General features: G+C 58.2%; 3 protein-coding genes across 5 annotated transcripts in view; 2 read left to right on the forward strand and 1 right to left on the reverse strand.

Annotated features, from left to right (window-relative positions):
- The window catches only part of DGCR2 (DiGeorge syndrome critical region gene 2), a 49,447-nt gene extending 39,382 nt beyond the window's left edge, over positions 1-10,065 (forward strand). For both annotated transcript variants that reach the window (XM_075110863.1, XM_075110864.1), the window contains exons 8-10: positions 3,131-3,283; positions 3,959-4,195; positions 4,992-10,065. In XM_075110863.1, coding sequence (XP_074966964.1) covers positions 3,131-3,283; positions 3,959-4,195; positions 4,992-5,233 — 632 coding nt within the window. In that variant the 3' untranslated portion in view covers positions 5,234-10,065. The remainder of the gene's footprint in view (positions 1-3,130; positions 3,284-3,958; positions 4,196-4,991) is intronic.
- A 5,489-nt stretch (positions 10,066-15,554) lies between these two features.
- LOC142064915 (carbonic anhydrase 15-like) lies at positions 15,555-22,909 on the forward strand. Its single transcript, XM_075110468.1, is given in 9 exon segments — positions 15,555-15,711; positions 17,447-17,482; positions 19,776-19,946; positions 20,196-20,356; positions 21,073-21,165; positions 21,503-21,569; positions 21,763-21,929; positions 22,588-22,621; positions 22,624-22,909. Coding segments are annotated over 9 exon segments (978 nt in total). The 5' UTR covers positions 15,555-15,644; the 3' UTR covers positions 22,806-22,909.
- A 13,215-nt stretch (positions 22,910-36,124) lies between these two features.
- Positions 36,125-47,823, reverse strand: LOC142064789 (immunoglobulin lambda-1 light chain-like). Of its 2 annotated transcripts, none has more exons than XM_075110215.1 (4): positions 47,752-47,823; positions 47,304-47,607; positions 38,285-38,322; positions 36,125-36,634 (listed from the first exon to the last, which is right to left on the reverse strand). In XM_075110215.1, exons 1-4 carry the CDS (start codon positions 47,795-47,797, stop codon positions 36,312-36,314), a joined length of 711 nt encoding a protein of 236 aa, XP_074966316.1. In that variant the 5' UTR covers positions 47,798-47,823; the 3' UTR covers positions 36,125-36,311. The 2 variants fall into 2 exon arrangements, with proteins under 2 accessions (XP_074966316.1, XP_074966315.1); XM_075110214.1 differs by lacking the exons at positions 47,304-47,607; positions 47,752-47,823 and adding exons at positions 43,743-44,036; positions 44,180-44,260 and having other exon boundaries at positions 38,285-38,326.
- Positions 47,824-69,039: the final 21,216 nt, after the last annotated feature.

Raw genomic sequence — 69,039 nt, forward strand, 5'->3', positions numbered from 1 at the left:
TTGCAGTCTTTATTTGTCGTTACTACAGAAGTTAATCATTAAAGGCCACTGCTGGCTCCTGCTGTCATTCGCATTTGTTCTGAGGGTTAAGCTTAACAGATGTTTGTAGCTAGTGTTGCAGGTTGGTTGGTGAAAAAGTGGGGGGAAAAGCAGGAGTCTTCCTACTACACTTACCAGCAGAGTTAAGACTTTGTCTTCACTTTTTTAATCTTGAGGAACAGTGTCAGCAAAGCATCATCCAGCAGACAGGATAAGATGACCTGGGATAACCTCATGCCATGTTCTTTAATCCTTGCCTATTGCTGTGGGTCTGAACTATTTCATGAATACTGATTTGAAGATTGTATTTTACCACATCCTTTCTGATCCTTAAGCTCTTCTTTCTGTACTGAGGCTAAATAAGACTGTTTCATTATACTCTTGCCTGAAGTGTTGTGGTTTTTTTTCAGTAACTTAGTTTTTGAGAGAAGAATCATCAGGCAGTTGTCAAACTTCCTTCATAATGAAGTTACTTCAGCTAGTGATAAACACTGAAATTTTTAAATGAAGCATTTCGGTTTTCCCTCTGGGTGTTTATAAATGACTATTCCAGATAACAAAATTAATGAATTGCTTTCTTTAATCAGCATGTATTTGTCTCTGTCCAATTCTTACATATATCTTCCCTAAGCTCTGCAAAGGAAAGAAAACAGTTTACTAATCAACAGTAAGTAAATTAATCACCCAAGGAGAGACTGGGGGAATCAAATCCTGCTGTTGGGTTGGCAGGTAATCAGCTCTCGCAGTGTGAGTGGGTGAGCAGTGATTACAAGTGGATAACGAATATTACTCAAGGACTTGGTAGTAGGGTAGTTTTTCAGTGGTAGGAGTAAGCTGAGCAATCGCATCTATACTCTCTTGAAAGATGCTCTCCTCATTTAGTTGAAGATACATAGAAGAGGAAAATCTTCCAGGTACTAATGCTGAAACTGAGGTAGTCTGTCCATTGCGGCTCCATGGATGTCGTAGAAAATAATTTTTCTGTGTGTTTCTTGTTTAGACAGACCTGCCGCTCTTACTTGTGACTAGGTAATAAATAAAATACTTTTGAAAGAGCTGATGGTGCAGAAGCTTTTCTAGTGACTAAACTGGGGCAGTTACAGGGTACCACTACTACACTGAGTGTAAAACAGCCTTTCTGAAATAATCTAGGTGTAGTTATGTGGGTTGGAAATATCTGCGATGACGTATCTTGTTCTCTACAAGCTCTGTCTTTGTCTTTTTTCTTTTTTTTTTTTTTCCCCCCTTTTTTTTTAATCTAGGACTTGACAATAGTTTATCCAGCCAAACATGTTGAATGTTAGGAGCTCTCACAGGCTGGGAGCAGTGTGATAGAGACCCAAAACGCCTCAGAAGGTCCAAGAATCACAGTTGTACTCTATACTTATTATTGTATATATATATTATATATATACACACACTCTCTATACATATAATAATGTATATTGTATACATACTCTGTATATATACAGAGAATATGTGGAAGGTAGGCTACAAGATTGCGTCATGCTTGCCTGTGTGTATATTTTAGTTAAGTCACTTTATTTAAGGCAGTTATTAGCACCAATTTATGATGTTCACAAAGTCAGCATTGCCATGAAACGGAGGACGAACAGCGGCAGGTCTGTGGGGTTCCGGAGGGCGTGTTGGTTGGTAGGAGTGTGACCGCATTGCTTTAAGTTCTGACAGTAAGAGTTGCTAAAAGATTTGACAGCACCAAGGCTTTGGTACTGCACAGCCAGATTTGAGAGGGTGTGATGTTCAGGCTGTATGCGTAGTGCACTATTAAATAAATTTCTTGTTGCCAGGAATGCATTATGTGATAAATACCAGCCTCTTAGCCATGCTCTTTAATGACATGTAAGTTAGGTGGATTTTCCTGTTACTAGCATTTGTAGTGAGTCGGTACCAATAACTTTTGTGAGGCTTTTAGCTTTCTTCTGTAAGGAATCTTCGATACAGCTTTAGCTGCTGTTAGTGAAAGGAGAAGTATTGAGAGAGCTCTTGCAGCTGTGGTGGGTGTGGGAAAGGGGAGGTGGCCAGGGTCTGGCTGGATGCCTGAGGGAGTGCGATGGCACTGCCGTGGCTGGGCAGGGGGCTTCGTACCTGGTAGTGCTTGTGTCCTGTACCTGTAGGTGACCAGGCTGTGCAGCCACTTCTGTTTCTTATCCACGCCTAACCTGCAGCATTGCTCATTCAGACCTCTTTAATGGGAAACTGGTGCAAAGAGCACAGCGCAATAATCACTTTTAGGTAATTTTTATTTGTGTAGAGTGTCTGTACGGGCGCGTGCTGCTTAAGCATAACCAAGTGTGATTAGTTGAATTGTGAAAAACTAATACCTCTCAAGTCTGACACTGGTAAAATAGTGATAATTTGCTCGCAACAGCCTTCCGAGTGTGGATGTGGTTAGCAACGGTACAGAGCTCTCAAAGGCCGAAGCTCCTTGCTGTTTCATGTTCTGCTTCCTGTGTGGTTCTAGGAAAAGATTTAATTCCAGTTTACCTTAATCTCTTCAGTTCTTGAAAGATGATTAGCATGTTGATGCACCTTTTCAAGGTATTTTTAGTTCCTGTCACTTAGTGGCACTAACCAATGTACCAGTGACATATGGTATTCAGATGACCACATCTTGGTGATAATGACAATGTTTAGAGATTTTGTTGTTGGAAATGTAAAACATAAGATGTCCAGAAGTCACGTAGAAATAGCATGTAGCTTTGCCAGTTCTTAGGCCTTTCCCATAGCTTCCAGGACTTCAGCATAACATCATCAGCCATGCCAGGGAGACAAGTGGATGTGCAAAATGCTGTTAACCTTCCCTTTTTCCCTGTTTTCAGAGACCTGAAGTCTTCAATATTCTGCCCTTTTGCTGATTGATATTTTTAGAAACAGTTAGATATTCTTGTAATAAATCAATAAATCACCTGATGAGTCATAATTTTCTTAAGTTTTTGAATTATGGAGAAATGTTAAACCAGGCTAATGAATCTGTGCTCTGCATATATCTGTCCATTACTGACAGAAGAACATCAAGAAAAATGAGTACTGAACAAAAGTAACAGACTTCTTTATATGTTTTATGTAATAGATGGCAACAGTTTGTTTGACTCAATGGCTGGTGGAATGCGACTGATCGTTAGCTGCATTTCCTCCTTCCTCATCCTCTCTCTGCTGCTTTTCATGGTCCACCGGCTACGCCAGAGGCGGAGAGAGCGCATAGAGTCTTTGATTGGAGCAAATTGTAAGTAGCCTTTATCTGTAATGAGTCTTGATGTACGTAGTGTATGTGTTTCAGCATAAAGAGAGCAGAAGAAACACAAATCTGTGGAAAACAGCAGAAGTCTGGTTATAGATTCAAGTCAGTACTGTACCCAAGTGTAGCTTCTCACCATGTGTCTGAACTGGTCGTGATTTGTACAAGTTTTGGTTCTCTGAGTCACGCCACAATCAAAGAAAAACACTTATATCAACACTTATCTTGTGCCTCATCCTTATTATGAACAGATCGATGTATGTAAAAGTGGGAAATGTCATGGTCTTGCTTGACTGTGCCTCTGTGTGTGTCTTGGTAGGTTCTTAAGACTTGGACTTTTTTAGCCGGTAATGGAAAAATATTTTTTGTTTGTAAGTGGTCCAAATCTGAAATACCTTCTGTGTGTGAATGATCTCCTTAGTTTGAAGAGGTTAGGTTCAAATTCAGATGTGATGCAGGACAAACAGGCTGGGAGCAGGTGGGCCTGGGTATCATGTAACTGCAGTGAGTTGACTTGTATAGGTTGTGCAGACTTTTTTAGGTCTTCAGGAGACGTGAGTTCCTTGGGTGTGAAAAGCAGAAAAAGGTGTTGATATCTGCCTTAAACTGAAGAAGAAAGCACGGGGTAAAGTCACTTACTACTTTTTCCTTCTCTTGAAATAGTGCACCATTTTAACTTGGGCCGCAGGATGCCTGGTTTTGATTACGGTCCTGATGGTTTTGGAACTGGCCTTACTCCACTGCATCTTTCAGATGATGGGGAAGGTGGGGCATTTCATTTCCATGATCCGCCTCCACCCTATACTGCTTACAAGTATCCAGATATTCAACATCCAGATGACCCACCTCCTCCTTATGAGGCTTCTGTCAACCCAGACAGCATCCTTTGTTCTACTCCAGGTATGCAGGCAATAAATTCTCTTCCTCCTCTTCATTTTGGCTAGAGGGTAGATTTTTTTTTTAAAACTATAATCACGTGTTTTTAGTGATTGTGATGGGGAAATATAGTTCATAATAAAATCTCCTATTTCTGTGATGGAAAAGTCACTTGTTAAAATGTATTATTAAGCTTGTTTTTTTCCCAAAGGTTCTTTGGATCACCTAAATTACAAGCGGAATCCATGCTGCAAGCAGTTTAACTCTTAGACCTTATCTATTTTCAAGCCTTACCTTGGATAGGTTACCTGGTTACCTAGTTTCCACTATGCTGGTACTTTTTCTGGTCTTTTGGGGATAGGTCTATAGAGGCTGGTATTAAAAAGTAGAACAAACGTCAAGTACAAGAGATTTTGTACAAGTACAAGAGATGAATAAAATATATCCAGCATCTTCTCTCCTCCCCGCTTCCCCCTCCCACATCCCCCCAAAATTGACCAAAAATATCACTTTCTAATGATTCACTCAGTGCTCTTCAGTGTTGCAGCTGTGATATTCGCGTACTGTAGAAATCATTCCAATTTGGGATTTTACAGCAGCATTTCTCACAAGATAAGTGAGCCTGATTAGTGCAAATATTTATATATTGAAGTTTTATTTTTGCTACATAATTTTCTTCTTTTGCAGTGTCATCTCTTCCTGCATTAATGCGAAACCAGGAAAGACTCAGAGCTTCCAGAAATACAGAGAGTATATCATGTCACATTCCCAAATAGATTTACTTCATGTTCTGATTCTGCTTGTTTTTTGTCCTTTGCAGATGGAGTTCTTTCTCAGACTGTGCAAAGCAGTCCTCCGTCACTAGGAAACTGTGATGTATCGCCACAGCTTACAGAGGGGTCTCTTCCTCCCTCAGTTGGTCCTTCTCCAGTGGAGCTGGAAGACTCTGCTGACAGCAGCACCTTTCTTGTCCCTCCTGACACGCCGCTAAATGAAAACACGCCGGCAGAAACTCTCACGGGCAGCCGTCACAGCCACTGTTCTGTCAATACCATTGTATAAAGGAGTAAAAAGCTGACTGCCGGTCAGAAATAGTTTTAGCAACTGTTTGCACAGACAAACACTAATACGTGGTTTGAACTTCAGAAGGAATCTCCACTTTGGTTTTTGAACACTGCTTTTATGTTCTAGGTTAGGATTGTGCCTCTCGTTTTTTGGCTGTTGTTATTCATTCACTAATCAGTTTGTCATGTAAATATGGATTGTATAACTGCTCTTTTTTTCCATTGGCCATGGAAAAGAGTGCAGAGAATTTCTTTGACTTCTAAGGAGGTAAAAAGTATGGGTAGGTTGGATGGGTTTTTGTTGTGGTTGTTTTGGGGTTGGGTTTTTGTTTTGTTTTGGGGTTTTTTGTTTGTTTTTGTTTTCCTAACCGGAGAGGAAACAAAATCTATATCAGAAAAAAAGCTGCTTGTATTTGGCTGGGTACCACTGGACCCAGGGAACAGATGATGGAGAAGGAGGGTGGGGGCAGTCACCATTCAATCAATTGCTTTCTCTCTTGCTTCAGTGCTGCACTTGGAAAAGGCAGAGAAGACAGAACTGCAGGGGAAGGGGCTGGGGGCCTGTTTTACAGAGCGGGAACACTGAGGAGCTAAAACACATGCCACCAAGTAACACAGCGTAAAACATTTGCATGTTTTGATCTGCCTTGCTGTTTCAGAACACCGTAGGGACTGGAGGGTGAATGATCTACACAATATGTGACAAGTGGGTACTAAGAAAACTAGGATTTGCAATTACAATTATTTGTTGTTGGTAGCTGCAAAATCTCATATTGTCAGGTAAACTTCTGGCCCGTAAAGAAAACTGGGTCTGTGTAATGCTTGTGTCCCTTCGATAGAATCCTCATGTTTGTTAGGTAGTACTTTAGGGAAGAGACAGGGAGCAGTTAACTTTGATGCAGTCAGACTTCACCGTATGAAGCCCTTGCTTGTTATAATCCCACAGGGAAGACTTGAGGTATTTTTCTTTGTAGTTAACTCCTTTACAGTGAACAGTTGCACAAAACTGGCAGGATAAAAGACCATGCTTCTTGCTTTCCTTATTGCATGCTATATTTAGCATGTAAGTGTGTTCCCTCCCCTCCACTTCACTTCTTCATAATTCTACAAATACCATTTAAAAACAGTGATCAACACGCACTATACGTGATGTTTCATTCAAATTGGTCACCCTTCCCTTATTGGAGTCGATAAATTGCCAAATCTATTCTAGGGATTTCCCCCGAGCCCCCCAAACCATTTATCCAGGTCCCACAGGTTATAATGAGGTTAGCATACTTAAATCAACAAAGCCGTTCGCTTCAGTCTGATACGTCATCTTAAACTTCCCCCTCAGACTGAACTCTTTAATTTACAGATGGCAAAAAGATTCATCCTCTCCCCCACTAAACCCAAGTCAAGCACTGTTGGTTTTGATGAGTGCAAAATAATCTCTACAAGTGATTTTAAAATTTAAGTTTGGATTTCAGTGTACAAATTAACCCTTTCCCCCAACCTCCTCTTGCCTCTGCTTCTCCGTGACTTACTGTATCAGTCAGCAGACGAGATGAATTATGAGGAATTTGTAAAGAATGCCCCTAGTGAGTGTTCTCCTCTTACCTTATGAAGGGTACGAGCCCAGAGGGACAGGGAGAAAGTACTGCACAGGGGGGTGTACGTGATCTATTTTTCTAGTAATGATGAGAAATCATCCTTGTATGACAAATCCTAACCCACTGTTGTGGTTTCCCAATGCAGCTGACTTTCCCCATTGAATATGCTGCTACTTTCTATTCTGTCTTGCCTATAGGCTTATACTGTACGTGGGGATTGGTCTTGACAATTCAACTCCTTTTGCACAGAAAGCCGTGAGTGTCGTTATTGAGATCGTGTCTGGTGTCCTGACATTCAGACACTCGCTAACAATCTTGAATCCACGGGAGAGCGTGAATCACAGCTGTGGGGTGTGCTGCTGGCACGCGGGTGGGAGGCAGCTCGGTTAGGAAGCCTCTGCGCCTGGAGCCTGCCGCCGCCCGCGTCCTGCTCTCTGGTTTGACTGGCTCTAACAGCAGTGGTACAAAACGAGAGGAGCAGTTCCCCACCCTGTGGGGTGCCTTTCCGTCTCCTCCTCTGAGTTCAAGTCCTGGGCTAATGAAGTGGATGGATAGCAGTAGTCAGAACCATGCATAAAAATTATTGAGCATTTCTGAAGTGTGAAAATAAAGCGGGTTTTGTGCATTTTTGAGCACATCCATACGTTTTATACATTGTATGTACTGATTTTTCTTTAGTTTTATAGGTACGAATGCGTGTGCGCGTGTGGTTTCTGGGTGGGGAGATATATATATACACATACTGTAGATGGTAACCTTTGTGCTGTGTCCAGCTAGGTGAAGCTAAGCACTGGGATGTCAAGTAGGCTCTTAGGGTTAATACTTCTCTCAAGCTGGCTACACTCTGTTGTAGGACAGGCTGTGATAGTGTACACTCTAAGTAGGATGAAAAGTCTATGCTACTACAATCTGTTCCTGAAAAATATTTTGTTAGCAGTGCAAAATAGAAAACTTCCAATTTCTTTTGAAGCCAGATGGAATACTTGTTCTTTGTAGTATCCTAGCACAATAACAAAAGGCCTTTTGGCTTGGTTTAGTCTCTGAAGCTGTGTTTTGTGGATGAGGTGAACGGATACCTCGCACTTCTAACACTGCGGGAATCTGTTTGATTGTTTTACTTTTGGTTCTGTGGTGAATTTTATTTGAAAATAAGCTCTGTTACAACTGGCAACTTCATGATGGCTCCTGGTTGTAGCTATTCCAAATGGAGGCTTCTTTGTAAAGCCTCGGTGTGATATTTTTCCCTATTGCTTCTGAGCCTTTCCCACTTGTATATTGGCATGGAGGCTGCTATTTTCTTCTTTTTTCCCCCCCCGTCCTGCTTCATCTTAACTGTAAACAAGGGAATTTTTGCCTTCAACGGAGCAGCTCACAAAGTACAGCTCATTTACCTCTCTGTGAGCTGCTAATTTGGCAATAAAACTGTCATTTTATTTCCCTTTTTAATGTAGCTTTCTCACGTTGAGTACTTTCTCTTGGAGTAAGAGCCTTTGTAGTAGATGTCACAACTACTCAGACTTCTGGACCAACTGGGGGAAAGTTTTCTTGACAGCAGTTGACTCCTTAGCAAACCTTCCCTGCGCTTGGCAAGGTGACTGGTGAGCCGTTCGTCCTGAGCACTGATTACAGAGGGTTGATGCTGGCCTGGGGAAGACCTGTTTTGATTGCCATTAGATTGATGACATCTTTGGGGTTTTGTGCATTGATTTCCACCCCACCCCCCCCACCCCACCCCCCGCTCACTTCTCTGTATGGTTTTCTTAACTACAGTGCATCCTTGACGCCCCTCCGGACCCAGCGGGGGAGGTGGCGTTACCACATCATTCCCAGCAGTGCACGTGAGCAGCGTGCATTGCTCTTGGGATGTCCTTGACCTCAGTCGTGGTAGAGTCGCAGGGCTCGCACCTCCCGTTGTGGCCTCACACAGGTTCCCCATCCTTACGACGTACTGTGGTGCCATATTGAGGTCTCTGCCGCTCCTTCGAGAACGGCCCTGGATACTTACTTGTGTCTGTGCTATCAGTGATATCCGTACACAGTCTCACAGCAGCCTCTAATTTTTTACTAGGTGAGTTGTAGAGTGTTGTAATGTTAGAAGCACAGTGGGCTTTGTTCTGTGCTAGAAGATCAAAACTGTCTTTCAGATGTATAAAGAGCTTGTCTGCGTAATGTTCAGTCTTGACTAGTTTTGAGCCTCAGACTATTCCTTCCCCATTCGTGGCAGGACACTGATCTACAAGAAGAATGAAGTAGGTGGAAAATTCTTCCTGAAGGCTTAATCTTGGAGTCAGTGGGTGTTCTGCCTCCACAGGTGTCACAGGGTGATGGCCTGTTCAGATGTCTCTTGAGTTTCACCTGGAAAGAAAATGTTTTTGTGACCAGTAATTACTCTTCTTTTCCCATGTAATGTTAAATGAATTTGAAGCTGTTCTTAAAGGTGTTTTTATCTTTCAAGTGTGGGTTTTCAGTGGCAAAGCACTGAAGTTCTAAGTTGCCTCACACAACCCAATAATGTGCGCCTTTTTTTTTTCCAGTTGCTGAAACGTCTTTTTTCCTCACTAGCTAAGGAACATGAAACATTCAAAAATGTCTTTTAAATTTCCCTTGCAAGCTGGGAGCTGGACCCTAAAATTAAGAGCAGATTAGTGTAGAGGAGGGAGATCAAATTCCATACAGTTTGCTTCTGACGTCCCCCAGTTCCAAATGAAGTACCTGTTTCTTTGGAATAGATGCTTTCGGTAGTAAAGATCTGCTTCCCCTAACAACAGCCTGCATTACCTGCCTGCTACGGTACGACATAGCTTTAATTTTCCAGTTTTGTGCACCTTGGACATTGAGCGGGTTGGAGTGGATGCCAGCGGAGATGCTGCACTCGCAGGCTGCGTGCGTGGCCGTGCTGCGCCGTGCCCCGACGGTCGGGCTGGCGGATGCCTGGGAGGTTGCGAGAGAGAGACACTGCTTTTTACCTTCTGGAAAATAACATTAGCCAGCGCTGCATTTGCAGGCTTCTCCTGTGTAGTCGGTTTGTGACTGGACTTAACTGTGGCAGTGTATAAAAGATTTTGATATTCTGTGAAATACCATGTAGAATTTAAATTTGATACTATAATAATTCAGTCCCTGTGACACTGGTTTTTTGTTTTAACTCTTTGGGGTTGGCACTAATCTTTCTTTTTCTCAAGATGCTGTGAGAAACATTTCATCCAAATGCCAAATAAATTGTGTTCTGTAAGAGAAATGGCCTGCCCCAATGTCTCCTGATTTCTGCATCGATGTGGTTCCTCAGCAGCGCAAAGAAAAGCCATGTTAAATCACACTTCTGAGCTGTGATCTTGCAAAAGGATCAACGGTCACATTTAACGTCAAGCAGGGAGGCTGCTGATGTCCCTTTGCGTACAAATTCCAGTGGCATTTACATATATTACTGTAACGTTAAGAAAATCTTGACCGTATCCCCAAGAAGGTGAAGTGCAGCTGACTGGTACTGCCCTCTCCAAACCTGCATGGAAGGTGCCAAGGTGCCAGGTGCTTGTGTTGGACAGGAGAGGGGTGCTGGCCCCCGGCGCGGGGCAGCAGGGCTCTGGGGAATGGGCCAAGTCCATGGGAGACTTGACGCGGAGTCGGAGGGGGACATTGTTAATGCTTGGCCGTGCCACCTCCACGCACCCAGCCGGCCCTGGGAGGCTGGTGGGAAGGCCTGACGAGGTCCCGCTGTCCTGGCCTCTTCAGCTGTTCCAAAACTAGAGCTCCAAACTTTTCGTCAAATGCCTAAAGGAAGGGTTTGGGTACTGCCCCCTTCCCTTCATAGTGTTTTACACCCCCGGCACGGTACGGGGGCGAGGAGGAGCGCCCTGGGTTGACCTGGCAGGAGAGGCCTTGGCTGAGCGCCGTGTTTTGGGGGGTGCAGGGGGTTCCCGTCTGTCCTGTGGGGAGGTGTACAGCAGATGGCGTTTCTGCTCAAGGCGGCCCCGAGCTGCTCCTTCGGAGCTGAGCAGAAGCGAAACGAGCGGGGGCGCGCAGGGGGAGAGGCAGCTCTGCTGCCCCGCGCCCTTGGCTCCAGCGAGCTGGGAGGTGGTGCTGCCTCTCTTGAGAGGGCCTGTAATTCTAAATTATCTGATAAAGGTGGCTGATGGCCGGGAATATTCCCCCAAAATGCCTTGCTGGGTATATAAGCGTCTTTAAAAGGTTTAGTAGCGTGGGCTTGCAGCTGGAGCTGGTGGGGTGCGGGATGGAGCAACACCAACGCTGGGTCGGAGAGTCGCACCTCTCCGGGCCCCGCAAGGCGCGCGTGGCACCGCTGCCGTGGAAGTGGCGCGTCCTGTCGCCTGGGCTCACGGCAGTACGGCTGGAGGCTCCAAACTGGGTCAGCGCGCGGGTCGGAGGATGGGTCCTTCTGGAGCGGGGAGAGCTGCTGGCCCCGGCCCCTGCCTCTTCTGGAGCAGCCTGGGCTGCAAGCGCAGTGCCGCGGGGCTGCGGAGACCCTGCGTCCTCAGCCCTGCCCGGTGACAGCTCTGCAGTCGGATTTTCTGGAACCATGCAAAGTCAAATCTGCTTTACCTGGGGGGAATTAGCTTAAGAATTAAATTTGAATTGACCTCCTGCTCCCAGCCCACCATGAGAGGGGCTGTTTTCAGGCAGGGGTTAAAAGCAGCATCTCCTTTTTGCACAGTCCAGACCTGGCCCCAGTGATGCCTGCCTGTGCTCTGGGCTGGCAGCTCAGGTCCTAGAAATATGCACTGTTTTGGTTGTTGGGTTTTTTTTGTGTGTGTGTGGTGTGGGTTTTTCTGTGGTTGTTTTTTTTTTCTTTTTACGAGCTGCTGAGCTTGCAGAGTTTGCTCTGAGTGCTGCGGAACAAGTCCCCGCAGCGTTGCTGGGCTGTCCCCGTGCCCTGCTCGCGGCCGCAGGATGCGTTCAGTGCTGAAAGCCGTCCAGTGCGCAGTGTCGTCGTCGCTGTGGGCACCATCTCCCTTTCCTGTGCCCGCAGAGGGCGGTGGCCACCACAGCCGCCTCCGTCACTGCTGGACCTGAACCAGCGCAGCCCCCAGAGCTTCAGCTCCGGTCTGGGAGATGCTGGTTCAACTGAGGGTGATGGGATGCAGGCCTTCCTTCACTGCTGGTCTCACGGGGGGACAGGAGTCTCTCTATAGGAGCCACCTGATGTTGTGAGTGCTAGCGGGGGTTCCGAGTGGCAGGGACCCCATGGGGCTCTGCTGACACTGCAAGACCCTGTGCAGATACAGCTTCTCTGCCCTCCTTTGCTGGGGGACAGGGGCGATGCTGCAGCTGCAGGGAGCAGCCAGGAGTGCATGAGCACATCCACTGCTCTTGGGGCTCACCACCACTCGTGTTCACAGCTGTGCGTCCCCCTGCAAGGGGGGGCAGCTGTCAGCATTGACACTCAGATCACACTGGGCTCTTACCAGCATAAAACGCATTTTCCTGGGAGGGTGATCAGCAGCTCTGCTCAGCGTGGCACGTCTGGGGCACTCGGATAACGCCAGGGGCTTGGGGCTGTGGGGCGGATGCGTGCAGGGGCTGTGAGTTGGCAGTGACCCCAGGGGCTGCCAGGCCGTGGGGGGCTGGCCGGCCTCACCGGGCGGGGGGAGACGTCGCTGACCCCGGTGATGGCGGGAGTGCGGGATGAATGAAGGGGCTGTGCAGCGGCGTGCGGCCAGCGCGCATCTGCTGGCCACAGTGCCTCCTTTGTGCGGGCACTGGCTGCGCTCCCTGCCCTGCTCCCAGCTTTCTCCCCAGGCTAGCAGCAGCTTATTGCGGAGATCAAAGATTTTAACGGAAAATCAGAAGTTCTGGGATATGTGTTCCCCTTGAACTTCGTCTTGCCCCTGCACTTGTTTCTCTGGGTGTCCACAGCCCTTCGTGCCCCTGTCCCTGGGTGATGTGAACCACGCTCTGGCGGCTCAAGTCCTTGTCTTGTCACTGTCCCCATCAGCCCAGGTCTTCAGCCAGGCTTCCAGGCAGCAGTGGAGGATTTACCTCCAGGAGTGATCTTGGCACCTCTGCTGTGTGCTGGCGGAGCACTTACTGACAGTGCACGTGGTGGGGTTTCCCAGCAGGGTGGCACCGTGCCCACGACTGGTCGATGGCTGCAGCTTAAGTAACTATTTTTATTTTTCAGCAGCATTTTTTTCCCCTATCATGGCTCTCGCCCTTGGTGCTGTGAGCATGCGTGTCTGTAGGGACCTTGTCTGCCTCCTGGCTCCGCGATGGCAGGATGATGGACGTGGTTTCTCCCTACAAGGACAGCGCAGAGCTGCAGGATCAGCTGTGAGCTCCACACCACCACGGCAGCGAGAGACTGGCAAGTACGGTGTGGCTCGTTCAAGGTTTGCTCTGGTTCCTATAGAAACTGGAGGTTGCTCCTGCTTGGTGCCGGTGCCAGCAGCCGGTGGTGTGCCCTGGGGAGCAGGGCAGCCGGGGACGGGTGGGAGTGGGGTACAGCACAGCACCTTGGTGCTGCCATTGCCTTTCCCGGTGCCTTACAGCCCCCTTTGCTTCCTTGCTCACTCTTGTCCTTTGGCGGGGCTGTGCTGAGCCCTGCCAGGGCTCTGCATCCACCTCCAGCCGTGCATGGCTTTCTGGACCCTGCGGGACCCCCGGCTGGACGTGCCACTCCTTGCCCTGGCAGGGCCCTTTGTGGGACAAGGGACTCGTTCCCTCCGCATGTCAGGTCGCGTGCTGCATCACGGTGCTGCTGGTGTTCCTGGCCACACGGTCTCTGGGGTGTCGCCTCTGCTCTTGCTCTCCTTGCCGAAAATCACTACTGGAGAAGCCTGAAAACCTAAAAAGACGTCCTGGGGATCACCTCTGCTCTGGTTGATGCTCTGGGGGGGAATAGTGCAGGGTCAGTGGGTCCCATCAGCTCCTGAGCCCTGAGGGTCTGGACTTCTCCCCCACTGCCTGGCACTACAGGCTGTCCCACCACAGGCGGGTGGCAGAGGTGCTTGTCCCACTTGGTGGGCTCACATCTCCGAGGGAGGTCTTGGTCTCCCCCAGGTGCCTGAGCAGCTCCTCTCCTTTCTGGCAGCCATCAGCAGCAGGCTGCAGACCCGGTGAGACCCTCCGCCTTGCCCGCCCTTTGCGGCTTGTTCCGGAAGGATGATCACAGCCCTCTGCAAACTACCTCATCCCTGGAGCAGGGGCCAAGCGTCAACCATGGCACAAATCCAGAGCAGCTTGGGGGAGCCCTGTGCTGCTACCCTTCTCTGTACCCTGTGCCGGTGCCCAAACACGCAGCTTGGTGCTGCCCAGGCACCTGCCTGGGGCTGGCTCTGCCTGGGGGGGACGAAGGTGCCCCAAAGATCCCCCATTGAGGACCAGCCCCACCGGGTGTGTTGTCCCCTTGCCGCACATGGCAGCCGAGCAGCTCTGCTGAGCCAGAGCACATCCCTGGCCAAGCCGGCAGCAGGAGGCTTCTTCCCGCTGCCCTCGTGCTGCTGCCGGGTTTGCTCATCCTGGCAGCGTCCCGGGCAGGGCTGAGTGCTGGCGAGAGGACCTGTGGGCTGGGCCCCGTGGCCTCCTTTCCACTGCTGCCTGAAGAGGGCAGGGATATTTTAGGAGAATGTGACACCACCACGCTCCTGTGTTTTCAGCCCCCACTTTCTACCCACCCGCTGCAGGAGCGTAGCTCTGCTGGAGCGATACTGGCTCCTGCGGGACCTGCCTGGATGGGCGCAATGGGGATGGTGCGCACTGCCTCTGTGCTGAGGAGCCAAACAGCCACGTCCCTGAGCACAGGATGCTCACGCAGGGCTCTGTGATGCCTGGGTGGGTGCTGAGGCTCCCTGGGACATGCCGAGGCCATGCCCCAGCGCTGCTCCCCTGCCCTGGTCAGACGGTGCTGGGTGGCTGCGAGAGCCTGAGCTGCTACGGCACGATGCAGCCTCCTGCCGCTGGAGGGGAAAGGGCTGAATCCTGCCCCGCCAGTGTGCTGCTCCTCAGTGACGCCAGGGGCTGAGGGTCCCCTGTAGCACAGCTGCAGAGGCCGCTTGTGCCCCAAGTCTGGGAGCTGCAGTTACCATGGCCAAGGTGCCATGGGCACCCAGTAGCCTTTGCCTGGGGAGGGTCTGAGGGGCCCCTCTTTGTGGGGATGAGCTGGATTCAGCACATGGGTCCCCGTGGCACTGCCCACCCCACATCAGGTGCCTGATGGGAGCCGCTGCTCTCCAGGAGTGGGGGGGTGCAGGACCTGCTGCTGGCTGGGGGTTGCCAAAGCTGGGGCAGGGGAAAGGTGGTCTCATGGCTTGTACCTGCAAAGAATATGGATGGGGCAGAGCTGGTGGCCCCAGCCCCTTCTGCCTACCGACAGCCTCCCACAAGCCCATTCATGGCCCCACGGCACCATTCGGGGGATGGGATGGATGGGGCACAGTGGAGGTGCTGCTAAACCCCTTTGGGATGGAGAGCAGGATGGTACCTGGGTGCCACCCCCTCGCCTCTCAGAGGGGAGCGGGCCAGGGAGCATGCTGCACCCCCAGGCTTTGCCAGCCCCCCGCTCCCCTGCCTTGTCCCTGCCACCTGCCCTTGGGCTGGCATCCTGGGCAGCGGCCTGGCACGGCCGAGAGGGGCTGGCTGGGGGCCGGGCTGCTCCCCCCGCTCCCTCCTAGCAGCCGAGGAGTTAAAAACTCAGCCCTTGTGATGAATATTTAACAGCAGTGCACAGGCTGGAGCGGAGGATTTCTCCGGGCTGGCAGCGCTGCCTCCCGCCCCAGCCCCGCTGCCTGCCCGGGCGCACTGCGGAGGAGGACGGGGGGTCGCGGAGGGGCCGCCTGCCCGCTGCTGCCCATCCCGACCGCCGGCATGGGGACACAGGGGCTGGGGATAACTTTTCTGACTTTGCCTCTCGTCGTGCGAGCAGCCGCGGGAGGTGAGATGCGGAGCCTGCCCACCCTCCTCCTGGGCATCTGAGGTGGCTGGAGGGAACGGAGGGTCCCTGTGGTGGGAGAGGATGGGGGATCGCGGGGTGCTGGGTAGGGTGCACCTGTGCCAGCCCCATTTATTCCCTTTCCTTTCCCACATGCTGGGGGGTGACGCAGGGCCAGGGGGCTGGGCACAGCCACACCAGCAGGGCTGGAGGCAGGGACCAGGGGACCTGGTCTGGCCCAGGAGCCGACTCGTGACCTCCCACCATCCTCGTCCCCACTGTGCCACTGGGCTCGGGAGATCTCAGCCCACCTGGGGCTGTCTGTCATGGCAGGGGGTGTCCAGGCTGGGGTCCCCTTGGAGTGGGTGGACACTGAGGCATTTGGGTCTTGGGGTCCAGCCCATCTGCCCCACAGACCTGCCCCACCAGGCAACACCAATAAGGATGAAACCTCCAAGCAAATCTGCGCTGCTGTTCTGGGGCTGAGGCGCTGGGGTGCTCGCCTGCTTTTGGCCCAGGCTGGTGGTAGCAAGCACTTCCCTGGCTCCTGCTGGATGATGCTTGAGGTTGAGTGAGGGCTGTGGGTGCAGATCCGAGGGTCTCCCAGGAGCTGGGCTTCCCCTAGACAGGGAGGAAAGCCTGAGGTCGCTGCCCTGAGGACCCTCTGAGTCCTGCACCATCCTGTGCTCCCAGCTCTCCTCTGAGGCTGGTGTCTCCTGTATCGCAAGGATTTGGATGCAGTGCTGCAGGTTGGGGCCACAAGCAGCACAGGTGGAGGCAGGCAGGCCTGCCTTTGTCCTGCCTGTCTGAGTGGCTGCAGCTGGCACAAGAATGTGGCTTGGCTTACCTGCAGCTGGTCGGCTGGCATGGCCCCTCAGCCATCAGCAGGGACCACTCGCGCAGGCTGGCCCCGGGCAGCACGCTGGGCACCAGCTCTGTGTCTCCCGCCAGGAGCAGGATGGGGAGCTGAGGAGGGAAGGGGTGCACTGTCTGGCTCCCATTGCAGAGCTGATGGCCCTGGGTGGATGTGCATACAGCAGGAGCTGGGCTCTGGCTTCCTGGGCATCCCCTCGGCATCCCTTCAGCATCCCCGCATCTGCTGCGCCGGCACCCATCACTGAGCACGCAGTCCCTGTGGCTGCCCTGAGTGCGGGCAGCAGCGCTGGTGGGAGTTCGTCAGCTCCGGCTGAGGTGGCCCTGAGTGACGAGTGACGGGGTAAGCCGTCGTCCCACAGCGTGGGCGCAGGCCTGCCCACCGCCACCCGCTGCCTGCTGCAGCCCCCAGCAACTGCCTCCTGCTGCCAGCCCTCCTGCAGGAAGCACCAGGGGAGAGCTGCAGCAGCCCACCCTCAGCTCCCTCCTCACCCAGGGCTGCTGGGGGTGGGCAAGGCATCTGGTGTGGGGCAAGGGGCTGCCTTGGCTCCCCAGGATGGGTAAGGGAGGGGACAGCCACACAGCAGCTGCTGAAGGGTCCCCACAAGCAGCAAGGTTTGGGAGCCTTGGAGCAGATCAATGCTGAGGGAGGTTTCCCTGCAGAGCGGCCGGGGGAGGCAGGGAGGGTGTGAACGCGTGAAAACACCAGCGCTGAGAATAACTGGGATGATCATGAGTGCTGGTGGGACCCCCGGCTGCGACAAGGGGTGCCCTCGCCATCAGGGCATTGGGCATGGCCGTGGGTGGGTTTGGGGAGGGGGTGCCTGTCTCTATCACCTGCCCTGAGCTCTCCTCTCTCTTGCAGGGCAGTGGTGTTATGACTCGCAGGACCCCAAATGCGGTGAGTGGTGGCATGTGCAGGACGGGGGGTGTCAGGGCTGTGCGGGGCTTAGCCCCCACATCTCCCCACAGTGCCCGGCTGAGGGCCCCCTGGGCAGCATCAGCGAGGCCACAGCAAGGAGCGTGGCTTGGAGAAGGCAAATTCACCCATACCACGCCAAGGTGGGAATGGTTAGAGGAGCTTCACTTTCAGATGTGCTGGTATAGAGATGGGAAACAAGTGCCTGAGGCCCTCGGAGCTGCTCGGTCCCGGTCCCGGCCCCAGCCAGGTCAGGGTGCCCCCGGGGGAGCACTAGCCTCCCCTGTTCCACCTGAAGCAAATTAAAGCCCAGATTTAACATATGCCATTAGTGACCCCCAGCAAGGCACAGGCATCGGCGGGCCATGGGGCACAGGGGTCTGACCTGAGGATGGATGGCTCCGTTTGGGCAGGCAGCAAGCCTTGCCTACCCACGCTGGGGAAGGGAAGCATGGCTGGGGACACTTTGTTTCAAAGCATGCAAATAGCTTGTAAAAGGTTAATTAAGGATCAACGAGCATTTAATCAGCCGTTACGGCCCAGCTGTTTTATAGCTCTTGGGCGCACGCACCCTGTGCCTAGCCACTGTGGCACATTAGCTGGGAACCACTGGGCTCTGCTGATCCCTCCCGGACCAACATTTGGCATCGCCGGTGATTTAACCTCATTGGGCCGGCGGCGAGGGCAGAATTTGGCAGGGCAGGGGGGCCAGTGGGACGTGGCTTGGACAGCGTGGAGCCAGCCACGTTCCCGCAGCAGGGCCGCGGGGAAGAGTCCCTTAATGAAGGCACTGGGTAATTTGTGGGGCCACCTGGTAGCACCGTGCCAGGGAGCTGGTGGGAGAGCGGCACGGGCAGGCTGTGGCTCCCAGGGTTTCCAGGCAAAAAGCTTCCTGGGGTAAGGAGAGGAAAAGGGAAGGATACAGGCCTGAGCTCTGGGGGCAGGAGGTGGAGTTGAGCGTGTGCCTGTGGTTTTGACAGCCCAAGAGGAAGGTTGGTAAAGGTGAGAGCTGAGCCACGGGATGCTGCTGGGGAACGGCCACCCAGGCCGTGGTTGTAGGGGATACGGGGGGTAACGGCATGTGGGTCAGTCAGAGGCTGCCCACCATGATGGGTGCCAGAGCAGAGCCAGCAGTGCCCGTGGAGGGAAGCCCTGAGCTCCTGTTGGCCTGGGGGTGCCCTGGGTGGATGGGGCTGGAGACCCCATGGGAGTGCCCGTTCCATGGCTGGAGCCACAGCCCAGCTGCCAGCAGTGCCCAGTGCCAGCACCTCTGCCCTGGGCATCTGCAGCTCAGGCTGCCCTGGGCCATTAGGCGAAGGAGCAGGGTGTCACGGCAGCTGCGCTGGAGCAGTGGCCGGCAGGGTGGCTGGCCAAGTCCCACGGCCATGGACCCCAATGAGTGTTGCAAGAAGAGATGATGCTGGGATGATGGGGACACTGAGCCACACGTGTGTGGGGTCTGGCCGTGGTGGCAGCTATAGGGACCTCCGCTCACAATGCCTGGGCAGTGCTGCAGGTTTGCAGCAGACCCAGCTGGCTGCGAGTGCTGCTGCATCCTCACCCAGCTCCTGCCACGATGACCCCCACCCCAGGAGCTGCCAATGGGCATTGCACAGTCACCCTGGACCCCGCCTGGGGTTTGCCCCACGACAAGTTGCGTGGCCAGGTGCTACCGGGTGGCCCCAGTTGTGTGCTGTCACCTGCCACAACTGGACAAAACCAGCATGGGTAGGGTAAAATGTGATTAAAACCAAGCTCTCTGCTCTGTGAATGGGCCTTAAGTCCTCTGTCCCCCCTTCTCAGCAGCTCCTGTCTGTCCTTCCCTCGCAGGTGGTGTATGGGGTAGTTTGCTCTCTCTGCATAGAGCAACCCCCTGCCCAGCCCCAGGGTGAGACCCAGCCCGGGGGCCATGGTGGGGGTGGCAGCTGGCACAGACCTGCAGACGGGGTTTTGCTTGCAGGGATGGGTAGCAGCGGCTGGGAGGAAAGCCTGCCCTTCACCAGCAGCAGCGTGGAGGGACAGATGCTGCTGCCAGGCTAAATATAGCCCCCGACCCATGAGGAAATCCTGCTGAATTATGGATGAGGCTGTAATAAGCCCCTGCTCATCAGTAGGGAGGAAGGTTGGCTGGGCAGGAGGGCAGCTCCTGCGGGATGCAGGCAAGCGTGGCAGGGGCAGCAGGGCTGGCTGGGGACCTGGCCACCCTTGGCCTTGTGTCCCCCCTGGGGGTGGCAGCGGGTCAATGGCTGCCCGCTTTGCCCTTGCTCCTCTGCAGGTCCCAGCCACTGGAAGGAGCTGAAAGCCACGTGCGGCGGCAACAAGCAGTCCCCCGTGAACATTGACAGGCGCCGGCTGCAGCGGGATGGTGGCCTTGGGGACATCCTCTTTGAGGGCTACGACCAGGCTCCCCCGGGCAAGTGGAGGCTGGCGAACGATGGGCACACGGGTGCGTGCTGCGGCCGGGCACCCTCCCCTGCCCTGGCTTCCCCGGCACTGTCCTGGCCAGGGCTTGGCTCTGCCACTGCTCCTGGGTGCTCCCTGCCCTTGAGCTGCAGGGTTCCAGGGCAGCTCCTGCCCTGTGGGTTTGTGTTAACACTGGGATGAAGCCCAGGGAGGATGAAGCCTGTGGTCTGGTGAGCTGTGGGGAGAAAGACAGGGCTGTCTCCCATCCTTACCCCATCTGTTGTCCTTGCAGTGATGCTGAGCCTGGCGGGCGAGTCGGCCTCTGAGCACATCGCCGTCAGCGGTGGAGGCCTCCCCGGCAGGTACCGTGCACTGCAGCTCCACTTCCACTGGGGCAGCCCAGCCGGGAATGGCTCTGAGCACACCCTTGACGGGCGCCAGCTCCCCATGGAGGTAGGTGAGAAAAAGCACCCATCAGGCTCTCTGGGTGCCCCAGGTCCTTGGTGCGATGGGAAGGTGTGATGCTGGTGTGTCCCAAGGCTGGCACAGAGTGGGGAGACCAGGCTTGGTGATGCTGCACTGGCGGATTCGGCCGTGTTCCCCATCACAGCAGATGGGGATATGGACAGCTGCTGCACAGAGAAACTGGGTGTTTAAAAAGCAGCTGACATGAGACTCAAGGCTTTTCTTCACTGTGCGTGGGCCAAGCTGCCTCGTTGGAGGCACTCGGTGGTGTTCGGAGGGCTCTGTGCTCTGCTGGGACCACACGCTGAGTCAGTGAATGGAAGCAAGAGTGTGCGGGAGCGTGCTGTGCCAAGCACATCAGGATCCTTCTGGGCGATAGAGACACTGCGCCTCTAAAATATTAATTATCTGCCAGGGGAGAGCAAAATTTATGTATTGCAGCTGGCGGGTGCTATAGGATGGCTGGCCCCCTTTCCCCAGCCTCTTCAAAGGATGCTCGCTTCATTGGGGTGCTTTGATCCTCTAAGCAGTTTCCCCACAGAAGCGCCCATGGGACCAGGAGGGTGGCTAGCGGGTCTGGGGGGTGGCTGGCTCAGCATCTGGCTACCCCAGGTTGTCCTGGGAGATCTGTGGGCGAGTGTCCTGCTGCTGGGCGGTCGGCCGGGGGCGGTTGCCCAAGCTTTGCCCCTCTGTGCTTTCCCCAGCTGCACATTGTCCACATCAATGTCAAGTACCGGACGCTGGCGGAGGCCAAGGGGCACCCCAACGGGCTGGCCGTCCTCGGCTTCTTCTTCCAGGTGGGTCTGCGGGGGCTCACGCTGCCGGTGGGAGGGCACCCCCCCCGGAACCGGCTGCTCGTGGTGTGGTGGGGGAGCATTGTATGCCTGCCCTGAGGGAGCGAAAAGGGGCAGGAAGGCTGGGTCAAGGCCAGGAGGTGCTGGGGAACCTCAGTTGTGAAAGATGCCATGACCCCTCTGCCAGCTTCGTGCGAGAGGGTGCCGGCTGCGAGCTCACCCATCCCCACCGCTGCTCTGCGGCAGCGCGGGGCCGGGCTCGGCTCTGCCTGTGGGTGCTCGGCAGAGCAGGCTGACCCGGCTCTGCCCTGCCCCAGCTGCGTACTCTCCCCCTCCACAGGTCACCGAAACCCCTAACACCAACTATAACACCATTGTGGCGGGGCTGAGGAATGTCTCCCGTGCTGGTGAGTTGCCTCCTTGTCGGGGCAGAAGCGGAAAGGGGGGAGACCCCAGTGCAGGAGGGCAGGGGTGCGCCCCGGCCGGTTGGGTGGGGGGACCTGCCAGTCCGTGGGGCTGTCTGGCTGAAGGGAAACTGATGGGGGTGGCCCTGCTGTCCCCGGCATGGGATGGGCTGAGCAGCCATGTCTCGCCCCACAGGGGACTCCGTGGATTTGGCCTCCACCTTCCGCCTGAGCACCCTGCTGCCGCGTGCCGGCCGGCTATCCGGGTACTACCGCTACCAGGGCTCCCTCACCACCCCTGACTGCAGCGAGGTGGTTGTCTGGACCATCTTCGAGGAGCCGGTGGAGATCGGCCGGGAGCAGGTACCAGCGTGCACAGCCACATGCTCCAGTGCCCAAAGGGCTGGACCTCCTGGGTGGCCCCTCTCCTTGCACTTCCTGACCCCTAAGCAAGAGCACAGCGAAAGTCATCTCTCTAATAATGCTCCTGGCAACCTGGCAATTAATTAATTTTATGAGGGTTAAGTAACAGAGCCATGGCCACCTGCCAACGGGGAGAAATCCCTTCCGTAGGGCTCTCCCAGCCCCAATATTCAGAAAGTGCAGGGGGAGTGAGCCCACTGGAGCTCAGAAGAGGCTCCAAGGGGGTGGGTGGGTGCGTGGATGGGTGGATGGACTGAGTGAGTTCTCCTCTGCTGCCCAAGCATCTTAGCAGACGTACTTCCTTGACGGTGTCGTGGGCCAGCTGCTCTTTAAGTGGTCAGCACAGGGAGTGAAACGTGATTAGCTCCTTTAAAACTCAAGAGCCGATCCTTGCAAGGCCCAGGCTCAGGTACTTCCCCTCCAGGTCTAGTTTCAGGAGAGCAGTGAGGGGGTGGTGGGAGGACACCCGCCAGCACGGGGCCATGCTACGGGTCCTGTGCCATCAGCAGTGGGGCAGCACAAAAAGGGGCTTACAAGCAGGTTGGGGCTCGGGGTGTCTGGTAAAGCAGTTGCCCACCCTGCCTCTCCCCCTGCACAGCTGCAGGCATTTGTCAGCACCCTCCACTTCCGGCCACCGACTCCACGCTCCTGAAAATGACCAACAACTTCCGCCCACCACAGCCCCTCCACAGCCGGACGGTCTTCGCCTCCAGGGTGGCTATGGCCAGCGGTGGGCCCCCGCACGGGGGCCACCACCAGCTCCTCTCCCCCCTGCTCCTCCTGGTCCTGCTTGGCCCCCTCTTGCCAACCCCATAGGGTCTGGCCCAGCCTTTCGCCAGTCTCCACATGAGCATCACCCCGCTGCAATGCGACAGGGAGGCAACACATCTGGTTCATGGGTAAATGGGCGGGGGTGGGGGGGAAGAACAACAACAAAAGAAGGAAATTGAGACCTCCCTCGGCTGGGTGAAGATTTTTGCAAACCTGGATCTCTGCAGTGGTGAACCTCTGCAAGCCTGGAGCCTCCCAGTGACGCCCCTGTAGCCAGGCTGTGGGAGCCACCAGGAGGGAATGCTGGAATAAAGCCGAGGTCCTCACTGGTGGCTGCGGGTTGCTGCCTCTTTGGCTCGGTGTCCCTTTGGTGTTGCTGGGGCAGGGTGCTTGGCACAGGGGAGGGGAGGGGGCTGGGGGACACTGTCTAGGTGGCACTCGGGGATACTGTCCCTGTGCACGGCTGCGCAGGTGGGTGTGAGACTCCCCCTCTCCTCCCCATGCAGTAAATCCCCAGGGCCAAATCCCAGCCCGTGCATGTGGCTCAGGGTCCTTGCAGTCCCTCTGCTTGCAGACACTTCCCTGTTGCTTTTCCCAGGGTTGGGGGCTGGCTGATGGAGGGACGGGGCTCTCCCCAGGGGACATGGCACCCCTCAGTGCCTTGGGGCAGGACTGGTTTAGCCCCACTCAGCGACCAAGCACCACACAGCTGCTTGCTCACCCTCCCTGCCCTGGTGGGATGGCAAAACTAAGAAAACTCATGGGTTGAGATAAGGACAGTGGAAATAATAATAATAGCAATAAAAAATAGCAGCAATTAAAAGCAACAAAAGACACGAACAAAACCCAGGAAAAACAAGTGATGCAACTGCTCATGACCCACTGATTGATGCCCAGCCCACCCCTGAGCAGCAACTGCTGCCCTCTGCCAGCTCCCCCTGGTTTACATACTGAGCATGATGTCATATGGTATGGAATATCCCTTTGGCCAGTTTGGGTCAGCTGTCCTGGCTGTGCCCCCTCCCAGCTTGTTGTGCACCTGGCAGAGCACGGGAAGCTGAAAAGTCCTTGACTTAGTATAAACACTGCTTAGCAACAACTAAAACATCAGTGTGTTATCACATTATTCTCATGCTAAATCCAAAACACAGCACTGTACCAGCTACTAGGAAGAAAATTAACTCTATCCCAGCCAAAACCAGGACAGGGGCGCAGGGAACCAATGGCTTTTTCCATGGAGCTAATTTTACACTGTTAGAAATGGCTGTGGCTGCCAGTGCTGTTCCTGCACTACATGGCAAGGCAGGGGCAGGGCCAGGGTCTGGGCGAATGGGGTCATTCATAATTAATGTGCTGAAGCTCCAGGCATGTTCCTGTCTCCTCCTAAATTATGGGCGTAAGAGCACAGGCTGTTATCTGGGAGCAGTGTGGGGCAGGTTGAGGTTTTTCATCATTTCTGGCACGAAACTGCTGCCAGCGCAGGGCTCCAGCCCAAGGGGTGTCTGCGGCACCCATGCGGGAAGGGGGCCTGAGCACCCTCTTGGCATGAGGCTTTGGCTTCCTCTGAAGCCTGCAGCGGGGAAGAGGCATCTCCGGAGGGTGAGGGGGCCTAGCCAAAGATCCTGAGATCCCCATGCCGGGGGGCTCACAGGCCCCTGCGGGTACTGGGGCTCTCACCCCAGAGCTCAGGTCTGGGGTCTCGGAGCAGCTGCCCGGGTCCGGGGCGGAGGGAGCAGCGCTGGTGCTCGTGCCCGGGCGTGCCGGGTGCTGAGCGTGGGCTGCCGCAGCCTCCTGCCGCCGGCGTGGCGGTGGCCGTGGCTCAGCTCGGTAATGCCCGCCGGGCTCCGGCCGGCGCCAGCGGGAAGCAGCAGCCCCGCTCAGGGCCCATGCGGTGACCTTTCGTAAAGGACCTCGTTAGCGCGTGCTGGGGGCTTAGGCCGGGGAGAGGCGGCACGCGTGGGGCCGCGCTGGCCCCGTGTGCCCGCGGGCACCCCGGGCTGCCACGGCCTCGGGCCCCCCCCCCCACCCCCGTGTCCCAGCGCAGCCCCCTCCCCAGGGGCCGCCCCGGGCCGGAGCCCAGCGCCGCTCCGCCGCCACGGGGGACGCGGCCCACGCGGGGGCGGCGGGGCCGGGCCGGGCGCTGCTGACGGAGCGCCGCGGAGCCGCCAGGGGGCGCCCGCCTCCCGCTGCGGGCACCCGCGTACTGCCGAGCCGCTGCCAGCCGCGCCCCCGTGCCCCCGCGCCCCCCGCGCCCCCGCGCCCCCGTGCCCCCGTGCCGCTGTGCCCCCGCGCCCCCACGCCCCCGTGCCCCCGTGCCGCTGTGCCCCCGCGCCCCCACGCCCCCACGCCCCCGTGCCCCCGTGCCGCTGTGCCCTCGTGCCCCCGCGCCCCCGCGCCCCCGTGCCCCCGCGCCCCCGTGCCGCTGTGCCCCCGCGCCCCCACGCCCCCGTGCCCCCGTGCCGCTGTGCCCCCGCGCCCCCACGCCCCCACGCCCCCGTGCCCCCGTGCCGCTGTGCCCTCGTGCCCCCGCGCCCCCGTGCCCCCGTGCCGCTGTGCCCCCGCGCCCCCGCGCCCCCGTGCCCCCGTGCCGCTGTGCCCCCGTGCCCCCGTGCCCCCGTGCCGCTGTGCCCCCGTGCCCCCGTGCCCTCGTGCTGCTGTACCCCCGTGCCCCCACGCCCCCGTGCCCCCGTGCCGCTGTGCCCCCGCGCCCCCACGCCCCCACGCCCCAGCGCCCCCGTGCCCCCGTGCCCCCGCGCCCCCGTGCCCCCGTGCCGCTGTGCCCCCCGCGCCCCCACGCCCCCGTGCCCCCGTGCCGCTGTGCCCCCCGCGCCCCCACGCCCCCGTGCCCCCGTGCCCCCGTGCCGCTGTGCCCCCGTGCCCCCACGCCCCCGTGCCGCCGTGCCGCTGTGCCCCCGTGCCCCCACGCCCCCGTGCCGCCGTGCCGCTGTGCCCTCGTGCCCCCACGCCACCGTGCCCCCGTGCCGCTGTGCCCCCACGCCCCCGTGCCGCTGTGCCCTCGTGCCCCCGTGCCCCCGTGCCGCTGTGCCCCCGTGCCCCCACGCCCCCGTGCCGCTGTGCCCTCGTGCCCCCGTGCCCCCGCGCCGCTGTGCCCTCGTGCCCCCGCGCCCCCGTGCCCCCGTGCCGCTGTGCCCCCGCGCCCCCTTGCCCCCGTGCCGCTGTGCCCTCGTGCCCCCACGCCACCGTGCCCTCGTGCCACTGTGCCCCCACGCCCCCGTTCCCCCGTGCCCCCACGCCCCCGTGCCCCCGCGCCCCCGCGTCCGAGCCGCTGTGCCCTCGTGCCCCCGCGCCCCCACGCCCCCGTGCCCCCGTGCTGCTGTGCCCTCGTGCCCCCGTGCCCTCGTGCTGCTGTACCCCCGTGCCCCCGCGCCCCCGTGCCCTCGTGCCGCTGTGCCCCCGTGCCCCCACACCCCCGCGCCCTCGTGCCGCAGTGCCCCCGTGCCCCCGCGCCCCCGTGCCCTCGTGCCGCTGTACCCTTGTGCCCCCGTGCCCCCGTGCCCCCGTGCCCCCGTGCCCCCGTGCCCTCGTGCCGCTGTACCCTCGTGCCCCCGTGCCCTCGTGCTGCTGTACCCTCGTGCCCCCGTGCCCCCGCGCCCCCGTGCCCTCGTGCCGCTGTACCCTCGTGCCCCCGTGCCCTCGTGCTGCTGTACCCCCGTGCCCCCGTGCCCCCGTGCCCCCGTGCCCTCGTGCCGCTGTGCCCTCGTGCCCCCACGCCCCCGTGCCGCTGTGCCCCCGTGCCGCTGTGCCCCCGTGCCCCCGTGCCCCCATGCCCTTGTGCCGCTGTGTCCTCGTGCCCCCGTGCCCTCGTGGCCCCGTGCTGCTGTGCCCTCGTGCCGCTGTGCTCTCGTGCCGCTGTGCCGTCGTACCCCCATGCCCCCGCGCCACTGTGCCCTCGTGCCCTTGTGCCACTGGCCCCCCGTGCCCTCGTGCCCTCGTGGCCCCGTGCTGCTGTGCCCTTGTGCCACTGTGCCCCCGTGCCCCCGCACCCTCGTGCCCCCGTGCCCTCGTGCCCCCGTGCCCTCGTGCCGCTGTGCCGCTGTGCCCTTGTGCCGCTGTGCCCTCGTGCCCCCGCGCCACTGTACCCTCGTGCCCTCGTGCCACTGACCCTCCGTGCCCTCGCACCCCCGCACCCTCGTGCCCTCGTGCCGCTGTGCCCTCGTGCCCTCGTACCACTGTGACCCCCGTGCCTTCGTGCCGCTGTGACCCTGTGCCCTCGTGCTGCTGTGACCCCGTGCCCTCGTGCCCCCGTGCCCCCTGTGCCGCCTCTCTGTGTCCACCCTACTGTGCCCTCTGTTTCCCACTGTGTCCCATCATGTCCCCCTGTGTCCCACACTGCCCCCCTGTGCCCCTTGTCCCTCCATGTTAGCCTCGTGTCCTCCATGCTGTCTGTGCCCCCATGTCCCTCCATGTCCCACTGTTCCCCTGTGACCCAGTCCCCCCGTGCCCCCTGCCCCACTGGACAGCCCAGCTCCAGCTCCTTGCACCCACAGGCTACGGATGGCTGCCCCACAAACATGTTGGTGTCCAGACCAGGGTGGTCACAGGCCCAGCTGGCATGAGTGGCGGGTTCAGCCACAAGGTGTGGCAGGACCTGGTCAGCCATGGTGAGCCCCAAATGGCTGCAGTCCCCCCAGTCCACTCCAGTACCTGCACCAGGCCAGGGGGTGAGGGGCACCTGGGCAGCGGGCCAGATGTTGCCTGCCGAGGGGGGGGGTCCATTGAGGGCTGTGGCTCCCCAAGAGCCGAAATGCCTGGCAGGCGCCCTGGGAGAAGGCGCCCTGTGCTCCGGCTCCCTGTCCCCTGGGGGACCCATCCCGGCCAGCCCCAGTGCCCCTGGCAGAGGACAGTAGTGGCAACAGGCAGGGTCTGGCAGCCAAAGTCCTCTGCATGGCCAGACACCAAAACCACCCCACGGGCTCGGCACACAGTGTGCAGCCTGCCGGGACCCCAAATCTGGAGAGGTGCTGTGCCTCCCTCTGGGAACGCTGGGCTTCCTTGGCTGCTTGGGAAAAGGGCCTGGAGCCTGTGGCCCCCCAGAAGCATTGCTGAAATGGGGCCAAAAAAAAATGGCTTTTCCCGCCTCCTACCCTGCCCTTGGCAGGGCCAGGCACGTGTGCCACGTGTTGGAAAGTTTGCCGAGGAAGCAGCACTTGCTGGGGCTGGGGCTATTCCTGGCTCCCAGCTGGTGTTTGGCTGAAGCGGGCTCTTGTTTTCAGCTGGGCTGTAATTTTAGCAAAGCCTGTTCCTGAGCAGCAGGGCTGCGGTCAGCACAGCTGCCCAGGTAGAGCACCAGCTCAGCTGGGGGGCCAGCGATGCATGTCGGCACCCCTCTGCCCGCGGCCAGCCCAGAGTGCCTGACCAAAAGTGCCCAAAACATGGCTGAAACGCTTAAACCTGATGTTCTTCCCCACACATGGCTGCAGAGGAAGGGGAAAGAGCTGGTGCTCTGCTGTGGCTGGGTCCAGTGGCATTTGCTCGGGGCGGGGAGGCTGCTGGAGGGGGTGGCACTGTCCAGGGTGCAGGAGCCAGACCTCGGGCGCACCCCACATTCCCCTTCCCACGCTGGCTGCAAAAGCTGTGGCACTTGCATTGCACACCCCAGCAGGCCGTGGAGGGGGAGAAAACCAAATTTGGTGTAAAGTCCTCCCTAACTAGTTGAGTCAAACCCTTCTGCTCCCGCCTGCGGGCCTGGCGAGGGCTGCGGTGGCCGCCTCCATCACACCTACCAGGCACCACTGCCTCCACCTTGCCATCACCCTGCTGCCAATGCTCCCTACCTAGACACTTAACATTAAGCTAAAAAACCTGCCATCTTGGGAGTCCTAACAAGGGCTGAAACTTGACGACCATATTTCTCCAGACAGGCAGTACCAGCCCTGTGATAAAACCTCTCCATCAGCACACCTGCCTGGGGAGGTGCGGCTGTTTACGCCGAGTATGAGCAGAAAACAAGGGTTTGCTTGGTCTGCAGACCAGGGCTGCAGCTCTGCTGGGAGGTTTATTTTATTACCACGCTAACCTTGAGATGATAAATATTTTGAAGCAGCTGAAAGGTGTTTATTTTTGAGTTGGTTCAGCTTGTTTACAACCTGTTTACAAGCCTGAGCATTTATCTTTGGGGCTGTTTACCTCTCCCCAGGCTGTGGCTAGGTTTTAATACACATATAAATAAAAACCCAGTGAGGGGTCCAGCCACCCCTCCTGGTGCCTTCCTGCTGGCTGCCAGCTGCGTGCCGTGGCGGTTGCTGTTTTGACAGAGTTATGCAAATGTTCTCCTCTTTGCAAGTGGGCTTGATTGCTCAGGTTGTGTTTTTGACCACGCCAGCCTCAAACATTTATTTATGTCATTTAATTCCCTTTCAATTGCAGGGCAATAAACATCGGCTGTCCCCAGCTGAGGCTTTGACCCAGGGCTGCCAGGGAGTTTCATACTATTTTATAACTCATAATCTGTATTTTATAATTTATAAACCACATTTTATTAATTCATAAGCAATATTTTATTTCACAGATTTGGGAAATATGGCCCATATTGTGGGAGCGTGGAGGCTGTCCCATGTGTCTCATGGCACGTCAGACTGATGGACAAGCCCAGCTAAGGGCCTGCCTGGCAGGAGGCAGAGACTGGTTATTTTAATTCAGTTAATGAAAGAGAATTTGGGGTGACCCAGCAGTGGGGTGGCAGCAGGAGGCCCTGGGCTGGTCCCTCTGTGGCAGTGGCACAGGGGGACAAAGCCATGAAGCTGAGCAGTGTCACAGCCAGCCCTGGCTCTGAACTCCATGTGTGGGGTCAGCGGAGCCCAGCCGGGGGGGCCTGGATGCACCGTAATCACTGGGGGAGTGCACGCGCGCGTGTGAATGTTTGTGCATACATGTGCCACTGTGTGCACACATGTTTTCAGGCATGTGCATGCATGTGCAGCTGTGGCAGCTGAGACACCCTACACTGGGGCAGGGACCACTCTGCCAGGCGAGACCCCACTGGGGAGGGCCCTACCAGGGACCCTTCATGAGACAGGCGGGGTGACCCTGGGCTGGGGACATGCCCCCTGGCAGGGACACGCAGCCCCACGCCAGCCTTGACACCAGCCCCCAGCAGGTCCCTGGTCCCCCAACACCACCCAGCCTGTCAATTTTGGGCAGCCTCAGGCTGCCCCAAAACCGGTCCCCCGCTGCCATAGCTGACAGTCCTGCGAGGAGACAGCCTGGGGAGGCAAGGGCAAAGCTCGCCTCAGCAAAGAGCTGGCAACCATCTTGGGGCTGAGCTGACTCGGGGCTCGTCTGCGTGGCACCCACTCGCCTTCACACGTCAGCACCCACCACAGATGGTTTCGCTTCCTTTTTTTGCCCCCCGCTTCGAGTTTCTGATTGGAGATTGTGGCGGGTGAGGAGTAAATTTAGCTGGGGGATGCCCCGTGGCCACACAGCTGCGCAGCGGTGCCGGCTGGGGGGGCCGGGGGGGCCAGGGCTGGCGTGGCACAGCCTGGGCTCTGCACAGCCTTACCCCAAACCCTTTGGAGAAGGCAGCTACATGAGCGGGGGGGATGTCGGGATGGGGTGCAGGAGCCACCAGCCACCCCTCCAGGTGCTGAGGGGCTGCACGCCCCCTCCCCAGCTCAGGCAGGGCAGAGGCTGACAGGTATCGTCCGAGCTTGGCACAGCCACAGAGCCAAAGCGCGGGAACTCGTGCCGTCCTTGCACAGCCACCCCAGCAGAGTCTGGCTCTGCCCCGCTCCCCTCAGCCTGGGCTGGGGCTGTTCTCGGACCCAGCTCTTGCTTTCGAGTTTCAGCCCTGCTGCCTCCAGGAACTGCGGCTGTTTGGGTGGCTGCAGCTGCTGCGGGGAGGGCAGGCGGGACCCCCTGGTCCCTCTGGCTGCGCCACGTCACCCATATCTCTCCAGACGAGGTGTTTCATCAGCCCCAGGTGCACTCGCTCAGCTCCTGCCACGTCCCCACAAGGGGAGACCCCAAATCCTCCTGGCATGAGATGCTGGGACTGGCTGTGGCCTGGGGAAATCACCGAGTGATGTGCAATAAGAAGAAAGCAAGCCTGGGCTGGTTTTGGGGGGACAAACCTGGCTGGAGGTGGTCCCTGCAAAGAGGGTCTGACGCGGCCACCCCTAAGTGCAAGGCCATGGGTGTGGGAGCTGCCCTCGCCCCAGGGCAGGGTTTGGGGACCACAGCAGAGCTTTGCCCTCTGGGGCTGTAGGGGGACTGTTTTGGGGCAAGGGTTGCAAGAGGTCCTGGGGCCCCACAACCCTCTGCCTCCATCCCACATCCCTCCCTCTGGTCTCAGCTGTGGGGCCCCTCCAAGCCCAAAGCATCTAAACCACCTGGGTTTACTAAAGCCCCTGAAGGCCTTGCTAAGCCCTTGCCTGCAAGCCTCGGCATGGGAGCGCAGCTCCCACCAAGCCCCAACCCCTTTGTGGGACCCGCTGCCTCTCTCTGCAGCTAACTAAAGCCTTCCTGAAGCATCTCATTTACTAAATTAGATCCCCCTTGATTTAGAATTAACAGTGAGAAGGGAAAACAAAAAAATAAATTACTGTTTAAAATTGCAGCACCAGAGAAGGCAGAGCAAGACCAAGAGCTGCAGCTGGGGAAAGGGGTAGTTTTCAGTTTTGCTCAGCACATTCGCTCACCAGAAAACCCCACGGATGGCAGCTGTGGGAGCAGGATGTGCCTTCACTTCCCAGGCACTGCTTCCCTCCACACCGGGGGCTGGATCAGGCCCCACATCCCAGTGTGATTCCCAGCAGCAGCTTTCTAGCCTTGTTGAAGGGCTCGTTATGGGTAAAAAGGTGGCTGAAAATTCACCGTGATGTGGGTGGCAGGGGAGTATGGAGGCCAGGGGTGGGGGGGAGGGGCTGGGACCACTGATCTATAATTCAGCAGGTTTTTCCTTGCTAGTTGTTGTTGCTTATGGAAAGGATTTAGCAAAATCTTTTAATCAATAATTAGTGAGGTTTCCTGCCCCCAGAGTCAGAGATATGCCTGGGCTCTGCTCACCCAGACCTGAGCCAAAGCGAGCGCCCAGCTTGTGGCCCAGCAGGGCCTGCCCCAAACTGAGCCCATGAAAAGCTGGGCCCAGTGTCCTGTACCCAAGGGACAGGCTTTACCCATGAGGCATCAAGATGGATTACAAGCCCCATGAAAACGCTGCCCCCCCTCCCGCCACCCCCCCCCCCCACCAATGTGGCATTTAGCGGGGTAAAACCTGGCAGCATGTCTGGGACCAGGGCTCCGGTGTAACCCCATCATTCACTCCAGCCTCAACTACTGCTTAAGGATGTGATTTGCCAGCTACTGGAATGAATAATTACCAAAGCTTCAGCTTTCTCAGCAGAAAAAGAAGCAAGCATCCTTCCTGCCAGCAGGTCTCAGTCCTTGGGGCATTTTTGGCTGGCAGAAACCCAGGCAGCAGCTCGCCCTGGTGAAAGCCCTGGCAGCACCATGAGGCCAGGGATGAGGATGCTGTGGGCAGGGGTTGGCCAGGGAATAACCTTGCCTGCCCATGGAAAAGGGCTCAGTGCCGGGGTGGAGGAGCTGGTGCTGCCTCTGAGTTCATGTTCCCCTCCAGCAGCGAGCCGCGCTGCAGGGACCCGTGCCTCCCAGACCCCCTACTGCAGGCACCGCAGCCAGACAGCCCCCCAAGACCAGCTGCCGCTCTGCCTCTGCGGGCTCTCTCTCCCTGGAAAAATGTGTCTTGAAGGAGCTTATCTTGAAACACATCAGGACAGATGCCTCCATCGCCCTTCCTTCCTCTGCTGCGATGCAGGCTGAGCATCCATCCCACTGCTGGCGCCTTCCCTGGGGTCAGTGGCAGCCCAGGGGACTGTGATCTGGCCTGGGCATGGGTTTGCTCTGGGAGGATGGGGTTTCCTGGGAAAACCCCGAGCATGTCAGCCCACTCATGGGCAGGGACACTGTGACTGCCTCCATTGGCCTAGTCCCCCATGCAGGGCGATGGGAAGGGGGTTTGCCCCATGCACAGGGCTGTGCTATGGCAGGGTCTCTCTTTCCTGGCTGGGGAGCAGGATGAAGTCAGAACAAAGTCAGAATAAAGCCAGAATAAATCCAAAAAAGTTGGTTCGGAGCACAAGGTACCTCTTGGCATGTCTGGTGGGGTCCAGGCCCTGCTGCCAGCTCCCTGACAGAAAGCAGGAGGGTAGGAGGGCTGGGGCAGACCAGGGCTCACATCCCAACATGCACCGCCTGTCTGTGCCCTGCCAGAACTGCACAGTGCCTGCAGCCCCCACAGGGCTGACACACATCCCAGCCCCAGAGCGGGGCAGCCCAGGGCAGGCCCAGGCGCAGCAAGGGGTGAGGCTTTGTTGGGGGTCAGGGTGGGCTGTGCTGCAGGCGCTGAGACCCTGCCTGCACCAGCCAAGATGACCCCTTTGGTGACAGGCAGGCAGGCACACAGGCTAGCAGAGGCCTGGGGCAGTCGGTGCACCTCCCAGTGCCACGCCACCCCCAGGGGCTGCAGGGTCACCAGGCAGTGAGCGAGAAATGGCAGCTGCAAACAGCCCCGCAGCTTGGCAAAAGCTGATTTTAATGCACGTGGAGATAATGCCGGCATGGGAATGGATGGGGGAGTGCAGGAGACGTGGCCATCCGTGCAGAGCCAGTGTGAGCTCAGTGGCAGTGTTTGCCTGGGTGACCCCTGGGCACAGGGGACGTAGGCAGAGCAGGGGCGAGCTGTTTGTGGTTTGGGCATGGGGACAGCATGGAGTGGGGAGCTGCTGTTTCCAGCAGCAATGGGGAAGGATGGGAACAGGGACAGGGATGCTGTTCCAGCTGGGAGCCCTGGGCTGGTGCCGCAGATGTTACTGTGAACCCGGAGCTGGCTGAAGAGCTGCACGCCCTGCAGAAATACATGCTGGGAAAAGGCACCTTATCTGAGTAATCAGCAGCATCTTCCCATCAGAATAAAGTCGTCTGAAATGCTAAAACACCATGTTGGCATCGCTGAGAGGTCCCCAGAAACGCTGGGGGACACGGGGCTCCCTTAGCCAGTAGCAGGACCAGTGCTATGTACAGGCCATCATTGCCTGCCCTGGCATCTCCATATGAGCAAGAGATGGATGAAAGAGTCCTAATTCCACTCAAAGTTTCTCTTTGGTATTTGCTTTGCTGGCAAGTTTGGGGTTGCTGCTGCAGTGCTTGTTCCATGGGAGGCTCTGCTCCCTTAGATGTTTCACCAACCAAGGAACAATGCGGAGAGCAGAAACTGCTCCTTCGGATCTTGTCTCATAGGGTCTGAGTCAGGCAGAAGATTTTTGCTTCTGTTTTGGCTTCATTTTCCGACAAATCCTCAAGTGGTTGCTGAATGGCTGGGTTCCATGAGAGCTTTCTGGGATGGATGGAGGCATTGTGATGGGTAGGATGGATGGAGCTGTTGGGGTGGGCAGGATGGATGGAGTCACTGGGGTGGACAGGACACGCGGATACAGCAGGGAGGGGACACAGGCAGCAGCGCTGCACAGAGCAGTGTTTTGTCCTTGCCGGCTGCTGGGGGCTTTGCCCCAGGCAAGGCCAATATGGAGAGTGCCCATCCCAGAGTGAAGGTGTTGGATGGTCCCTGGCCTTCCTGGAGCAGCCGATTGCCAGCTGAAGGCAGGGAGGAGCCGTGGTGGTGGTGGGGGGTCCAGGTCCCTGGGAGGGACACGGCGACTGCCCTGAGCGGGGCTGACCTCTGTGCCTCATTGGGGGTCACTCCCATGCCCAGGCTCCTGGGGGTCTGGTCATCCCTCCCATGCCCTGAGAGACGCCTGCAGAAGGCGCCTGCTGGGACAAATGGCAACCCAGAGCCCGATGGGGCTGGGCACCCCACTGACACTGACACAGCCCAGGGAGAGGGATGTGGTGGGGCTGTCCCCTGCCCCCTTACCAGAATGACAGCCGTCCCCTGGGCTGCATCCCCAGCAGCGTGGGCAGCAGGGCGAGGGAGGGGGTTCTGCCCCTCTGCTTGCTCTGGGGGGACACCCCTGCAGCGCCGCCTCCAGCTCTGGGGTCCCCAGCACGGGAGAGACACTGACTTGTTGGAGCAGGTCTGGAGGAGGCCTCAGAAATGATCAGAGGGGTGGAACACCTCTACTATGGGGAAATGCTGAGAGAGTTGGGGTTGTTCAGCCTGGAGAAGAGAAAGCTGCGGGGAGACCTTATTGCGGCCTTTCAGTGCTTAAAGGGAGCTAATAAGAAAGATGGGGACAAAGTTTTTAGCAGGGCCTTTAGCAATAGGACAAAGGGTAATGATTTTAAACTAAAAGAGGGTGGATTCAGACTAGATATTAAGATGAAATTTTTTTTTTACAGTGAGCGTGGTGAAACACTGGCACAGGTTCCCAGAGAGGTGGTCGATGCCCCGTCCCTGGCAACATTCAAGGTCTGGCTGGACGGGGCTCTGAGCGACCTGATCTGGTTGAAGAGGTCCCTGCTCACTGCAGGGAGTTGGACTAGATGACCTTTAAAGGACCCTTCCAACCCAAATGATTTTGTGCTTCTATGATGCTGTGTCCCCAGAAGGCGCCAGCAGGAACACAGGGCAACCCAAAGCCTGGTGGGGCTGGGCATGCCACTGGCACTGACACAGCCTGGGAAGGGGGATGTGGTGGGGCCACCCCACCTTCACCAAGAGGCTGGGGAGGGGGCATCTCCCCCAGAACTGCACACTATATGACTGGGTGCTCCCATCCCCTGTCTCTGGGGTGGCTCCTGTCAGCTCAGATGGGGCAGCCGCAGCTAAGCACTGGTGCTCTCGGCACAGCTGTGGCTGTGAGTCCCTCTATGAGCAGGGCTGCAGGGAAACTTCCCTGGGGCTGTGCTGGGGATGGGGCGTGTGGCATGCAGGGGCCCAGGCTGCTGGGGCCCAGGCTGCAAGGGACAGACTGGTGCATGTGCATGCCCCGGTGGCTAGACCAGCACGCCCATCCCAGGGGGACACAGGGGTGCCCAAGGAAATGGGGACAGAGGCAGGGCTGGCCAGCAAAGGGACAGGGCTGGCCATGGCCCCACCACAAGCCACGTGTCCCTGCGCAGGACCTGGTGCCCAGAGGCCAGTGGGTAAGGGGCAAGGGCGGCACAGCCAAGGCCATGTGCTCGCCGCCAGCACAGGAGCTTAGACCAGGCTAGTGCCCCAAGATGTTCAACCCCCCAGTCTTGGCAGTGCCAGGGAGGGTTCGGCAGGTTCCCTGGGGTGAGCGAGAGCTGCATATGCCCCAGCTATATGCACGCGTGTGTGCATGCATGTTCCCATCCCACCCTCCTCCATACTGGTGCCACTGGGGCAATGCCAGGTGGCACGGGGCAGGAGCGGACGCGTTGGAAGGACACAGAGGCAGGGATGCTGAGCCAGCGCTAGTTCAGTGTCGGTGTTTATTCATGTGACACTCAGGGCGGGGGGGTCAGGAGCAGGGGACAGGGGGATGTGGGGAGAGACATCTGTGTGTGGGGGGAGCTGCTGTCCCCAGCAGCAGGGAAGAGGGAGGGGGCCGGCGGGGAGCCACCGGGCGCAGGAAGGTCCTGGCAGCATTAGGAGCACTGGGATCTCTTCAGGCTTTTCTCCACATTGCCTGCCTCGTGTGTGACCTTGCAGGCGAAGGTGTCGTATCGCTGCCATTCGGAGGCACTCAGTGTCAGGTAGCTGCTGGCCATGTACTGGTTGTTGGTCTGCCGCTGGGGCTGGCTGGTCTCGACGCCACTGCTGAGGGCCTTGCCGTCGGCCGTCCAGCTCACCTGCACGGCACCAGGGTAGAAGTCTCCCATCAGACACACCAGGGTGGCTTTGTTCTGCGTCGAGAGCTGGTCCTTGGACGGCGGGAAGAGGTGGACGGTGGGGGAGACCTTGGGCTGGCCTGCAAGAGGAGAGAAGGGCACGGGGTCAGGGAAGGCCCTGTGCCCCGCCGGAGCGCCCTGCCCGCCCGCCCTGCCCGCACCAGCTGGCGCCGCCCAGAAACTCCCCGCTTCCCCCACAGACGAGAGTTTATCCTTTATAACTCCAATGTATTTAGATTTGGGATACATGTATATACATAAAAATATACATGTATATGTGTATATGTGTGTGTATATATATAAAATATACATGTATGTGTATATATGTACATATATATCCTATACACACTTATATATATGTTATACATACATTATGTATATATGTGCACATACACACTATATATAGATATTTTTTGTATACAGCTAATAGATGTCATATACATTTATATTATATGTTACATACATAAAATACACAATATGCTACATATATGTAGTATATATTGTTATATAAATATATGTATAATGACATAATATATATAATAGAAACATTTATGTATTTGTATTTTCATATATTAATATATTAATTATTTAATAATAGATATATTATCTATATATTTAATTTAAATAATCAATATAATTAATTAATATATTAATATATTAATATATTAATATATTATATATTTATATATAATAGATAATAGATAAACCAAAATCTGTTTAGTTGCTATAAACCATTTCTTCCCTTTTGCAAGGTAATTTTTTAAAAAATCAAAATTTCAAAGAAAATCACCCTGTTTTCTGCCCAATTCTGCTTTCAGACTTGTCTCAGAAAAAGTACACTTAAGAAACACCCGAAGGAAGATGGAGAAAAGATGTTTGGTCTTTCTGAGGTGATCCTGCTGCCTTCTCTAATGTACAAGGTCTCTATCTCTGCTATCTCTATGCAAAAACCAGGAGGACACCACCATTAAAAACTTTCTGCTGAAGAAATTGGTAAACTACACTTTTCTTGATCTTATGCCCTTTGTAATTTGGTTCAGAACAGGATTTTTAGCAAAAACCTTTTAAAAATTACAGACAAAGACAGACAAATGATGTTCCTGACAGCATTTGCAACACAATAACCTCCATTTTTGACATGGCTTACCTGGACAACGGGCTCTTTAAGATAACCCTGAAAACTTTTAGTTAAGGACCCAGGGATGTGACATTTTAACACAAAGTTGGATGCAACTTCAGCCCACTCACGGCCAAGACCAGGCTGCCATTTTGCAGCGCCCACAGCCTTGGCTGGGGGACCCCACAGAGAAGACCCTGCTCCTCACCGAGGGCAACAGACTTAGTCCTCTGGACTAAGAGTTCAGGACTTAGACCTTAGACCAATGACTAATTTCTTTTACAAAGACAAAAATTTACTTTCTTAGAGACGCAAACCTGAGTTTCTGAAATAGGCTCCCTGAGACCTCACACACATTTCCCGGCCAAATTTTAAGATCTTTAAATTGAGAAAATACCCCCCCCCAATCCTCCGTGGTGTGCACCAGAGCCCTCCAAGTCCGTACGGACAAGACACAGCCCGCAATGCCGCACTTAGTGCCCATCCCCAAACCGGTGGCAGACCCCAGCCCAGCCCCAAGTCCGAGAAAAAAATCCCCAAATCACACAAAAAAATCGACAAAATGTCACAATTTCACAGTGGGGAAGGAAAGCCCGAGAAGTCGGCGACTCACCTAGGACGGTCAGCATGGTCCCGGGCCCGAAAACACCACACAGTGATACACAGCTATGCAAAAACCTCCTGTGCCATGGCAGGAGCAGTTCTGTGCCCCATGGATGCAGCAGGATGGAGGTGATGGAATGGAGATTCCCCAGTGGACACAGCAGGATGAATGTGCCGGGGTGGAGCTGTTCTGATGGACACAGCAGGCTGGGTGTGTGGTGCTGGATGTGCCCCGGTGGATGTGGCAGGGCAGGACTGCCATATGGGGATGGCTGTGTGTCCTTGCTGGAAATGTCCTGGTCCTGTGCAAGGTCTTGGCCCCACCATCCTGCATGGTCCATGTTGGCCAGGCTCTCCAGAGCTGTGGCTGCATCACTGGCTGCTCCAGGGACACACTGCTACCCAGGACCATGTGCCTTCTGCTCATTACAAGCCCGTGTCCCTGCCTGTGGTGTGGGGGTGTTAATCCCAGGTGAAGAAGGGCTGGTGGAGGCTTTGGGTGCCCCTAAGGCACAAGAGGCAGCACTTCGCCTCGACCTGCACTGCTGCCATGCAGGTGGCTGTGGGCTGCCCTTGGGGGCACTGGCCACTGTCCTGCCACCCCTCGGGCCACGCTGCGGCTGCGGCCAGATCAGGTGGGGACCACCAGCTATCGGGCAGTATGTGTGCAGGTAAACCTCATTAATAAACCTTCCCACTGCCCAGAAACACCACTGCTGGTGTAGGTCCTGGGGTTTCATAGGGAACCCACCTCCTGGTGCCCATGCCACCCTGCAGCCTGGCATTGCTCTCCAGGGCAAAATTGGACCCAGGCATAGCCCACGCCCTTACCTGGGCAGGACTTTCAGTGTCTGTCAGGAAGGCGAGCCTCCTTGCAGCAGCTGTGCCAGGGTGGTGTCCCATGCTGGGGCAGTCCATGGCAGAGGAGCGGGGCAGCCCTGGCTGCCGTTGCGGTGCACCCACTGCTGTGCCAGAGCTCAGCCCTGCTCTCAGGGCTGGGTGCCGGGCGCTGGACCAGCCCACTGAGGGTAAATAAGCACTTCTCTCTGTCACGCCTGGCATCTTGGCACTGGCAAAGTCACTGATGCAGGGTTGGCTCTGGTGTGGGGGAGGTCAGAGCCCGCTGAGCCAACGAAGCCTGCCAGCCATGATAGGGGATTACACCTTGGGATGACTGCTGAAGGCACCTATTGGGCACCAGTGGGTGAAGACTGAAGGCTCTATTCACTATTTTTTTTTATTTCTGCCCTAACAGGGCTCAGCACAGGTCTCAGACTTAATGCCCTGCCTTGGCTGGTGGTCATGGTCTGCAGGTGGAGGGGAGGGCTAGGGGCATCAGCCAGCTGGGGACACCTGGCCATCACAGGGGAAAATGCACTAACCCAGTGAGCCTAAGATGTGGGAGTGAGCAGTTAATCTCTCAGTGTACTGGGACCATGTTTTGTTGCAGTGTCGTGATCCTATTTGACCAAGGAGGAAGGACTGGGAGATGTGGATGCAGGGCCAGCACTAGTTCAGGGTTTATTTGGATGATGCCTAGGATGAGGGGACAGAGCAGGGGAGATGGGTGGGATTCAGGCAGGGGGAGAAGGAAGGGCCCACAGAGGTGGCAGAGACTTGCACAGAAGGTGGGGCAGGTGGTGAAGAACTGTGCCAGGAGCTGTGATGTTCCAGGGCCAGGGTTGTCCATTCTCCAGTGCAGCTGGGAGCACTCAGATCTATTCAGGACCTTCTCGAAGGTGCCAGTCTCATGCGTGACCTGGCAGACGTAGGTCTCATGGCTCTTCCAGTCGGCGTCATGGCTGGCCATGTACTGGTTGTTGGTCTGCCCGCCGCTAGGGCTGTCTGGTCACAATGCCATCGGCACGGGCACAGCTGTCAGGCATCCAGGCCACCTGCATGGTACTGGCATAGAAGTCTCCCAGCAGACACACCAGAGCGGCTTTGCTCTGTGCCAAGAGCTCCTCAAGGGACAGCAGGAAGAGGTGGACAGTGGGGGAGACCTTGGGCTGGCCTGCGGGGAGGGATCGGCACTGGGAGGTGGATGTGGAAGGAGGAAAGTCTTTAAAGTGTGGACACCCATGGGGTTTGGTCCTGGCTGGAGTCTTTCAGTGCAGCTCCCACCACCAGCAAAGGAGCTAATAGCTCAAGGCCTTTGCGGTCAGCTTATTTCTTAATATTCTGCCTAGCAATCTAAAAAGGCTGCCCTGGAGGTAAGAGGCCCCAGGGCTCTGGAGGACACCCAGTGTGCATGTCTGCAGGATCAGCATCACCAGCACCCCATCAGGATCAGAATCACCAGCATCCCATGCCTCGGCCCTGCGCCACGAGCTTGTGCAGCTGTAGCCAAAACTCAGCTACGCTGCTTTTTGGCAGCTGAAGAGGCAGACGTCCTCCTGCCTGCCATTGAGATGTCAAGAGACAGCCTTGTCCTCAGACAGCAATCCCAACCTGTCTGCTCAGACTTGAAGCCCTTCCATTTCAGCACTCGATATATTTCCACATCGTAGAACACAACTGGGAGTTTCTTCTTAGGAGAGAGAGAAATGTTAAGAAACCTCTCTTTCATAAACTCCAATAAAATTTGGCTGTCTGGCAAATATATAGATATATTTTTACCCAGTAACTCCTGCATTCAGACAAGTTGAACGCGACCCATGGGATCAGTAGAGGGTCTGCAGACTTGAAAGGGCCAAAAATGTTTTGCAAGCAGCAAAGCCCAATTAGCTCATAAATCCGTTTCCTCCTGTCAAAGAAAAGCACATGAATATGTTTTAGTGTGGTTAGACAAACGGAGGACATGCTACTATAACCAAATGGAGAAGTCGAAGAAATAAAAAAAAAAACCCCAAACACCTCAAACCCCAGAAAGAGCCCATACAGCCCCTGATGTGATCATCAGAGCAACTTACTGAGGATGGTCAGCTGGGTCCCACTGCCAAGTAAATAAATGCAGTGACACATTGCTGCACAGAAGGAGCCAAAGCAGCTGCCTATGCCCAGACAGTGGCACCAGCACCCCATGAGCACAGCAGGGAGGCAGCCCGGCTCCAAGCCACTGACACAGCTTGTGCGGTGCCACTTGCTGGGGATGACAGAGTAGGGATGGCATTTGTGCATTCTCTCCTCTGCTCGTCTCTCCCAAGGGATATCCAGCAGCTGTGACGCTGTTGGTCAAGGTCTTGGCTGAAATCACATGTCCATCACCCTCCAAACATCCCCTGTGTAAAATGCTCCCTGGCTCACAAGCTTTAGTGAAGGTTGCCCCCCCCCCAGATTGGGCCAGTCTGCCTTTAGCGGCCTTATGGTCAGTCCCACCCTTGCTCTGGGGAGGGGGTGGCAGCTCGCCAGGTCCAGCTTCACCCTGACTGAGCACCACAGCACCCCTCCTCCCCAGGCTGGGCCTTGCGGAGATGCCAGAGATGCACCGAGCACCAGCAGCCCTGAGTGGGTGGTCTGGGCTATGGGCAAGACAGTGGCCAGGGGAGTGCGAGGAGCATGAAGTCAAGGGCGAGCGAGAGCAGCAGGTGCCAGTTCATGTGTATGCTGAGGGGGAACATGCGTTACTGCCAGGGTGAGCGCAGTGGAGGGCAGGCAGCCTGTGTGCTGCTGGTCCCGCCCTGGGCACCCTCCTGCCTTTGGCGGCTGAGCTGGATGGTGACAGAGCAGCCCTCAGTGCCGAGAGGAGCACTTAAACCCATCTCACCTGGTTCTGCCAAGGTGGTGGCTGCTTCCCAAGGCACTGGGGTGGAGGATGGTGCTGCTCCACCAGCTAAGCCAGCTCCGGAGCAGCAGGGAGGAGCAGCATGGACAGAAGGGCATGGCAGATATTTTTTTCTTGCACAGGAGACAGGGAGATCTCAGAGACCTGTGGGTTTGCTCCAAGCACCCTGCCAGCAGTACCCCAACCACCCAGGAGCTCAGCTTCCTGCAGAGCTGCCTCTGCCCATGCTGCATCCCCCAGGCTGCTGCTACTAGTAGTGCCCTCTTAGCCCCTGCCTTCCTAGCCTCTTGGAGCAGCAGCCCTGAGGTGACGGCTCCTGGGAGCATCTGCCAGGGGCCAGGGCATGTGAAGGGGGTTGGAGAAGAGGCATCAGAGGCTGTTGGTAAAGGGGAAGAGCTGGGACTAGCGGAGAAAAGCATGAAAGGGATATGGGTGCCTACATACAGCTGCAATAGCTAAGGCAGGGTGAGCCAGGATGGGTTTCAGTTAAGACTCATTAACTTCAGATTCCCCAGGGAAGGTTCGGCTGCTGCTTTGTAAAGTGTTTTCCCAGCGTGGTGACAAACTCACAGGGCACAGGGTGCTCGGCTCAGAGCAAACAAACTTTTGGAGCACTGCTTTTCAGTAGCACCAACTTAAATTGAAATCCAAAATATTCAAATGCTGTGGTTTGTGGAAGGGGTTATAGAAAGAGGCAGAGTCAGTGAACCTCCTGAGTCACTAGAAAATAAATGATGCTTTGCAGATTTTGTGGTTTGAGGCACTTTCTGTTTCAGAGGTTTGGTTTTCCTCTGGATAGGCTTATGCATTGGTGCAAAGGCTGAAACTAGCCAAAAAAAAAAAAAAATCACTGAAATTGTCTATGCAAAGCATTTAGATGAAGCCAGTGCCATCTATTGTGGACGACATGTTTCTGAGCATTTCTCAGGCTTCGACGGGGTTTCAGTTCCATTTTCGGGGATGACAATAAAGGGTGACAACATTCAGCTCAAAAGTCCATCTCTTCTCCTTGGAAGGAGGCATGGAGGAGGACTGATGCTGTGCTGGACACATCAGGGTTATTGATGCTTCAGCACCCGCCTTGCATGTGGTCTTGGCAGGAACGGCAGTAGGTGAAGGGGTGCTGGTGCCAGGGGAGTACGGGGGGGCTACACATGACTACTGTGTCCCAGCTGCCAGGCGTGAGCAGCAGAGGCCCCGCCATGTGCTCTCTGCTGCTGACACATGGATTACCCAATCAGGCCTAGAAGCAAACTGGAAGGGATGGGGTAGGATGCGCCAAGCAGCCTTAAAGCATTGACCATCCTGAAACTGGCCTGTCATGGCTTGTGCAAATATCTGCCCCAGAAACTGCTTCCTCTATGGGCTTGGCCGGTGGGTGCAGGTGCCCAGTGCAGAGGGGCTCCTGCAGTAGCTGAGCTTGGAAGAGAACAGGGAGGCAACCTGCAGGGCCCACGGTGCCAGCTAGGGAGTGCACAGTACCATGGACCTGTAGAATGGGGCAGGAACAGGGCTTCCTCATCCCTTCCTCAAATGATGGGGACAGGCACAGGCTGGGGCCCCATGGGACAGCCCAGCCGGGACACCAGGATCAGCCCGCTGCAGCGCAGGGTATCAAGGGCTGGGACGTGGCAGGCACCTGCCCCACCATGAGACCGGGACAGCAGAGACTTCTCACTGGCCCCTGCGATGGCGGGAGGTTTTTGTCTCACTTCCCCATTGCTTTGTGTCACCGTGGCAGCATTGCTGCTGCTGTCGTAGCTACCACAGTAATAGACAGCCTCGTCCTCGGCTTGCACCCCAGAGATGGTTAATGTGGCTGTGGAGCCGGAGTAAGATCCAGCGAATCGTGAAGGGATGTCAGAGGGTCTATTGTCGCTGTCGTAGATCACAGTGACAGGGGCAGTGCCAGGCACCTTCTGCTGGAACCAGCCAACATTGCCACTGCTGTAAACCCCGGAGCAGGTGATCTGGATGGTTTGTCCCGGGTTCGCTGACACCGAGGGCGGCTGAGTCAGCGCTGCCTGGACCAGGGAACCTGCAGAGGGAGAGGAGAGAGGGGAGAAGACGGGGGTCAGTCAGTTGGTGCCCCAGCAGCACAGCCCTCTCCGGGCAGCAGGACGGGGATGGGGCCCCCGTGTGCCAAGGCCCAGCCGGGCGCAGCGAATCTGGCCATGGCACCTGAGCCGTGGACGAGCACCGCGAGGAGGAGAGGGGCCCAGGCCATGGCGCGATCCCAGCAGTTCCGCGTCTCCACGCCGATGGGGCTCTTTTGCGGACCCGGGCTCCCTTTTAAGTCCCAGCCTGCGTGGGGCACAGCCCCGCCATGCAAATCTGACCCCACGCTCATGGCAAGACCCTGCCCACACCCCTCTCCCCGCTCCACGCCCAGCCCCACCACCCCAGATGCAGCGGGGCTTGTCCCCAGGCACAGAGCGGAGACAAGGCGACGTGTCCCAGCTCACGGCCCAAAACCCGCCAGCACAGACACCCCATCCGCAGCCCAGGCCAAGTGGCTGCAAGGCCGCAGGGTGTGGGAGAGCCGCGCTGCTCGGGGCAGGAGGAGGTGCTCACAGCTCCCAGTGACGGGGTTGGGACGACGTAACCCCCAGCACCCCCCACTCCACGCTCGGCACCTTCCCCTCCTATGGGTTTCCCGGGCCCTGCACAGGTCTTGGCTCTTCCTGCCCTTCCCCGATGCACCTGGGGCCCTGCAGCGCTGCCCTTGCCCCTTCTCTTGCAACAGCGCCGCAGCACCCTGCCCCTGGGGGGGGACACCAACTGACTGGCAGCCCTGTGGCAGAAAAGGCCCTGGGATGGCACCAGTTTGCACAGCAGCCAACAAAGCACCCACGGGCTGCGTTAGCAGGAGCGTTGGCAGCACCCATAGAGAGGATACTTCCCCTTGGCTCAGCACCCTAAGGCTCAGCCCAGCACTGGGCCAGCTCTGGGTTCCCCAGCCAGTGATGGGGGCAGATGGGAGCGAGGCCAGGGAAGGGCCGCGAGGATGATGAAGGGCTCAGGGGCATCACTGCTATGGAGAGAGGTGACGTGAGCCGGGATGGCTGAGCCCACGGTGGGGAGCCTCAGGGGCATCTTATCAACACGGTAAATACCTCCTGAGGGCAGCAAAGGTGATGGAGCCAGATGAAGTTTGCAGACGACACCAAATTGAGAGGGGACGTAGACACTCCAGAAGGGAGATCTGCCCTGCAGGAAGATCTGGATAGGCTGTGAGAGTGGGCTAACAAGAACCTTATGAATGCCAACAAGGACCAGTGTAAGGTCACGCACCTGGGAAAACATAATCCGGGAGTGCAGCACAGACTGGGATCCACCTGGCAGGAGAGCAGCTCTGCGCAAAGGGACCTGGGGGTCCTGGTGGACGGGAAGCTCAACATGAGCGAACAGTGGCTGCTGCGGCCAAGGCGGCCAACAGGGTGCTGGGTTGCATCAAAAAGGGCATCACCAGCAGAGATAAAGAAGTCATCATCCTGCTCTACTCAGCGCTTGTCAGGCCACACCTGGAGTCCTGTGTGCAGTTCTGGTCCCCGCTGTACAAAAAGGATGTGGCCAGGCTAGAACGGGCCCAAAGAAGGGCCACAAAGATGATCCAAGGACTGGGAAGCCGCCATACGAGGATAGGCTGGGAGGGCTGGGTTTGTTCAGCCTTGAGAAAAGGAGGCTCAGAGGGGATCTCGTCACCATGTACCAGTACTTAAGGGGCAGCTACAAAGAAGATGGAGACTCCCTTTTTACACGGAGTCCCATGGAGAGGACAAGGGGGACGGACACAAATTGCTCTTGGGGAGATTCCAATTGGACACCAGAGGGAAATTTTTCACAGTGAGGACAGTCACCATTGGAATAATCTCCCCAGGGAAAGGGTTGGCTCGGCCACGTTGGACACCTTCAAGAGCTGTCTGGACGGGGTGCTGGGCTGTCTTGTCTAGACTGTGCTCTGCCCAGAAAGGTTGGACTAGATGATCCCTGAGGTCCCTTCCCACCTGGGATTCTGTGATTCTGTGTGTGATTCCTCTCAGAGGGGTCCACTGACAGCACAGGAGGCAATGGGCACAGGGTGAAACACAGGAAAATCTGCTGAAACATAGCCAAAGCGATTTTCCTGCTGCAAGGACGGTCAAACTCTGGAATGGGTTGCCCAGAGAGCTGCGAAGCCCCCATCCTTGGGGATATTCAAAGCCTACCTGGACAGGCTGTGGGCAGCCTGCAGTAGCCTAGGCAGCTTTGAGCAGCGGGTGAGACGGGACAATCTCCACTGGCACCTCCAGCAGCAGCCCCAGATTCTGGGGCTTGCCCCAGCCCCAGCCCCAGCGCTACCCATCGCTTTGCTGCTTTTCTGCCCTGTCTCTTCACCTGCAAGCCCGGGCCCATGGCTCAAGGCCTCTGCTCTTCCCAGGTCTCCACTCCCCAGCACCAACGGGAGCCGCCTGGCACTGAGCCCTGGGGCTCCAGCAATGTCTCCCCACAGTTTATCAAGAGCCCAGCAGGCTGGCACTGGGCAAATGCCGCCAGAGCCGGGGCAGCCCAGGGGCTCTGCTCACAGCTGCCGGGGCAGCCCCCGGCCAGCCCTGCTCTGACCCAGGGCACAGGGATTGTGGCCCCCTCCGGCAGCCTCGTGTCCAGCCCAAGAGCTGCTGTGCCCACGGGAAACGCCCCCATGCACACAACCCCTGCCTGTCCCCGACGCTGCCCTCCCCAGGGTGCCCCAGGGCACAGAGAGCCCCATGGGCACAGGCAGGGCTGCAGGACAACGGTCTCCCTGTGGGCAGCACGGAGGGGACCTGCTGGGGCAGAGCACGTGCGCCACGGCCGGAGCAGCCTCACAGGCACATGTGCTGCTCCTCCACCGCCTCCAAGCAGCAGCAACAGCAGGCGGCACCTGAGGGGCCCTGGTGCAACCGGGGCTTTGTGTCTCACTTCCCCAGTGCTGAGAGTCACTGTGACCCCGATCAGCGCTGGCTGCCCAGCCAGCACAGGGAGAGACAGCCCCTGCCGCCGCCTGGACGCCAGGCACGGGTGACGTGGCCATGGAGAATGGCATGTGCCCAGGTGCTGGCATCCCCTCCCCAGGTCACAGGGGACAGGCACAGGCTGGGGCCCCATGGGACAGCCCAGCCGGGACACCAGGATCAGCCCGCTGCAGCGCAGGGTATCAAGGGCTGGGACGTGGCAGGCACCTGCCCCACCATGAGACCGGGACAGCAGAGACTTCTCACTGGCCCCTGCGATGGCGGGAGGTTTTTGTCTCACTTCCCCATTGCTGTGTGTCACCGTGGCAGGAGTACTGCTGCTGCTGTCGTAGCTACCACAGTAATAGACAGCCTCGTCCTCGGCTTGCACCCCAGAGATGGTTAATGTGGCTGTGGAGCCAGATGCAGATCCAGAGAATCGTGAAGGGATGTCAGAGGGTCTCTTGTTGCTCTGATAGATCACAGTGACAGGGGCAGTGCCAGGCACCTTCTGCTGGTACCAGCCAGTATAGGTGCCATAGCTGCTGTAAACCCCGGAGCAGGTGATCTGGATGGTTTGTCCCGGGTTCGCTGACACCGAGGGCGGCTGAGTCAGCGCTGCCTGGACCAGGGAACCTGCAGAGGGAGAGGAGAGAGGGGAGAAGACGGGGGTCAGTCAGTTGGTGCCCCAGCAGCACAGCCCTCCCCGGGCAGCAGGACGGGGATGGGGCCCCCGTGCGCCAAGGCCTCAGCCGGGTGCAGCGAATCTGGCCATGGCACCTGAGCCGTGGACGAGCACCGCGAGGAGGAGAGGGGCCCAGGCCATGGCGTGATCCCAGCAGTTCCGCGTCTCCACGCCGATGGGGCTCTTTTGCGGACCCGGGCTCCCTTTTAAGTCCCAGCCTGCGTGGGGCACAGCCCCGCCATGCAAATCTGACCCCACGCTCATGGCAAGACCCTGCCCACACCCCTCTCCCCGCTCCACGCCCAGCCTCACCACCCCAGATGCAGCGGGGCTTGTCCCCAGGCACAGAGCGGAGACAAGGCGACGTGTCCCAGCTCACGGCCCAAAACCCGCCAGCACAGACACCCCATCCGCAGCCCAGGCCAAGTGGCTGCAGGGCCGCAGGGTGTGGGAGAGCCGCGCTGCTCGGGGCAGGAGGATGTGGGGTAGGCATTGCCCGCAGCTCCTATGTCCCCCACACATCTTGGGGGTTGCCAATTATCTGATGCCCATGCCAGCAGCGGAAGGACAAGCTCCTGCCCAGGCTATTGCCACTTGGCTGGACTTCTGGGTTCTAGATGGACCCAAGTACACTATCACACCGGTAAAGCACTGGGAAAAGGCAGGAGCAAAACCTATTGTTACCATCCCTCCAAACTACCCACCCTAAATGTTATCTGCAACCGATGAGCTCCAAATCGCAGAATCCCACAACGCTAGGGGTTGGAAGGGCCCTCTGGAGATCACCCCGTCCCACCCCCTGCGTGAGCAGGCACCCCCAGAGCAGGGGCACAGGGCCGCGTCCAGGCAGGGGGTGAATGTCTCCAGGGAAGGGACCCCACAGCCTCCCTGGGCAGCCTGTGCCCCTGCTCTGGCACCCGCACAGGGAAGGGGTTTGTCCTCATGTTCAGGTGGAACTTCCCGTGTTCCAGCTTGTGCCCGTGGCCCCTTGGCCTGTCGTTGGGCACCACTGAGAAGAGCCCGGCCCATCCTCCTGACACCCGCCCTTCAGGTATTTTTAAGCACTGATGAGATCCCCCCTCAGCCTTCTCTTCTCCAGGCTGAACAGACCCAGGTCTCTCAGCCTTTCCTCGTAAGGGAGGTGGTCCAGCCCCCTGATCATCTTTGTAGCTCGAGATAGCTACCAAGGTATCAAGTGGGACTTTAACCTGCAGTGAGTGAGGGAAGTGGGGCTGGGAGCTAGGCTTGTCAGGGAGCACAGAGTAGCCCTCATCCATGAGGACTGAAGGGTTCTTGGTGCAGCCTGCCTATGCCCTCTTGGCCCCAGCCCATGGCACATGGCCCTTGCCCCTAACAACATGGTCCTGGAAACACTGCCGGGAGACAAGGTCATGTGCGACCCAGCTGCCCACATCCTAGGACCTGACACCACAAATGCAGCCCTTGTGGGGCCAGTACCCCTCCCCACAGCCAGGCCCTATCACAAACCCTCACACTCAGCCCATGTCTCCTGCCCTGTCACACTCATGCAGACGCAGAATATACCAAAGCTGAAAACAGGCGGCACGTCATGACATGAAGTATCTGGCATCTTTGTCCCCAGGGGTATCCCCAGTCCCAGGATCCCACAGCAGGACAGGCACAGCGTGCTGGACAGCCGGGGATATTGTGGAGCCATGGTGGGGTATGGCCCATGTCCAGGGGCTTCCTAGGGGACAGAAGTGCAAACACAGCCAGTGTCAGAGTAGCCCACGGGCCCCTCTTTTAGCATGACAGAGCAGCCCCCTGCAACCCCCTGCTCTGCCCACGCAGTCTCGTGCATGGCCCTGGAGCTCCTGCACGCACGGGAAACATCCCTTCCCCAGGTTGGAAGGCAAAGCTACGGCCCAGCTCCCCAGCCCATGGCATGGCCCCACCTCTTGCTGCTGGGTCTGCAGTTTCAGCAGGGCTGAACCCCCCTGGGATGATGCTCCAAGGGCTCCTGGCACCGCTGGGCCGGCAGGAGGGCAGGAGGCACTCGCAGGGCCCTGGGTGCCAGCCGGGGAGCACAGGGGATGTTGGACAAGCAGCGCAGGGCAGGGACAGTGCTGCTGGGGGTCATCCAGCATTTCTTTACTGAGAGGGTGCTCAAGCAATGCACAGGCTTCCCAGAGGAGTGGTTGATGCCCCAAGCTTGTCACTGTTATAGAGGCCTTTTGACAATAGATTAAATAGGAGGCTGTAAATTTGCTCAGCCCTGGAGGGCTCAGGCAGTTGTATTAGAGGGTCATTGCAGGTACCTGCAAACAGAAACATTCTATCCTATCCCTTCTCCTCCCCACACGACAAGGGACAGGCACAGACCTGGGGCTCTAAGGGATGGCCAAGCTGGGACACCAGGCATGGTAACCTGCAGCACAGGGTAGCAGGGGCAGGGGCATGGTGGGGACCTGCCCCACCATGAAACAGGGACAGCAGACACCGAGGTGGCTCTTGCCACAGCACGACAGTTTTGTATCACTTCCCCATTGCTCCGTGACAAAGTCACCAGTATAGCTGCTGCCATCGTAGCCACCACAGTAATAGACAGCCTCGTCCTCGGCTTGCACCCCAGAGATGGTTAATGTGGCTGTGGTGCCAGACTTGGATCCAGAGAATCGCGAAGGGATGTCAGAGGGTCTGTTGCTGCCGTTATAGATCACAGTGACAGGGGCAGTGCCAGGCACCTTCTGCTGGAACCAGCCATTCCAGCTGCCGCTGCTGCTAACCCCAGAGCAGGTGATCTGGATGGTTTGTCCCAGGTTCGCTGACACCGAGGGCGGCTGAGTCAGCGCTGCCTGGACCAGGGAACCTGCAGAGGGAGAGGAGAGAGGGGAGAAGATGGGGGTCAGTCAGCCAGTGCCCCAGCAGCACAGCCCTCCCCGGGCAGCAGGACGGAGCCTCGGTGCCCAAAGGGCGCGATGCCACTAAGGAAATGACAGACCCACACGCAGAGCCCAAGACCAGAGCGCTGTGGCCCTGCAAAGAGAACAAGCCGCCCCAGAAACACGTAGATTCCTGCAGCAAGAGGCAGAGGGGCAGACGACAAGGCAACGCCATGCATTCCAGATGGACAGGGACAAGGTGCCCACAGTGCCAGAGTCACCTCCCGCACCATGAGGCACAACTCGGAGGACATTTGCAGCCATGGCCATACAGAGGGGACACAAACCTGCCCCAGCCCCACAGCCCTGTTCACCCATGAAGGAGACGGGTAGAGAACCCCAACTTTCAGCTCCTCTGCAGCTCACTTCCATATGTCTCTGTGTCATTATAGCACCATCACTGCTGCTGTCCCAGCTACCACAGTAATAGACAGCCTCGTCCTCGGCTTGCACCCCAGAGATGGTTAATGTGGCTGTGGAGCCGGATGCAGAACCAGAGAATCGCGAAGGGATGTCTGAGGGTCTGTTGTTGCTCCAATAGATCACAGTGACAGGGGCAGTGCCAGGCACCTTCTGCTGGAACCAGCCAGTATAGCCACTGTAGCTGCTGTAAAGCCCGGAGCAGGTGATCTGGATGGTTTGTCCCAGGTTCGCTGACACCGAGGGCGGCTGAGTCAGCGCTGCCTGGACCAGGGAACCTGCAGAGGGAGAGGAGAGAGGGGAGAAGACGGGGGTCAGTCAGCCGGTGCCCCAGCAGCACAGCCCTCCCCGGGCAGTGCAGCAGGACGAGACCCCTGAGCCCAAAGTCCAAGCCAGGCGCACTGAGCCTGCCAGGGCCCCTGACCCATGGACGAGCACCACGACGAGGAGAGGGACAAGGCCAGCAGCAGCTCCCCACACGGGACGTGGATGGTGTCAGGGTGCTGGGCAGCCCTTAGCTGTCGCGGGGCCATAGTGGGACATTGCTCAGGGCCTGGAGTTCCCAGGGAGCCAGAGGGTCTGCGGGGTTCCTGCACAGGCTGAGCGTGAGCCCAATGGGGATGTACTGGGCAAGCACGGCCAATGCTGGAGTAGCCCACGGGCCCCTCTTTTAGCATGACAGAGCAGCCCCCTGCAACCCCCTGCTCTGCCCACGCAGTCTCGTGCATGGCCCTGGAGCTCCTGCACGCACGGGAAACATCCCTTCCCCAGGTTGGAAGGCAAAGCTACGGCCCAGCTCCCCAGCCCATGGCATGGCCCCACCTCTTGCTGCTGGGTCTGCAGTTTCAGCAGGGCTGAACCCCCCTGGGATGATGCTCCAAGGGCTCCTGGCACCGCTGGGCCGGCAGGAGGGCAGGAGGCACTCGCAGGGCCCTGGGTGCCAGCCGGGGAGCGCAGGGGACTTTGACCAGCAACGCAGGGCAGGGACAGTGCTGCTGGGGGTCATCGACTCCACAAATGACAGGGGACAGGCACAGGCTGGGGCCCCATGGGACAGCCCAGCCGGGACACCAGGATCAGCCCGCTGCAGCGCAGGGTATCAAGGGCTGGGACGTGGCAGGCACCTGCCCCACCATGAGACCGGGACAGCAGAGACTTCTCACTGGCCCCTGCGATGGCGGGAGGTTTTTGTCTCACTTCCCCATTGCTTTGTGTCACCGTGGCAGCATTGCTGCTGCTGCTGCCATCGTAGCCACCACAGTAATAGACAGCCTCGTCCTCGGCTTGCACCCCAGAGATGGTTAATGTGGCTGTGGTGCCAGATGCAGAACCAGAGAATCGCGAAGGGATGCCCGAGGGTCTCTGGTTGCTCTGATAGATCACAGTGACAGGGGCAGTGCCAGGCACCTTCTGCTGGTACCAGCCAGCACTGTAGCTGCTGCTGCTGTAAAGCCCGGAGCAGGTGATCTGGATGGTTTGTCCTGGGTTTGCTGACACCGAGGGCGGCTGAGTCAGCGCTGCCTGGACCAGGGAACCTGCAGAGGGAGAGGAGAGAGGGGAGAAGACGGGGGTCGGTCAGCCAGTGCCCCAGCAGCACAGCCCTCCCCAGGCAGCAGGACGAGACCCCTGAGCCCAAATACCCTGATGCCACAGAGGGACCCACAGCCCCACAGACAGGGCTGAAGACTAGGGACCCATGGCCATGCAAGGGGAGCTGGCAGCAGCAGGGAAGTGGAACACCACCCTCAGTGGGGAGGTGATCTGCTCATGGCTACAGAAACTTCCAGGGAGCAGAGCCCAGCCTGCCCCAGAGCAACCCAGCAGAGGCAGCTCCAGCTGCAGCAGGAGGAATGGGTCTGCCAGGCGCAAAAGGCAGTAGGGCAGGGGATGGGGCAGGGGATGAGGCAGTGCCATTTACATTATAGAGACAGGAAAAGGAACTGCCCCCAGCCTCAGAACCACCCCGTGTGCCTTAGGGCGCGGCAGTGGGGACGTTCACAGACATGGCCATGCAGAGGGGACACAACCTGCCTCACCTCCACAGCCAGCCAGGAGGGAGAAGGGCTGAAACCCTTCCTCTGATGTTGGAGTCTGTGTCTCACTTCCTCTTACTGTCACCAGACACCATAGCTGCTGCTGCTGTCGTAGCTACCACAGTAATAGACAGCCTCGTCCTCGGCTTGCACCCCAGAGATGGTTAATGTGGCTGTGGAGCCGGAATTGGATCCAGAGAATCGCGAAGGGATGCCCGAGGGTCTCTTGTTGCTGTCGTAGATCACAGTGACAGGGGCAGTGCCAAGCACCTCCTGCTGGTACCAGCCAGCATAGCTGCTGCTGTCGCTGCTAAACCCAGAACAGGTGATCTGGATGGTTTGTCCCGGGTTCGCTGACACCGAGGGCGGCTGAGTCAGCGCTGCCTGGACCAGGGAACCTGCAGAGGGAGAGGAGAGAGGGGAGAAAAGACGGGGGTCAGCCAGTGCCCCAGCAGCACAGCCCCCCCGGGCAGCAGGACGAGACCCCTGAGCCCCAAGGCCTCAGCTGGGCACAGCAAATCTGGCCAGGGCACCTGAGACGTGGACGAGCACCACGAGGACGAGAGGGGACCAGGCTACGGCATGATCCCACCAGCTCCGTGTCCCCACGCCGATGAGCTGTGCCATGGACACTCCTCCCTCTTAAGCCCCAACCTGCCCCGACCCGGCCCCTCCGTGGAAGTGTGGCCCCCAGCACTCACTGGCAGCTCCTGTCCCAGTGCTCCCCCTGCCCACTGCAGGCACGCCTCTGGCCCAACAAAGGCACCAGGATCGGTCCGGGCTGCTTGCTCCCTAGGTACCTGCTCCTTCCCCGACATGGCTGCTGAGCTCTGACCTTAGGCAGGGTCCACCCAGTGTCTGTCCCTGCCCCGCGGGACCGTGGCCTCGCTGCCCTGGGAACTCCTGCGCGCAGGCAGGGCATAGCCCCACTTTGGCACGTGGACCCTGGAGCACACAACTCTGCTCGGCACTTGCTGGTCCCTGGGCGGCCGTGCTACCCACGCACTGCTCAGCAGCAGTGACAGAACAGCTGGCAAAGGCAGCTCCTGCTCCTAACGAGGGCACCACAGCCGGGCCTCTGTTAAGCGCCACGAGGGAACGGCAGAGCAGAGAACTGGGATTTTGAAGGGGACTGGAACGACACGGAGACCAGGAGCTTCAAGCCTTCCAAACGGTAAAGAAACGCAAGCCCCCAGTTCCTCCAGCGACAGAGTGAGCTGGGGGTGTCCAGCAGCTTCACAGCAACCACGAACAGACTTGGGCTGGAATTCGTACTGATCAAGTGCACGTAGCATCCTCCCACGCTTGTCCGGCCGGGGGCAGCCCCTCTGCTACCTGCCAACAGCACGGGCCACAGCAGCCTCCCAAGGGGTCTGCGGGGACTGCCCTGCACCTGGCTGCCACACACTGGCACCTGCCTGTCCCCAGCTGCTTTGCTCCTGGCTGCCCCGTGAACCTCAGGACCGTGCTGCGGGGCCACACTGACACCGTGCGGGCACGAGAAGGCCCTCAGGGGCAGCACCAGAGGAACTGAGAGCAAGCAGAGCGCGGCGCAGGAATCTGCCCGTGCTGTCCCTCACCCCAACCACAGCTTCAACCAAGCCCAGAGACTCCTCCAGGCCCTGCCACAACCTCCCGGGCTTCTGCGTGGGACCCTGCCCAGGACACAGTGCTCACAGGGGAGAGCATCTCACACACACGCAGGGCCCTCGGGCACAGCTGCCTTCACCAGAGCGGGGTGGGCATCAACGCCGAACTGGCAGGGAGCCCATGCACCAGCGCGGGATGCCCAGAGATAACAACGGGCTTTCTGCCACCTTCTCTGGGCTGCAGGACATTTTGCAGCCAGGAGTAACCAGCCACACCACGGGCCTGCGTTACCAGGAGCCGTGTCACTTCCACAGCCTCCAGCATCACTGTCAGGATCGCTGCCACCGATGCACGGCAGACAGTAACGGTCACCCGGAGCACACAGCCATGCCCACCCTGCGGGCACCTGCCGGGCAATCAGCACTGCTGTCCCCGCCACCACAGGGATGGCCAAGCTGGGACACCAGGCACGGTAACCTGCAGCACAGGGTAGCAGGGGCAGGGGCATGGTGGGGACCTGCCCCACCATGAAACAGGGACAGCAGACACCGAGGTGGCTCTTGCCACAGCACGACAGTTTTGTATCACTTCCCAATTGCTCCGTGACAAAGTCACCAGTATAGCTGCTGCCGTCAGAGCCACCACAGTAATAGACAGCCTCGTCCTCGGCTTGCACCCCAGAGATGGTTAATGTGGCTGTGGAGCCAGATGCAGAACCAGAGAATCGCGAAGGGATGCCCGAGGGTCTCTGGTTGCTATTATAGATCACAGTGACAGGGGCAGTGCCAGGCACCTTCTGCTGGTACCAGCCAGCACTGTAGCTGCTGCCGCTGCTAAACCCAGAGCAGGTGATCCGGACGGTTTGTCCCGGGTTCGCTGACACCGAGGGCGGCTGAGTCAGCGCTGCCTGGACCAGGGAACCTGCAGAGGGAGAGGAGAGAGGGGAGAAGACGGGGGTCAGTCAGCTGGTGCCCCAGCAGCACAGCCCTCCCCGGGCAGCAGGACGAGACCCCTGAGCCCAAATACCCTGATGCCACAGAGGGACCCACAGCCCCACAGACAGGGCTGAAGACTAGGGACCCATGGCCCTGCAAGGGGAGCTGGCAGCAGCAGGGAAGTGGAACACCACCCTCAGTGGGGAGGTGATCTGCTCATGGCTACAGAAACTTCTAGGGAGCAGAGCCCAGCCTGCCCCAGAGCAACCCAGCAGAGGCAGCTCCAGCTGCAGCAGGAGGAATGGGTCTGCCAGGCGCAAAAGGCAGTAGGGCAGGGGATGGGGCAGGGGATGAGGCAGTGCCATTTACATTATAGAGACAGGAAAAGGAACTGCCCCCAGCCTCAGAACCACCCCGTGTGCCTTAGGGCGCGGCAGTGGGGACGTTCACAGACATGGCCATGCAGAGGGGACACAACCTGCCTCAGCTCCACAGCCAGCCAGGAGGGAGAAGGGCTGAAACCCTTCCTCTGATGTTGGAGTCTGTGTCTCGCTTCCTCTTGCTGGCACCAGACACCATAGCTGCTGCTGCTCTCCCAGCCACCACAGTAATAGACAGCCTCGTCCTCGGCTTGCACCCCAGAGATGGTTAATGTGGCTGTGGAGCCGGAATTGGATCCAGAGAATCGCGAAGGGATGCCCGAGGGTCTCTTGTTGCTGTCGTAGATAACAGTGACAGGGGCAGTGCCAGGCACCTTCTGCTGGAACCAGCCAGCATTGCTGCTGCTGCTGTAAACCCCGGAGCAGGTGATCTGGATGGTTTGTCCCGGGTTCGCTGACACCGAGGGCGGCTGAGTCAGCGCTGCCTGGACCAGGGAACCTGTAGAGGGAGAGGAGAGAGGGGAGAAGACGGGGGTCAGTCAGCTGGTGCCCCAGCAGCACAGCCCTCCCCGGGCAGCAGGACGGGGATGGGGCCCCCGTGTGCCAAGGCCCAGCCGGGCGCAGCGAATCTGGCCATGGCACCTGAGCCGTGGACGAGCACCGCGAGGAGGAGAGGGGCCCAGGCCATGGCGCGATCCCAGCAGTTCCGCGTCTCCACGCCGATGGGGCTCTTTTGCGGACCCGGGCTCCCTTTTAAGTCCCAGCCTGCGTGGGGCACAGCCCCGCCATGCAAATCTGACCCCACGCTCATGGCAAGACCCTGCCCACACCCCTCTCCCCGCTCCACGCCCAGCCTCACCACCCCAGATGCAGCGGGGCTTGTCCCCAGGCACAGAGCGGAGACAAGGCGACGTGTCCCAGCTCACGGCCCAAAACCCGCCAGCACAGACACCCCATCCGCAGCCCAGGCCAAGTGGCTGCAGGGCCGCAGGGTGTGGGAGAGCCGCGCTGCTCGGGGCAGGAGGATGTGGGGTAGGCATTGCCCGCAGCTCCTATGTCCCCCACACATCTTGGGGGTTGCCAATTATCTGATGCCCATGCCAGCAGCGGAAGGACAAGCTCCTGCCCAGGCTATTGCCACTTGGCTGGACTTCTGGGTTCTAGATGGACCCAAGTACACTATCACACCGGTAAAGCACTGGGAAAAGGCAGGAGCAAAACCTATTGTTACCATCCCTCCAAACTACCCACCCTAAATGTTATCTGCAACCGATGAGCTCCAAATCGCAGAATCCCACAACGCTAGGGGTTGGAAGGGCCCTCTGGAGATCACCCCGTCCCACCCCCTGCGTGAGCAGGCACCCCCAGAGCAGGGGCACAGGGCCGCGTCCAGGCAGGGGGTGAATGTCTCCAGGGAAGGGACCCCACAGCCTCCCTGGGCAGCCTGTGCCCCTGCTCTGGCACCCGCACAGGGAAGGGGTTTGTCCTCATGTTCAGGTGGAACTTCCCGTGTTCCAGCTTGTGCCCGTGGCCCCTTGGCCTGTCGTTGGGCACCACTGAGAAGAGCCCGGCCCATCCTCCTGACACCCGCCCTTCAGGTATTTTTAAGCACTGATGAGATCCCCCCTCAGCCTTCTCTTCTCCAGGCTGAACAGACCCAGGTCTCTCAGCCTTTCCTCGTAAGGGAGGTGGTCCAGCCCCCTGATCATCTTTGTAGCTCGAGATAGCTACCAAGGTATCAAGTGGGACTTTAACCTGCAGTGAGTGAGGGAAGTGGGGCTGGGAGCTAGGCTTGTCAGGGAGCACAGAGTAGCCCTCATCCATGAGGACTGAAGGGTTCTTGGTGCAGCCTGCCTATGCCCTCTTGGCCCCAGCCCATGGCACATGGCCCTTGCCCCTAACAACATGGTCCTGGAAACACTGCCGGGAGACAAGGTCATGTGCGACCCAGCTGCCCACATCCTAGGACCTGACACCACAAATGCAGCCCTTGTGGGGCCAGTACCCCTCCCCACAGCCAGGCCCTATCACAAACCCTCACACTCAGCCCATGTCTCCTGCCCTGTCACACTCATGCAGACGCAGAATATACCAAAGCTGAAAACAGGCGGCACGTCATGACATGAAGTATCTGGCATCTTTGTCCCCAGGGGTATCCCCAGTCCCAGGATCCCACAGCAGGACAGGCACAGCGTGCTGGACAGCCGGGGATATTGTGGAGCCATGGTGGGGTATGGCCCATGTCCAGGGGCTTCCTAGGGGACAGAAGTGCAAACACAGCCAGTGTCAGAGTAGCCCACGGGCCCCTCTTTTAGCATGACAGAGCAGCCCCCTGCAACCCCCTGCTCTGCCCACGCAGTCTCGTGCATGGCCCTGGAGCTCCTGCACGCACGGGAAACATCCCTTCCCCAGGTTGGAAGGCAAAGCTACGGCCCAGCTCCCCAGCCCATGGCATGGCCCCACCTCTTGCTGCTGGGTCTGCAGTTTCAGCAGGGCTGAACCCCCCTGGGATGATGCTCCAAGGGCTCCTGGCACCGCTGGGCCGGCAGGAGGGCAGGAGGCACTCGCAGGGCCCTGGGTGCCAGCCGGGGAGCACAGGGGATGTTGGACAAGCAGCGCAGGGCAGGGACAGTGCTGCTGGGGGTCATCCAGCATTTCTTTACTGAGAGGGTGCTCAAGCAATGCACAGGCTTCCCAGAGGAGTGGTTGATGCCCCAAGCTTGTCACTGTTATAGAGGCCTTTTGACAATAGATTAAATAGGAGGCTGTAAATTTGCTCAGCCCTGGAGGGCTCAGGCAGTTGTATTAGAGGGTCATTGCAGGTACCTGCAAACAGAAACATTCTATCCTATCCCTTCTCCTCCCCACACGACAAGGGACAGGCACAGACCTGGGGCTCTAAGGGATGGCCAAGCTGGGACACCAGGCTTGGTAACCTGCAGCACAGGGTAGCAGGGGCAGGGGCATGGTGGGGACCTGCCCCACCATGAAACAGGGACAGCAGACACCGAGGTGGCTCTTGCCACAGCACGACAGTTTTGTATCACTTCCCCATTGCTCCGTGACAAAGTCACCAGTATAGCTGCTGCCATCGTAGCCACCACAGTAATAGACAGCCTCGTCCTCGGCTTGCACCCCAGAGATGGTTAATGTGCCTGTGGAGCCAGACTTGGATCCAGAGAATCGCGAAGGGATGCCCGAGGGTCTCTTGTTGCTCTGATAGATCACAGTGACAGGGGCAGTGCCAGGCACCTTCTGCTGGTACCAGCCATTCCAGCTGCCGCTGCTGTAAAGCCCGGAGCAGGTGATCTGGATGGTTTGTCCCAGGTTCGCTGACACCGAGGGCGGCTGAGTCAGCGCTGCCTGGACCAGGGAACCTGCAGAGGGAGAGGAGAGAGGGGAGAAGACGGGGGTCAGTCAGCCGGTGCCCCAGCAGCACAGCCCTCCCCGGGCAGCAGGACGGAGCCTCGGTGCCCAAAGGGCGCGATGCCACTAAGGAAATGACAGACCCACACGCAGAGCCCAAGACCAGAGCGCTGTGGCCCTGCAAAGAGAACAAGCCGCCCCAGAAACACGTAGATTCCTGCAGCAAGAGGCAGAGGGGCAGACGACAAGGCAACGCCATGCATTCCAGATGGACAGGGACAAGGTGCCCACAGTGCCAGAGTCACCTCCCGCACCATGAGGCACAACTCGGAGGACATTTGCAGCCATGGCCATACAGAGGGGACACAAACCTGCCCCAGCCCCACAGCCCTGTTCACCCATGAAGGAGACGGGTAGAGAACCCCAACTTTCAGCTCCTCTGCAGCTCACTTCCATATGTCTCTGTGTCATTATAGCACCATCACTGCTGCTGTCCCAGCTACCACAGTAATAGACAGCCTCGTCCTCGGCTTGCACCCCAGAGATGGTTAATGTGCCTGTGGAGCCAGATTGAGAACCAGAGAATCGCGAAGGGATGTCTGAGGGTCTGTTGTTGCTCCAATAGATCACAGTGACAGGGGCAGTGCCAGGCACCTTCTGCTGGAACCAGCCAGTATAGCCACTGTAGCTGCTGTAAAGCCCGGAGCAGGTGATCTGGATGGTTTGTCCCAGGTTCGCTGACACCGAGGGCGGCTGAGTCAGCGCTGCCTGGACCAGGGAACCTGCAGAGGGAGAGGAGAGAGGGGAGAAGACGGGGGTCAGTCAGCCGGTGCCCCAGCAGCACAGCCCTCCCCGGGCAGTGCAGCAGGACGAGACCCCTGAGCCCAAAGTCCAAGCCAGGCGCACTGAGCCTGCCAGGGCCCCTGACCCATGGACGAGCACCACGACGAGGAGAGGGACAAGGCCAGCAGCAGCTCCCCACACGGGACGTGGATGGTGTCAGGGTGCTGGGCAGCCCTTAGCTGTCGCGGGGCCATAGTGGGACATTGCTCAGGGCCTGGAGTTCCCAGGGAGCCAGAGGGTCTGCGGGGTTCCTGCACAGGCTGAGCGTGAGCCCAATGGGGCTGTACTGGGCAAGCACGGCCAATGCTGGAGTAGCCCACGGGCCCCTCTTTTAGCATGACAGAGCAGCCCCCTGCAACCCCCTGCTCTGCCCACGCAGTCTCGTGCATGGCCCTGGAGCTCCTGCACGCACGGGAAACATCCCTTCCCCAGGTTGGAAGGCAAAGCTACGGCCCAGCTCCCCAGCCCATGGCATGGCCCCACCTCTTGCTGCTGGGTCTGCAGTTTCAGCAGGGCTGAACCCCCCTGGGATGATGCTCCAAGGGCTCCTGGCACCGCTGGGCCGGCAGGAGGGCAGGAGGCACTCGCAGGGCCCTGGGTGCCAGCCGGGGAGCGCAGGGGACTTTGACCAGCAACGCAGGGCAGGGACAGTGCTGCTGGGGGTCATCGACTCCACAAATGACAGGGGACAGGCACAGGCTGGGGCCCCATGGGACAGCCCAGCCGGGACACCAGGATCAGCCCGCTGCAGCGCAGGGTATCAAGGGCTGGGACGTGGCAGGCACCTGCCCCACCATGAGACCGGGACAGCAGAGACTTCTCACTGGCCCCTGCGATGGCGGGAGGTTTTTGTCTCACTTCCCCATTGCTTTGTGTCACCGTGGCAGCATTGCTGCTGCTGCTGTCAAAGCCACCACAGTAATAGACAGCCTCGTCCTCGGCTTGCACCCCAGAGATGGTTAATGTGGCTGTGGAGCCAGATGCAGAACCAGAGAATCACGAAGGGATGCCCGAGGGTCTCTGGTTGCTATTATAGATCACAGTGACAGGGGCAGTGCCAGGCACCTTCTGCTGGTACCAGCCAACACCATTCCAACTGCTGCTGTCAATTCCGGAGCAGGTGATCTGGATGGTTTGTCCCGGGTTTGCTGACACCGAGGGCGGCTGAGTCAGCGCTGCCTGGACCAGGGAACCTGCAGAGGGAGAGGAGAGAGGGGAGAAGACGGGGGTCAGTCAGCTGGTGCCCCAGCAGCACAGCCCTCCCCGGGCAGCAGGACGAGACCCCTGAGCCCAAATACCCTGATGCCACAGAGGGACCCACAGCCCCACAGACAGGGCTGAAGACTAGGGACCCATGGCCCTGCAAGGGGAGCTGGCAGCAGCAGGGAAGTGGAACACCACCCTCAGTGGGGAGGTGATCTGCTCATGGCTACAGAAACTTCTAGGGAGCAGAGCCCAGCCTGCCCCAGAGCAACCCAGCAGAGGCAGCTCCAGCTGCAGCAGGAGGAATGGGTCTGCCAGGCGCAAAAGGCAGTAGGGCAGGGGATGGGGCAGGGGATGAGGCAGTGCCATTTACATTATAGAGACAGGAAAAGGAACTGCCCCCAGCCTCAGAACCACCCCGTGTGCCTTAGGGCGCGGCAGTGGGGACGTTCACAGACATGGCCATGCAGAGGGGACACAACCTGCCTCAGCTCCACAGCCAGCCAGGAGGGAGAAGGGCTGAAACCCTTCCTCTGATGTTGGAGTCTGTGTCTCACTTCCTCTTACTGTCACCAGACACCATAGCTGCTGCTGCTGTCGTAGCTACTACAGTAATAGACAGCCTCGTCCTCGGCTTGCACCCCAGAGATGGTTAATGTGGCTGTGGAGCCGGAGTAAGATCCAGAGAATCGCGAAGGGATGCCCGAGGGTCTGTTGGTGCTACCATAGATCACAGTGACAGGGGCAGTGCCAGGCACCTCCTGCTGGTACCAGCCAGCATAGCTGCTGCTGTCGCTGCTAAACCCAGAACAGGTGATCTGGATGGTTTGTCCCGGGTTCGCTGACACCGAGGGCGGCTGAGTCAGCGCTGCCTGGACCAGGGAACCTGCAGAGGGAGAGGAGAGAGGGGAGAAAAGACGGGGGTCAGCCAGTGCCCCAGCAGCACAGCCCCCCCGGGCAGCTGGACGAGACCCCTGAGCCCCAAGGCCTCAGCTGGGCACAGCAAATCTGGCCAGGGCACCTGAGACGTGGACGAGCACCACGAGGACGAGAGGGGACCAGGCTACGGCATGATCCCACCAGCTCCGTGTCCCCACGCCGATGAGCTGTGCCATGGACACTCCTCCCTCTTAAGCCCCAACCTGCCCCGACCCGGCCCCTCCGTGGAAGTGTGGCCCCCAGCACTCACTGGCAGCTCCTGTCCCAGTGCTCCCCCTGCCCACTGCAGGCACGCCTCTGGCCCAACAAAGGCACCAGGATCGGTCCGGGCTGCTTGCTCCCTAGGTACCTGCTCCTTCCCCGACATGGCTGCTGAGCTCTGACCTTAGGCAGGGTCCACCCAGTGTCTGTCCCTGCCCCGCGGGACCGTGGCCTCGCTGCCCTGGGAACTCCTGCGCGCAGGCAGGGCATAGCCCCACTTTGGCACGTGGACCCTGGAGCACACAACTCTGCTCGGCACTTGCTGGTCCCTGGGCGGCCGTGCTACCCACGCACTGCTCAGCAGCAGTGACAGAACAGCTGGCAAAGGCAGCTCCTGCTCCTAACGAGGGCACCACAGCCGGGCCTCTGCTAAGCGCCACGAGGGAACGGCAGAGCAGAGAACTGGGATTTTGAAGGGGACTGGAACGACACGGAGACCAGGAGCTTCAAGCCTTCCAAACGGTAAAGAAACGCAAGCCCCCAGTTCCTCCAGCGACAGAGTGAGCTGGGGGTGTCCAGCAGCTTCACAGCAACCACGAACAGACTTGGGCTGGAATTCGTACCGATCAAGTGCACGTAGCATCCTCCCACGCTTGTCCGGCCGGGGGCAGCCCCTCTGCTACCTGCCAACAGCACGGGCCACAGCAGCCTCCCAAGGGGTCTGCGGGGACTGCCCTGCACCTGGCTGCCACACACTGGCACCTGCCTGTCCCCAGCTGCTTTGCTCCTGGCTGCCCCGTGAACCTCAGGACCGTGCTGCGGGGCCACACTGACACCGTGCGGGCACGAGAAGGCCCTCAGGGGCAGCACCAGAGGAACTGAGAGCAAGCAGAGCGCGGCGCAGGAATCTGCCCGTGCTGTCCCTCACCCCGACCACAGCTTCAACCAAGCCCAGAGACTCCTCCAGGCCCTGCCACAACCTCCCGGGCTTCTGCGTGGGACCCTGCCCAGGACACAGTGCTCACAGGGGAGAGCATCTCGCACACACGCAGGGCCCTCGGGCACAGCTGCCTTCACCAGAGCGGGGTGGGCATCAACGCCGAACTGGCAGGGAGCCCATGCACCAGCGCGGGATGCCCAGAGATAACAACGGGCTTTCTGCCACCTTCTCTGGGCTGCAGGACATTTTGCAGCCAGGAGTAACCAGCCACACCACGGGCCTGCGTTACCAGGAGCCGTGTCACTTCCACAGCCTCCAGCATCACTGTCAGGATCGCTGCCACCGATGCACGGCAGACAGTAACGGTCACCCGGAGCACACAGCCATGCCCACCCTGCGGGCACCTGCCGGGCAATCAGCACTGCTGTCCCCGCCACCACAGGGATGGCCAAGCTGGGACACCAGGCACGGTAACCTGCAGCACAGGGTAGCAGGGGCAGGGGCATGGTGGGGACCTGCCCCACCATGAAACAGGGACAGCAGACACCGAGGTGGCTCTTGCCACAGCACGACAGTTTTGTATCACTTCCCCATTGCTCCGTGACAAAGTCACCAGTATAGCTGCTGCCGTCAGAGCCACCACAGTAATAGACAGCCTCGTCCTCGGCTTGCACCCCAGAGATGGTTAATGTGGCTGTGGAGCCGGATGCAGAACCAGAGAATCGCGAAGGGATGTCTGAGGGTCTGTTGTTGCTGTTATAGATCACAGTGACAGGGGCAGTGCCAGGCACCTTCTGCTGGTACCAGCCAGCTCTGTTGCTGCTGCCAAGCCCGGAGCAGGTGATCTGGATGGTTTGTCCCAGGTTCGCTGACACCGAGGGCGGCTGAGTCAGCGCTGCCTGGACCAGGGAACCTGCAGAGGGAGAGGAGAGAGGGGAGAAGACGGGGGTCAGTCAGCCGGTGCCCCAGCAGCACAGCCCTCCCCGTGCAACAGGGAATACCACCCTCAGAGATCGGACCTGGGCATGGTCACAGGCAAATTTCAGCAGCAGATCCCAGCCCAGCGAATCCCAGCCAGAGGCAGCTCTGGCAGCAGCAGGAAGACACAGTCTTCAGCAGCCAGAGGCAGTCCGCTGGTGGAGAAGGACAAACTATCACCTCAGTAGGGACAGGCAGAATTGTCCCAAACCACAAACTTGCCTCCAGTGCCCTGGGACACAAAAGGGAGGACATTCACAGCCATGGCCTTGCAGAGGGGACACAAACCTGCCCCAGTCCAAAAGCCATCACTCTGTCTGGCCACGAGGAAGAAGGGCAGAAAACCATGCTCTCATTTCAGAGGCTGTGTTCACTACCTGTTACTCACTGCCACCAGACACCATAGCTGTAGCTGCCGTCAGAGCCACCACAGTAATAGACAGCCTCATCCTCGGCTTGCACCCCAGAGATGGTTAATGTGGCTGTGGAGCCGGATGCAGAACCAGAGAATCGCGAAGGGATGTCAGAGGGTCTGTTGGTGCTACCATAGATCACAGTGACAGGGGCAGTGCCAGGCACCTTCTGCTGGAACCAGCCATTCCAGCTGCTGTCGCTGCTAAACCCAGAACAGGTGATCTGGATGGTTTGTCCCAGGTTCGCTGACACCGAGGGCGGCTGAGTCAGCGCTCCCTGGACCAGGGAACCTGCAGAGGGAGAGGAGAGAGGGGAGAAGACAGGGGTCAGCCAGTGCCACAGCAGCACAGACCACCCTGGGCAGCGGGATGGGGCCAGGGCCCCTGTTCCATAAGGTTCCAATGCCACACAGGGACCCAGAGTAACACACACAGAGCCCAAGACCAGAGCCCTGGGGCCCTGTGACAAGAGCAGGCAGAAGCAGGGATAGGGAGTGCCAGAGTTGGTGCAGGGCGCTGGTCAGGGTACAGGCATGTTATGGGGGAACAGAGCCCCCCCAGGCTTGAGCATCCCAGCACACAGGCCACGCTAACAGCAAGCAGAGGCTAGGGCTGCCAGAAGTAAGAGGCAGAGGGGCTGGGGACAAGGCAATGCCATGCCTTCTGCAAGGACAGACATGAAGCGGCCGGCCCAAGCCACCTCGCGCACTGCATGGTACAGTTGGGAGAACATTCAAGACACATCCTAGGACAGGGGCAGGAACTTGCCTCAGCCCCACAGCCCTGCTTAGCCGTCAGGGAGAAATGCAGAAAAACCTCAAATTTTTAACTCCTCTGTAGCTCACGTCCCCACCTCTCTGTCACAACAACAGCAGTGCTGCTGCTGTCGTAGCTACCACAGTAATAGACAGCCTCGTCCTCGGCTTGCACCCCAGAGATGGTTAATGTGGCTGTGGAGCTGGAGTAAGATCCAGAGAATCGCGAAGGGATGCCCGAGGGTCTGTTGTCGCTGTCGTAGATCACAGTGACAGGGGCAGTGCCAGGCACCTTCTGCTGGTACCAGCCAGCATAGCTGCTGCTGCCGCTGCTAAACCCAGAGCAGGTGATCCGGACGGTATCTCCCAGGGTCGCTGACACTGAGGGCGGCTGAGTCAGCGCTGCCTGGACCAGGGAACCTGCAGAGGGAGAGGAGAGAGGGGAGAAGACGGGGGTCAGTCAGCCGGTGCCCCAGCAGCACAGCCCTCCCCGGGCAGCAGGACGGGGATGGGGCCCCTGCCCCACAGCCCTGGCTAGGCACAGTAAATCCGGCCATGGCACCTCACCTCTGGATGAGCACCGCAAGGAGGAGAGGGGCCCAGGCCATGGCGCGATCCCAGCAGCTCCACACCTCCACGCCGATGGGGCATGTCCTGGTTTCTGCTGGGATAGCATTAATTTTTTTCTCCTGCAAGGTGGTATAATGCTTTGTTTTTGATTTAGTATGAGAATAGAGTTGATGACACGCTGATGTTTTCGTTGTTACTAAGCCGTGCTTTCAGTAGTTCAGTATTGTTCAGCTTCCCATGCCCTGCCAGCGAGAAGCTGGGAGGCGTCACAGCCAGGACAGCTGACCCAAACTGGCCAAACTGATATTCTGTACTGTACGATATCGTGCTCAGTATATAAGCTGGGGGGTTTGGCCAGGGGTGGCAATGGCTGCTCGGGACTGGCTGGACATCAGCTGTTGGGTGGTGAGCAACTGCATTGTGCAGCTCTCATTATCTATGTTGTTGTTGCTGTTTAATTTTCCTTTTCTGTCCTATTAAACTGCCTTTATCTCAACCCACGCTTTTCACTTTTTTATCCCCCGTTGTCTCCCCCATGCCACTGAGGGCAGGGGAAGGAGTGAACTGCTGTGTGGTGTTTAGCTGCCTGTGGGTTAAACCCCAACAGTGCTTTTTGGCCCCTTATGTGGGGCATGAAGCTTGAGATAATGACAGAGCTGGCCACAGTGTGTTAAGGCAAATTTGTTATAAGCATTCAATATGTTGGCGTATTAGTCGCTGATTACAATGTTCATTTATTTGCTCTCAAAGTTGCTGTGCTGCTTTTCACCGCTGGCAGCTGGGTCAAGGTTGTACTTTCGCTGCACTGTGTAACACTGTCTTAGATATGAAAACATTACTGGTAGTTGGCTAATCTGGTATTTGTACTCAGCACTGCCATCATCTCCCTACCTCAGGAACCACCTCTCAGAAACTAAAGGCTGGGACCTGCCCCACTGTCTCACCGGGACAGCAGAGACTCCTCACTGGCCCCTGCGATGGCGGGAGGTTTTTGTCTCACTTCCCCATTGCTGTGTGTCACCGTGGCAGCATTGCTGCTGCTGCTGTCAGAGCCACCACAGTAATAGACAGCCTCGTCCTCGGCTTGCACCCCAGAGATGGTTAATGTGCCTGTCGTGCCGGACTGAGAACCAGAGAATCGCGAAGGGATGCCCGAGGGTCTCTGGTTGCTCTGATAGATCACAGTGACAGGGGCAGTGCCAGGCACCTTCTGCTGGAACCAGCCAGTATAGCCACTGTAGCTGCTGTAAAGCCCGGAGCAGGTGATCTGGATGGTTTGTCCCGGGTTCGCTGACACCGAGGGCGGCTGAGTCAGCGCTGCCTGGACCAGGGAACCTGCAGAGGGAGAGGAGAGAGGGGAGAAGACGGGGGTCAGTCAGCCGGTGCCCCAGCAGCACAGCCCTCCCCGGGCAGTGCAGCAGGACGAGACCCCTGAGCCCAAAGTCCAAGCCAGGCGCACTGAGCCTGCCAGGGCCCCTGACCCATGGACGAGCACCACGACGAGGAGAGGGACAAGGCCAGCAGCAGCTCCCCACACAGGACGTGGTTGGTGTCAGGGTGCTGGGCAGCCCTTAGCTGTCGCGGGGCCATAGTGGGACATTGCTCAGGGCCTGGAGTTCCCAGGGAGCCAGAGGGTCTGCGGGGTTCCTGCACAGGCTGAGCGTGAGCCCAATGGGGCTGTACTGGGCAAGCACGGCCAATGCTGGAGTAGCCCACGGGCCCCTCTTTTAGCATGACAGAGCAGCCCCCTGCAACCCCCTGCTCTGCCCACGCAGTCTCGTGCATGGCCCTGGAGCTCCTGCACGCACGGGAAACATCCCTTCCCCAGGTTGGAAGGCAAAGCTACGGCCCAGCTCCCCAGCCCATGGCATGGCCCCACCTCTTGCTGCTGGGTCTGCAGTTTCAGCAGGGCTGAACCCCCCTGGGATGATGCTCCAAGGGCTCCTGGCACCGCTGGGCTGGCAGGAGGGCAGGAGGCACTCGCAGGGCCCTGGGTGCCAGCCGGGGAGCGCAGGGGACTTTGACCAGCAACGCAGGGCAGGGACAGTGCTGCTGGGGGTCATCGACTCCACAAATGACAGGGGACAGGCACAGGCTGGGGCCCCATGGGACAGCCCAGCCAGGACACCAGGATCAGCCCGCTGCAGCGCAGGGTATCAAGGGCTGGGACGTGGCAGGCACCTGCCCCACCATGAGACCGGGACAGCAGAGACTTCTCACTGGCCCCTGCGATGTCGGGAGGTTTTTGTCTCACTTCCCCATTGCTTTGTGTCACCGTGGCAGCATTGCTGCTGCTGTCGTAGCTAGCCTCGTCCTCGGCTTGCACCCCAGAGATGGTTAATATGCCTGTGGAGCTGGAGTAAGATCCAGCGAATCGTGAAGGGATGCCCGAGGGTCTGTTGGTGCTACCATAGATCACAGTGACAGGGGCAGTGCCAGGCACCTTCTGCTGGTACCAGCCAGCATAGTTGCTGCCGCCACTGCTGTAAAGCCCGGAGCAGGTGATCTGGATGGTTTGTCCCGGGTTCGCTGACACCGAGGGCGGCTGAGTCAGCGCTGCCTGGACCAGGGAACCTGCAGAGGGAGAGGAGAGAGGGGAGAAGACGGGGGTCAGTCAGCCGGTGCCCCAGCAGCACAGCCCTCCCCGGGCAGCAGGATGAGGAGGGGATCCTGTGCCCAAAGACCCCACTGGGCACAACAAATCTGGCCAGGGCACCTGAGACGTGGACGAGCACCGCGAGGACGAGAGGGGACCAGGCTACAGCATGATCCCACCAGCTCCGTGTCCCCACGCCGATGAGCTGTGCCATGGACACTCCTCCCTCTTAAGCCCCAACCTGCCTGACATGCCCCTCCATGGAAGTGTGGCCCCCAGCACTCACTGGCAGCTCCTGTCCCAGTGCTCCCCCTGCCC

Source organism: Phalacrocorax aristotelis, chromosome 15, assembly GCF_949628215.1.
Source record: "Phalacrocorax aristotelis chromosome 15, bGulAri2.1, whole genome shotgun sequence".
Taxonomy (NCBI): domain Eukaryota; kingdom Metazoa; phylum Chordata; class Aves; order Suliformes; family Phalacrocoracidae; genus Phalacrocorax; species Phalacrocorax aristotelis.

What these genes read in the sequence shown, in the direction of transcription:
- LOC142064789 (XM_075110215.1), bottom strand. Translation starts at nt 47,797, where the DNA reads ATGGCCTGGGCCCCTCTCCTCCTCGCGGTGCTCGTCCACGGCTCAG. An exon ending in TACGACAGCAGCAGCAGTAC is followed by an intron (nt 38,323 to 47,303) that starts TCCTGCCACGGT and finishes TGTATCACTGTG; the next exon opens with TGGTGTTTTCGGGCCCGGGA. An exon ending in GACCATGCTGACCGTCCTAG is followed by an intron (nt 36,635 to 38,284) that starts GTGAGTCGCCGA and finishes CTCCTCTTGCAG; the next exon opens with GCCAGCCCAAGGTCTCCCCC.